This window comes from Coregonus clupeaformis, unplaced genomic scaffold (genome assembly GCF_020615455.1).
Source record: "Coregonus clupeaformis isolate EN_2021a unplaced genomic scaffold, ASM2061545v1 scaf1883, whole genome shotgun sequence".
Taxonomy (NCBI): Eukaryota; Metazoa; Chordata; class Actinopteri; order Salmoniformes; family Salmonidae; genus Coregonus; species Coregonus clupeaformis.
In genome coordinates, this window is record NW_025535337.1 from 1 (window position 1) to 72,089 (window position 72,089).

General features: G+C 45.2%; 1 protein-coding gene, 3 long non-coding RNA genes and 1 pseudogene across 5 annotated transcripts in view; 2 read left to right on the top strand and 3 right to left on the bottom strand.

The window, feature by feature from the left end:
* The first annotated feature begins 9,895 nt into the window (after nt 1–9,895).
* Nucleotides 9,896–17,160, top strand: LOC121570338. The gene is made up of 4 exons (XR_006659904.1): nt 9,896–10,067; nt 12,449–12,527; nt 16,792–16,872; nt 17,119–17,160. It is a non-coding gene; the product is annotated as an uncharacterized LOC121570338 (long non-coding RNA).
* A 6,254-nt stretch (nt 17,161–23,414) lies between these two features.
* On the bottom strand, nt 23,415–24,736 carry LOC121570169. Its single transcript, XR_006001438.1, has 2 exons — nt 24,514–24,736; nt 23,415–24,373 (listed from the first exon to the last, which is right to left on the bottom strand). It is a non-coding gene; the product is annotated as an uncharacterized LOC121570169 (long non-coding RNA).
* LOC121570170 lies at nt 24,367–25,384 on the top strand. Its single transcript, XR_006001439.2, has 2 exons — nt 24,367–24,589; nt 24,730–25,384. It is a non-coding gene; the product is annotated as an uncharacterized LOC121570170 (long non-coding RNA).
* Nucleotides 25,385–25,963: 579 nt separating this feature from the next.
* LOC121570171 lies at nt 25,964–54,244 on the bottom strand (annotated as a pseudogene).
* Nucleotides 54,245–65,813: 11,569 nt separating this feature from the next.
* The window catches only part of LOC121570172 (phosphatidylinositol N-acetylglucosaminyltransferase subunit Q-like), a 21,043-nt gene continuing 14,767 nt past the window's right edge, over nt 65,814–72,089 (bottom strand). For both annotated transcript variants that reach the window (XM_041881670.2, XM_041881671.2), the window contains exons 12-14: nt 71,867–71,981; nt 70,859–70,920; nt 65,814–66,030 (exon numbers count right to left, since the gene is read on the bottom strand). In XM_041881670.2, coding sequence (XP_041737604.2) covers nt 65,878–66,030; nt 70,859–70,920; nt 71,867–71,981 — 330 coding nt within the window. In that variant the 3' untranslated portion in view covers nt 65,814–65,877. The remainder of the gene's footprint in view (nt 66,031–70,858; nt 70,921–71,866; nt 71,982–72,089) is intronic.

Here is a 72,089-nt window from a genome sequence, read left to right on the forward strand (position 1 = left end):
CAAGACCACTGATAATCTCCCTCGATCTGGGGCTCCACGTAAGATCTCTACCTGTGGGGTCAAGACGATCACAAGAACGGTGAGCAAAACCGAACCATACAAGGGGACCTAGTGAATGACCTGCAGAGAGCTGGGACCAAAGTGTTCAAAGCACTAGATCAGGTAAGACCACGCACTCGCCAGGGACTCAAATCCTGCAGTGCAAGACTTGCCCCTGCTTAAGCCAGTACATGTCCAGGCCGGCTCAAGTTTGCTAGAGTGCATTTGGATGATTCCAGAAGAGTTGGGAGAATGGTCATATGGTGGGATAATATAACTTTTTGGTAAAAACTTCAACTCAGACAGGTGTTTGGAGGACAAAGAATGCTGAGTTGCATCAAAGAACACCATACCGAAGCATGGGGGTGGAAACATCATGCTTTGGGGCTGTTTTTCTGCAAAAGGGACCAGGACAGCCCGAGTCTAAAGGAAAGAAAATGGGGGCATGGGATGTACGTGAGATTTTGAGTAGAAAACCTCCTTCCATCAGCAAGGGCATTGAAGAGAAATGGCATTTGAGTCTTTCAGCACATGACAATGATCCCAAACACACCCCCAGCAGCAGAAGGAGTGGCTTTGCAAGAAGCATTTCAAAGGGTTCTGGAGTGGCCTAGCCAGTCTCCAGATCTCAACCCCATAGAAAATCTTTGGAGGAGTTGAGAAAGTCCGTATTTGCTCAGCACAGCCCCAAAACATCTGCTCTAGAGGAGATCTGGTACATGGAGCTTGATACAAATACCAGCAACAGGAAAACCTTGGGACAGAGACACAGAAAACGCCGTTTGACCTGTGTCATTGCCAACAAAGTGTATAACAAAGTATTGAGAGAAACTTTTGTTCAATACCTATTTTCACTCACAATTTGCAAATAAATTCCATTCAAAAATCCTACAATGTGGATTTTCTGGAAAAAAATTCTGATTTTGGTTCAAGTCATAGCTCTCTCATCTTTTTAAGTGGGAGAACTTGGTGGTGGCTGACTACTGACATGCGTTTTCTAGTTTTTTGTTGCAATTTCTGTCTCTCACTGTTCAAGTAAACCTACCATTAAAATTAAATATAAACTATTAACCATTAAACTATACTATACTATATTCTGTAGAATACCTCAAAAAGTACAACTTCATGAGCTATGCTATATTAAACTATACTATACTGTGGAGAATACCTCTCAAGGTACCCAGCTGTGCTTACTATATTATAATATACTATATTACTATACTGTGGAGAATACCTCTGCAAGTTCGGCTTATATACTATAATATACTATACTATACTATACTACTATACCTCTACAAGTACAGCGTCCTTACTTATACTATACTATACTATATATCTAAAGGCTGTCCTTACTATGATTATACTATACTATACTGTGAGAAGATACCTCACAAGGTACAGCTGTCCTTACTATACGTGGAGAATACCTGTAGCAGAAGTACAGTTGTCCGTCAGAATATACTATATTACTATACTGTGGATTGAGCTACAAATTGCAAGCTGTCTACTTACTATACTATATTATACTATCTACTACTATACTATATGTGGAGAATACCTCTATGCGTCAGCTGTCCTTACTATACTATATTATACTAATGTGGAGAATACCTCTACAAGGACAGTTGTCCGTACTAGATTATACTTGTATTAATACCATTGTGGAGAATACCTCTGCTGGGTACAGCTGTCCCTTACTATACTATACTACTGTACTATACCTTATGGATACTCTCTACAGTACAGCTGCCCTACTTCATGCTATATAAACTATACAATACTAATACTCTACAGTACAGCTGTCCTTACTATATTATACTATACTATAGACATTACAGTATCTGGAGACTACCTCTACAAGTAACAGCTTCTTAATAACTATATTAAACTATACTATCGGGAGAATAACCTCTACAAAGTACAGCTGTCCTTACTATACTATACTACTATACTCTACAAGTACACTGTAACCTACTAAACTATAATATACATACTCATATTGGAGTTGATGATCAACACTGACCATACCGACCACTTATCACAGGCATTGGCCATTCCATTACGATAACTAACCTATACTTAGAGAAATGTGAAGTTTGAAGAGTATAAGTTTGCTAATATGGATGATTGTTAATGGGACAAATTGATGGCTAGCAACAATCAAACTAGTAAGGTAAAGTTTAAAGGGTAATTTAAAAAGAAATAATAATACTATATTATAGGCTATACTATTACTATACTGTGGAGAAAACTTCTACAAGTAACAGCTGTCCGTCTATACTACTAGTTATACATACTATAATGCTGCACTATACTACTCGTGGAGAATAACCTCTACAATTAAGCTGTCCTTACTATACTATATTATACTATACTATACTATATTTACTATACTCACAAGTACAGTGTTCCTTACTATACTATACTATACTATATTACTATAGTGGAGAATACCTCATTGCACAGTGCTTACCATACTATATTAACTATACTAACTGTGGAGAATACCTCCACAAGTACAGTCCTTAAATACTATATTAAACTATACTTGCTCATTACTAGCTGTCCTTACTATACTATAATATAATATATTACTATACTGAGAAGAATACCTCTACAAGTACAGCTGTTCTTACTATACTATACACTACTATACACTCTACAAGTACAGCTGTCCTACTATACTATAATAGAGCCCCATACTCATATTGGAGTTGGGATGATCAACACTGACCATACCGACCACTAATCACAGGCATTTGGCTGATACTCGTTTCATTACGATAACTAGCCTATACTAGAGAAATGTGAAGTTTGAAATAGGTTTGCTGGTGGATGATTGTTAATGGGACAATTGATGTCTACAACCATCAAATTAGTAGTAGGTTAGGGGTTGCATTAAAAAAGAACTGTAGTACCAGGCAATGTATAAACTAGTCTAGTACTAGAGACACGAGTGTACAAAACATTAAGAACTTATTCCTAATATTGAGTTGCACCTCCTTTTGCCCTGAGAACACCACCTTCGTAGGGGCATGGACTCTGCAGGCCGGTGTCTGCGTTCGCACAGGGATCTTCCCACAGTTGTGAGTTGGCTGGATGTCCCTTTGATGGTGGACCATTCTTGAGACACACGGGAACTGTTGAACAGAAAAACCAGCAGTGTGCAGTTCTTGGCCTAAAAACCGCAAGTACGGCTGGCACCTACTACCATACCCGTTCAAAGGCACTTATCTTTGTCTTGCATTGGCTGCCTCTGAATGGGCACACATACACAATCCATGTCTCAAATGTCTCGGTTAAAGAATCTTTAACCTGTTTCTCCTCCATTACACTGATTGAAGTGGATTTAACAAGTGTGACATCAATAAGGGATCATCAAGCTTTCACCTGGATTCACCTGGTCAAATATGTCTTGGAAAGACCAGGTGTTCTTAATGTTTTGTACACTCAGTGTATATACTCTACAAGTATGTCCATCTATCTGTGTTTTTTCCACGTTTTTGGGTGGGCATATTGAGAAAAATACACTTGTATAAATTTACATATATTTAACTCCAACTTTCTGGACTCAAGCACACACCTGTTGTTGTCTTTAGTGTGATTTCCACCAGGTGTGTTGGTGTGTGGATGCCGGCAGAGTTTGACGTGGCCAGGAACGTTCTAGATCTGATCAACGCTCAGACCCTGGCCTGGTACAGTAACCTATATCTATACCCTCTCTGCCTCTCTAAGTAAACGATATCTATACCCTTCTCTGCCTCTCTAGTAACCTATATCTATAATCCCTCTCTGCCTCTCAAGTAACCTATATACCCTCTCTGCCTCACTTAGTAACGTTATATATACCCTCTCTGCCCTCTCTAGTAACCTATGTCTTACACCCTCTCTGCCTCTCCTAGTAACCTATATCTATACCCTCTCTGCCTCTAGTAACGTATATATACCCTCTCTGCCTCTCTAGTAACCTTATCTTACCCTCTTGCCGCTTCTAGTAACCTATATCTATACCCTCTCTGCCTCTCTAGTAACTATCTATACCCTCTCTAGTAACCTTATCTATATATCTTCTCTGTCAGTTCCTGTCTAGTTTATTATATCTTACCCAGTGATCTATTCTCTAATCTAGACCTAAAGCTTATGAACACTGGCAATTGTTTTTGACAATATCATTACAAATGTTGCTGGCAACACAGAGTGGGGTATGAGACACTGAGCAATGATGAGCAACATGGACATTAACAAATAATTACATTTCTCAATGTATTAATGTATATCCTGTTGCTTGTTAATTCCTGTTGACTGCCACAGCTGTATTGAAATTCATCAGCTAACAAGGCAGTAAATAAATGACTTTACTTCGTAATTCTAAGCTAGAGAGTGTACATTGTTCATCTAGCTTACCAGCTAGTTCCACCTACAAAAAAACTCAATGTAAAATCTACATGGCTAGCGAAATAGCCTGTTTGTCCATTGACTTAACATGCAGTTTGATCATACGTTAATCCAATTAGCATGCCCAACACCGTGGATATTTTTGCAGTTCAACATAACAAACTGAACACAGTATGTATGTATTAACGTATCATGATAAAATATTATAGTGAGGCAATATATGAGATGTGAATGGCAAACATTTCACAGCAAAATGGAAGTACATTTTCTCTCTACAGCATTTTCTCTCTCTCAATTCAATTCAGTTAAATTCAAAGGGCTTTATTGGCATGGGAAACATATGTTAACATTGCCAAAGCAAGTGAAATAGATAATAAACAAAAGTGAAATAAACAATCAAAATGAACAGTAAACATTACACTCACAAGTTTCAAAGGAATAGACACATTTCAAATGTCATATTATGTCTATATACAGTGTTATAATGATGTCTCTCTCTCTAGGATAGGGGTGTACTTCTCTCCTCCCTGTCATTCAGCTCATCAAACTCTTCCTAATCTTCCAGCTAAAGAAGGTAGGTATGTTTCATCCATAGAGCCCTGGTGGAAAGTAGTGCACTACATAATGGATACTAGGGCGCCATTTGAGACGCAACCTCAGACTCACGTGCAAGATGTTTAGTAAGTATGAGTTTGTCTCTCTTACTCTCTCTCCCTCCCTCTCTCCCCCTTCTCTCTCCATCCCTCTTCTCTCTCCCTCCCTCCCTCCACCTTATCCCTCTCTCCCCCTTCTCTGTCCCCCCTCCCTCCCTCTCTCCCCCTTCTCTCCCTCCCTCCCTCTCTCCCCTTCTCTCTCCCTCCCTCCCCTTCTCCCTCCCTCCCTCCTCGCCCCCTTCTCTCTCCCTCTCTTGCCCCCCTTCTCTCTCCCTCCTTTCTCTCCCCCCTTCTCTCCTCTTCTCTCTCCCCCTTCTCTCTCCCTCCCTCTCTCTCTCTCTCTCTCTCTCCCCTCCCTCCCCCTTCTCTCTCCCTCCCTCCCTCCCTCCCTCCCTCCTTCTCTCTCCCTCTCTCCCCCTTCTCTCTCTCTCCTCCCTCTCTCTCTCTCTCTCTCTCCCCCTCCCTCCTTTCTCTCTCCTCCCTCCCTCCCTCCTTCTCTCTCCCTCCCTCCCCCTTCTCTCTCACTCCCTCCCCCCTTCTCTCTCCCTCTCTCCCCCTTCTCTCTCCCCCCTTCTCTCTCCCTCCCTCCCTCCTTCTCTCCTCCTTCTCTCTCCCTCCCTCCCCCTTCTCTCCTCCCCCTTTCTCTCCTCCCCTTCTCCCTCCCTCCATCTCTCCCCCTTCTCCCTCCCTCCCTCTCTCCCCTTCTCCCCCCCCTCTCCCTCTCTCCTAGACCAGTATAAAGAGCTGCCATCCTCCCACCTCCTGGAGGAGGAGGGTGGGTCAGATGCAACGCTCTTCATCTCCCTCCCTCTTCCTCCCCTTTTACCTGGGGATTCTGGCTCTGCTGGCATACACACTCTGGGGGTACACACACACACACACACACAATCAATACAATGTATTTTATACACACACCTCTCCTTTCTCCTCTTCTCTTGTCTAGTTTCCACTGCTCCTCTCTCCTTTCCTCTCCTCTCATCCTCTCTCCCCTCCTCTCTTCTTCTCCTCTCCTCTCTCCCCCTTCTCTCTCCCTCCCTCCCTCTCTCCCGCCCTCTCTCCCACTTCTCTCCCTCTCTCCCTCTCTCCCCCTTCTCTCCCTCTCTCCCCCTCCCTCCCTTTCTCCCCTCCCTCCCCCTCCCCCCTTCTCTCCCCCTTCTCTCCCTCCCTCCCTCTCCCCCCCTCCCTCCCTCCCTCAATGCCACACCTCCCTCCCTCTCTCCCCCTCCCCCTCTCTCCCCCTTCTCTCTCCCCCTTCTCTCCCTCCCTCCCTCTCTCCCCCTTCTCTCCCTCCCTCCCTCCCTCTCTCCCCTTCTCTCCCTCCCTCCCTCTCCCCCTTCTCTCTCCCTCCCTCTCTTCCCCTTCTCTCTCCCTCTCTCCCCCTTCTCTCTCCCTCCCTCTCTCTCTTCTCTCTCCCTCCTCCCTCTCTCTCTCCCCTTCTCTCTCCCTCCCTCTCTCTCCCTTCTCTCTCCCTCCCTCCCTCTCTCTCTCCCCCTTCTCTCTCCCTCCCTCCCCTTCTCCCTCCCTCCTTCTCTCTCCCTCCCTCTCCCCTTCTCTCTCCCTCTCTCCCCCTTCTCCCTCCCTCCCTCTCTCTCCCCCTTCTCTCTCCCTCCCTCCCCCTTCTCTCTCCCCCCTCCTCTCCCATTCTCTCTCCCTCTCTCCTCCCTCCCTCCCCCTTCTCCCTCCCTCCCTCTCCCCCTTCTCTCTCCCTCTCCCCCTTCTCTCTCCCTCCCTCTCCCCTTCTCTCTCCCTCCCTCTCTCCCCTTCTCTCTCCCTCTTCTCTCTCCCTCCCTCTCTCTCCCCCTCCCTCTCTCCCTCCCTCTCTACCCCTTCTCTCTCCCCCTTCTCTCTCCCTTCTCCCTCCTTCTCTCTCCCCCCCCTCCCTCTCTCCTAGACCAGTATAAGGAGCTTCCATCCTCCCAACTCCTGGAGGAGGGTGGGTCAGATGCAGACGCTCTTCATCTCCCTCCTCTTCCTCCCCTTTTACCTGGGGACTCTGGCCCTGCTGGCATACACACTCTGGGGGTACACACACACACACACACAATCAATACAATGTATTTTATACACACACCTCTCCTTTCTCCTCTTCTCTTGTCTAGTTTCCACTGCTCCTCTCTCCTTTCCTCTCCTCTCATCCTCTCTCCCCTCCTCTCTTCTTCTCCTCTCCTCTTTCTCTCCTCTCCCCGACTCTCTTCCTCTCTCTCTCCCCTCCTCTTCCTCTCAATCAAATTCAATTAAATGTATTCATAAATTCTTTTTTTACACCAGCAGTTGTCACTAAGTGCTTATACAGAAACCCAGCCTAAAACCCCAAACAGCAAGCAATGCAGATGTAGAAGCACGGTGGCTAGCAGAGTTATGATGGAGAAAAAATATATATATATATGTTCGTCAAAAGAGAGATCAGGGTCCAGAGTAACACCGAGGTCCTTCACAGTTTTATTTAAGACAATTGTACAACCATCGAGATTCATTGTCAGATCCGACAACAGATCTCTTTGTTTCTTGGGACCTAGAACTAGCATCTCTGTTTTGTCAAAGTTTAAAAGTTAAACATTTGCCACCATACAATTCCATATGTCTAAAACACAGGCTTTGTGGTTGGCAATTTTGGGGCTTCACCATGTTTCATTGAAATCTATAGCTGTGTGTCGTCCACATAGCAGTGAAAGTTGGCATTGTGTTTCCGAATTACATCACCAAGAGGTAGCATATATAGTGAAAACAATAGTGGTCCTAGAACGGAACCTTGAGGAACACCGAATGTCAGAAGACAAAACCATCCACTGAGACAAACTGATATCTTTCCAACAGATAAGATCTAAACCAGGCAAGAACTTGTTTGCGTAGACCATTTATGGTTTCCAATCTCTCCAAAATAATGTGGTGATCGATGGTGTTGAAAGCGGCACTAAGGTCTAGGAGCACAAGGACAGATGCAGAGACTTGGTCTGATGCCATTAAAAGGTCATTTACCACCTACACGAGTGCGGTCTCAGTACTATGATGGGGTCTAAAACCAGACTGGAGCGTTTCGTATATATTATTTGTCTTCAGGAAGGCGGTGAGTTGAAATAGCTTTTTCAAAAGTTTTTGAGAGGAATGGTAGATTCGATATATAGACCGATAGTTATTTACATTTTCCGGGTCAAGGTTTGGCTTTTTCTGGAGAGGCTTTATTACTGCCACTTTAGTGAGTTTGGTTCACATCCGGAGGAAAGGGAGCCGTTTATTATGTTCAACATAGGAGGGCCAAGCACAGGAAGTACAGGGAGCTCCAAAAGTACTGGGACAGTGGCAAGTTTGGTTGTTGTTTTGGCTCTGTACTCCAGCACTTTGGATTTGAAATGATACAATGACTATGATGTTAAAGTGCAGGCTGTCAGCTTTAACTTGAGGGTATTTTCATCCATATCGGGTGAACCGTTTAGAAATTACAGCACTTTTTGTACATAGTCCTCCCATTTTAGGGGAACAAATGTATTAGGACAAATTCACTTACAGTGGAGAAAAAAAGTATTTAGTCAGCCACCAATTGTGCAAGTTCTCCCACTTAAAAAGATGAGAGAGGCCTGTAATTTTCATCATAGGTACACGTCAACTATGACAGACAAAATGAGAAAAGAAATCTAGAAAATCACATTGTAGGATTTTTTATGAATTTATTTGCAAATTATGGTGGAAAATAAGTATTTGGTCAATAACAAAAGTTTCTCAATACTTTGTTATATACCCTTTGTTGGCAATGACACAGGTCAAACGTTTTCTGTAAGTCTTCGCAAGGTTTTCACAAACTGTTGCTGGTATTTTGGCCCATTCCTCCATGCAGATCTCCTCTAGAGCAGTGATGTTTTGGGGCTATCGCTGGGCAACACGGACTTTCAACTCCCCTCCAAAGATTTTCTATGGGGTTGAGATCTGGAGACTGGCGGCCACTCCAGGACCTTGAAATGCTTCTTACGAAGCCACTCCTTCATTGTCATGCTGAAAGACCCAGCCACGTTTCATCTTCAATGCCCTTTGCTGATGGAAGGAGGTTTTCACTCAAAATCTCACGATACATGGCCCCATTCATTCTTTCCTTTACACGGATCAGTCGTCCTGGTCCCCTTTGCAGAAAGACAGCCCCAAAGCATGATGTTTCCACCCCCATGCTTCACAGTAGGTATGGTGTTCTTTGGATGCAACTCAGCATTCTTTGTCCTCCAAACACGACGAGTTGAGTTTTTACCAAAAAGTTATATTTTGGTTTCATCTGACCATATGACATTCTCCCAATCCTATTCTGGATCATCCAAATGCACTCTAGCAAACTTCAGACGGGCCTGGACATGTACTGGCTTAAGCAGGGGGACATGTCTGGCACTGCAGGATTTGAGTCCCTGGCGGCGTAGTGTGTTACTGATGGTAGGCTTTGTTACTTTGGTCCCAGCTCTCTGCAGGTCATTCACTAGGTCCCCCCGTGTGGTTCTGGGATTTTTGCTCGCCATTCTTGTGATCATTTTGACCCCACGGGGTGAGATCTTGCGTGGAGCCCCAGATCGAGGGAGATTATCAGTGGTCTTGTATGTCTTCCATTTCCTAATAATTGCTCCCACAGTTGATTTCTTCAAACCAAGCTGCTTACCTATTGCAGATTCAGTCTTCCCAGCCTGGTGCAGGTCTACAATTTTGTTTCTGGTGTCCTTTGACAGCTCTTTTTGGAGGGGTATGATATTTGTGCATCTGTAACTTTCTCACAGTGACTGTAGACCAGTGGATAGACACACACACTAACCCTACCTGTCCTGTCTCTGTCCCCAGTCTCCCTCCCTCTAGTGTGTGTGGTCCGTTACAGGGCCAAGGCTGGGTCATACAGGCTGTAGAACAGTGGATAGCCTCCCCTCAGGCCTCTCAACCCCACTCTGCCTGGCTGGCATGGATCATCAACATTATACTACACAGTCAAGTCTTCTACTGCATCCTAACACTCATAGTACTGTGAGTAGCTGTATACACACACACATAAACACACACACACACCTCTCCCATATCCAGTCCTGTTACAGTATGTTACTGTGTGTGTAACAGTCTTATCCCTCCCCCATAAAATTGCTCCTAGCTCTCTGATAATTACTCTATTGAGGGATAATGTACTGACTATGACAGTGTGGTTGCTATAGCTACCCTAGCTCCTATCTATCTGATAACTACTCTATTGAGGGATAATGTACTGACTATGACAGTGTGGTTGCTATAGCTACCCTAGCTATCTGATAACTACTCTATTGAGGGATAATGTACTGACTATGACAGTGTGGTTGCTATAGCTACCTTAGCTATCTGATAACTACTCTATTGAGGGATAATGTGAAATCAAATCATATTTTATTTGTCACATGCACCGAATACAACAGGTGTAGACGTTACCGTGAAATGCTTACTTACAAGCCCTTAACCAACAATGCAGTTCAAGAAATAGTTAAGAAAATATTTACTAAATAAACAAAAGTAAAAAATAAAATAAAAAGTAACACAATAAAATTAGATAACAATAACGAGGCTATATACCGGGGTACCGGTACCGACTCAATGTGCGGGGGTACAGGTTAGTCAATGTAAATAGTCCGGGTGGCCATTTGACTAATTGTTCAGCAGTCTTATAGCTTGGGGTAGAAGCTGTTAAGCAGCCTTTTGGACCTAGACTTGGCGCTCCGGTACCGCTTGCTGTGCTGTAGCAGAGAGAACAGTCTATGACTTGGGTGACTGGAGTCTTTGACAATTTTTTGGGCCTTCCTCTGACACCGCCTAGTATATAGGTCCTGGATGGCAGGAAGCTTGGCCCCAGTGATGTATTGGGCCGTACGCACTACCTCTGTAGCGCCTTACGGTCGGATGCCGAGCAGTTGCCATACCAGGCGGTGATGCAACCGGTCAGGATGTTCTCAATGGTGCAGCTGTATAACTTTTTGAGGATCTGAGGACCCATTCCAAATCTTTTCAGTCTCCTGTTGGGGAATAGGCGTTGTCGTGCCCTCTTCACAACTGTCTTGGTGTGTTTGGACCATGATAGTTTGTTGGTGATGTGGACACCAAGGAACTTGAAACTCTCGACCCGCTCCACTACAGCCCCGTCGATGTTAATAGGGGCCTGTTCGGCTCTCCTTTTCCTGTAGTCCACGATCATCTCCTTTGTCTTGCTCACATTGAGGGAGAGGTTGTTGTCCTGGCACCACACTGCCAGGTATCTGACCTCTTCCCTATAGGCTGTCTCATCATTGTCGGTGATCAGGCCTACCACTGTTGTGTCGTCAGCAAACTTAATGATGGTGTTGTAGTCGTGCTTGGCCACGCAGTCGTGGGTGAACAGGGAGTACAGGAGGGGACTAAGCACACACCCCTGAGGGGCCCCCGTGTTGAGGATCAGCGTGGCAGATGTGTTGTTGCCTACCCATACCACCTGGGGGCGGCCTGTCAGGAAGTACAGGATCCAGTTGCAGAGGGAGGTGTTTAGTCCCAGGGTTCTTAGCTTAGTGATGAGCTTTGTGGGCACTATGGTGTTGAACGCTGAGCTGTAGTCAATGAACAGCATTCTCACATAGGTGTTCCTTTTGTCCAGGTGGGAAAGGGCAGTGTGGAGTGCGATTGAGATTGCGTCATCTGTGGATCTGTTGGGGCGGTATGCGAATTGGAGTGGGTCTAGGGTTTCCGGGATGATGGTGTTGATGTGAGCCATGACCAGCCTTTCAAAGCACTTCATAGCTACTGACGTGAGTGCTACGGGTCGGTAGTCATTTAGGCAGGTTACCTTAGTGTTCTTGGGCACAGGGACTATGGTGGTCTGCTTGAAACATGTTGGTATTACAGACTCGGTCAGGGAGAGGTTGAAAATGTCAGTGAAGACACTTGCCAGTCCGCGCATGCTCTGAGTACACACCCTGGTAATCCGTCTGGCCCCGCGGCCTTGTGAATGTTGACCTGTTTAAAGGTCTTGCTCACATCGGCTACGGAGAGCGTGATCCACAGTCGTCTGGGACAGCTGGTGCTCTCGTGCATGCTTCAGTGTTGCTTGCCTTGAAGCCAGCATAAAAGGAATTTAGTTCGTCTGGTAGGCTTGCGTCACTGGGCAGCTCGTGGCTGGGTTCCCTTTGTAGTCCGTAATAGTTTGCAAGCCCTGCCACATCCGACGAGCGTCAGAGCCGGTGTAGTAGGATTCAATCTTAGTCTTGTATTGACGCTTTGCCTGTTTGATGGTTTGTCTGTTGTCAAGGTGCTATAGCTACCCTAGCTCCTAGCTATGTGATGGATTCTCTGACTGTAGCTCTGAATAAGAGCATCTGCTAAATGACTAAAATGTAAAAATGTGTCTGTACTTCCTGTAGGGTGGTGATGTACTTCCTGTGGCAGGTGACTCAGGGTCGTAAACGTCTCATCATGTCTCTACGGGAACAGATTGTCAACGTGAGGCTCTCCTACACATACATGCACGCTGACACGTACACACACACACCTGAGGCACATACACAGATAGGGCTGAACGATTAATTGCATTCGCGATAATATCGCGATTTGACTGAACGCGATTTTCTAATCGCATCGCGTCGCGATTTGAGGTGGTCACGTGACGCGACTTTTCATGCTGTCCAGCGCAATGGCCTCTTGCTCGACGGAACAGTCAGAAACTGACACAGCTGATACTTTAATATCGAAGAGGAACAGCACGTCGGTGGTGTGGAACTATTTTGGTTTTTTAAAAGAAGATGCTGAGCAGCATCAGGTGTTGTGCAGAGCATGCCGTGCTCCGATTGCTACTTCACGGGGTAACACTACAAACCTGTTTCAGCACTTAAAAAAATACCACAAATCAATGCATGACAGTTGTATGACCAAAATGCCGAGCATCAGTGCGCGAGACAAGCCAAATACCTCAAGACAGGGATCACTGACAGAAATGTTGAAAGTGTCACTCCGTATGAACGTAATTCAAAACGGCATCGGAGAAATCACTCGGACAATAACCGAAGTTCATAGCCAAAGATATGATGCCTCTCAGCACGGTGACCAAGCCTGGGTTCATGGCATTAATACATACGCTTGATAACGTTACAGTATACCCTCCCGCACATACTTCAGTCAGACTGCCATACCGGAGCTGTACAAAAAGTGCAAAGAGAAAGTCGCCGCGGAACTTAAAACGGTGGAGTTTTTTGCTAGCACTACTGATATGTGGTCAAGCCGCACAGCTGAGCCGATACAGAGTCTTACAGTCCATTTTATTGATGAAGATTTCAACCTCCGAGCTCGCTGCCTACAAACTACCTACTTCCCAGACGATCACACAGGGGAAAATATTGCAGCCGGCCTGAGAGAAGGGCTTGTCAGCTGGGATCTCCACGAGGAGAATCACGTCTGCATCACGACGGACAACGCGTCGAATATGGTGCTTGCTGCGCGGCTTAATGAATGGACGAGGCTCCAATGTTTTGGCCTAGATTACATCTTGCCATTGGTAAGTTATCGTGTGTGTGTGTGTGTGTGTGTGTGTGTGTGTGTGTGTGTGTGTGTGTGTGTGTGTGTGTGTGTGTGTGTGTTTGTGTGTGTGTGTGTGTGTGTGTGTGTGCGAGGCAGAGAGAGAGATACGTCGATTAGTAAAGCTGAATATACAAATATATATAAATGATATTATATAAATCGGATGGGATTAAATAAATTCATACTTCCACTCCTTTTCTAATATGTAAATTCATTTTACTTGCTTATATCATATGTCTGTCTGTGGTGGAATGCCCACCTGCATTTTTTTCTTTTCTTGTTTTTGTTTTTTACATGTTTTTAGTGTTTATGAGAGAGAGAGAGAGAAAGAGAGAGAGAATTGACATGCAAATAAAGACCCTTTGAATTGAGAGAGAGAGAGAGATGTGTTGTGGATGTGTGTATTTCAGAATTACAGCTAATTTGAGTGTGTAATAGTGAGAGCCTTGTATCAAAAACTCAAATTGTGTGTAATACACTACTTTTATTTCTTTTAGAAAATGCACTCAAAGATGACAGAGTGTCAAGGGCAACAGCACTGTGCAGGAAGCTGGTGGGGCACTTTTCCCACAGTTGGAAGAAGAAAGCAGCCCTGACGGAGGCACAGAGAGAGCTCAAACTCCCTGAGCACAACCTCATAACGGAGTGCCCAACAAGATGGGGGTTCTAAAGAAATGATGATTGCCAGAGTGCTTGAACAGGCCAAAGCCATTTCTCAGGTATTGTCTGGAGATCGATATGCACGCTCCCTTATCCCAACCTGGCAGGATATTGACGTGTTGGAGTCGATTCACAAGGCACTGCATCCTCTACTGGAGTTTACTGATGCTCTTTCTGGAGAGGAGTATGTAAGCATCTCCTACCTCAAGCCAGTTCTCCACCTTTTGCCACATCAGTCCTGGCTGAAGATGCTGAGGACACTGACCTGACTAAATCAATAAAACCAAAGTCCTAGCATACCTCAATAACAAATATGGAGACCCAAACATCCAGGAGCTTTTGGATGTTGCCTGTTTCCTGGACCCTAGGTTCAAAATACAGTACATCAGTACAGACAACATCCCTGCTATCAAGACTCGTCTGAAGACAGAGATAGTAGACTTGGCACAACGTACATATCATTGGGTAAATAATTATGTATTTCACAAAAACAAAAAAATTTCTGTAAAATCTAACTGGAAAACTAATGGCTGTTGTTTTCATCTAATAGGAGAAGAGGTCTCGTACTGAAACTGTTCAGATGCCTCAAAGTGCACAGTCCTTGGGGAAAAGACGAAGAGGTCTCTTGGCAGTTTTTTCAAGACCAGTTCAGCCTCTCCTTCTTTGCCTGTAAATCTTGAAGATGTCGCAGAGGCAGAGATAAACAATTACCTGATGACTCCTACCATTGATGGAGAAGATGATCCATTGGCTTGGTGGAGGGTGCGACAAGATCAGCTACCCACAGTTGTGCACCATGGCACTTAAGTATCTTTGTGTACCTGCTACAAGCGCTCCCTCAGAGCGTCTTTTTAGCACAGGAGGGAATATTGTGACTTGCACTCGCTCATCCTTGAAGCCAGAAAAAGTCAATATTCTGGTTTTCTTAGCAAAAAACCTGTGAGCCACTGAGAACAGAACTGTTGGATAAGTATGGCTGGCAGTGCCATACTCGTAGTGAACTTTAGTCTGTGTGGTGTGTTATTGTTGTGTACTTGAGATAAGTGAGGCTCATCTATTTTATATTATAATATTCAAAATAAAAAAATAGTTTGTCTAAATTAAAAGTGCATTTCTCATTTTTTATTTATAACTTTATTTACTTTGATTTTACAAAAATATTTTCAAAGCAAATTCCTTGTTTCAGTTGTGTGAAATGTTACTGACTTGGGAGCAGTAAGATACATACAATTTAAAATTATTTTTTTCTTAAGACTGTACCTTTTGCACACAGTGTTTACAAAGTTCATGCCTTTGTTTAAATTATTTAAATGCACAGTGGCAAAGCCACAGATGTTTCTGTAATGAGCAGTTCAATAAAATGTCATTTATTTCAAGTCATACATGTTTGAATTTAATTCTAACAAATAGACCCAGCCTATGGGAAAGAACATTTCACACTAAATGTATATACTATTGTGTTGGTCATATTTAAATCATTCATTATGTTTTGTAGGGGAAAAAGGATAAATAAATTAAATCGCATATTAAATCGAATCGCAATATTGGGGGCAAAAAATCGCAATTAGATTATTTTCCAAAATCGTTCAGCCTTATACACAGACCTATACAAACACACACACCTATACACACACACCTCTCTTCCTGTCCCTCTCTTCCCTCCCTCTCCCTCTCTTCCCTCCCTCTCCTCCTGATCCTCTCTTCCCTCCCTCTCCCTCTCTCTTCCTCTCTTCTCTCCCCTCCCTCTCCTCCTGTCCCTCTCTTCCCTCCCTCTCTTCCTCTCTTCTCTTCCTCTCTTCCTGTCCCTCTCTTCCTGTCTCTCTTTCGCTCTTCCCTCCCTCTCTTCCTGTCCCTTTCTTCCTCTCTTCCTGTTCCTCTCTTCCTGTCTCTCTCTTCCCTCCCTCTCTTCCTCTCTTCTCTCCCCTCCCTCTCTCCCTCTCTTCCTGTCCCTCTCTTCCTGTCCCTCTCTTTCTCTCTCTCTCTTCCTCTCTTCTCTCCCCTCCCTATCTCTTCCTGTCCCTCTCTCTCCCTCTCCTCCCCTCCCTCTCCCTCTCTTCCTGTCCCTCTCTTCCTGTCCCTCTCTTTCTCTCTCTCTCTCCTCTCTCTCCCTCCCTCTCTCTTCCTGTCCCTCTCTCTCTCCTCCTCTCTTCCTTCCTCTCCCCTCTCTTCCCTCCCCTCTCCCTCTCCCTCCTCCCTCTCTCCCTCCCTCTCTTTCTCTCCCTCTCTCCCTCTCTCCCCTCCCTCTCTTCCTGTCCCTCTCTTTCTCTCCCTTTCTCCCCTCCCTCTCCCCCTCTCTCCCCTCCCTCTCTCCCTCTCTTCCTGTCCCTCTCTTCATGTCCCTCTCTTTCTCTCTTCCCTCCCTCTCTTCCTGTCCCTTTCTTCCTCTCTTCCTGTTCCTCTCTTCCTGTCTCTCTTCCCTCCCTCTCTTCCTGGCCCTTTCTTCCTCTCTTCCCTCTTGTTTACTCCTCTTCTCATCTGTCTAATCCATCCTTCATTTCTCTCCTCCTGTCTCTCTCCCTCTCTGTGGTGTTAGGAGGGGAAGAATAAAGCCTTTCTCCTCGGGAGGTTACAGTGTCTACAGAGACAGAAGGGAACAGGCAGACCTAGACCACAGGTTAGTACTATCACTCTGGTCTAAAGTAGTGCACTATAAAGGGAATAGGGTGTCATTGGTGATGCAGCCTTGTAGAAGTAGATGAGATGACAGATAGACAGACAGATAGGACAGACATACAGACAGACAGACAGATAGGACAGACAGACAGATCGACAGATAGATAGGACAGACAGACAGATAGGACAGACCGACACACAGCTAGAGGACAGAGGTAGATGTGAAGACCGTCTGTGTCTCCTATAGGTGCACTTTGAGGAGGAGAGAGAGGAGGAGGAGGAGACAGACAGGGCCCAGAGAGAGGAGAGACCCACCAGGCCAGAGTCAGGGCAGCTTAGAGAAGAAGCACACCCCCCTCCCTCCTTCCAACGCCAGCCCCCAAGGTGGAGCCAGCCCCAGAGGCAGCCCTGGTCGCGGCCGGACCCCAGCCAGCAGGCAGGAGTGCTGGGTAGAGGAGGAGCGACCAGCCCCTCCCCCACCAGATCCACTGTGGCTGGTCAAGGGTAGAGGATGGCTTCAGGGAAGGCCCCACCGGGGGCCCAGGTTGGAGCCGCTGCCTGCCCGCGAAGTGCCCGTCCTGCCTGGGTCAGTGCCTGAGAGCGCCCCACCTCCTCCGTGGAGACCTGGGTCCAGCAGAGCAGGGGTGAACCAGGGACAACATCAGTCCTACCTAGACTCAGAGAGAGGATAGGAGCCCACATCAACCGTAGGGCTCAGACATGGTTTGCTTCCAAAATGGCACCCTATTCCATAGAGCTCTGGTCTAAAGTAGTGCACTATGTAGGGAATAGGGTGCCATTTGGGACGCAGCCCATACTAAACTATAGTGTGTTGTCCCAGACGAAGATTTGTGTTAGTTAGTCAGTTGAGATTAAGGGAGTTGATCATATAAAACAGTTGTTATTATTTTAAGAACAGCAGCCCTACCTAGACTAGGAGAGGAGGGGAAAGGAGCCCAGGTCCTGTAGGAGTGCTGATCTAGGATCAGGTCCCCCCCCCCCTGTCTGTTCATTATAATCTAAAAGGGAAAACTGATCCTAGATCAGCATTCCTACTCTGAGACACTTTATGAATACAGTCCCAGATCAACTGCAGCGCTCAGATTGAAAGGTCATGTTATATTGTGTATCGTCTTTTTGATGAAAACAAAGGTTTAAGTGTTAGTTAGCTAGTTAGTTAATTGTGATAGTGTTAGCTAGTTAGTTAGTTGTTATAGTGTTAGCTAGTTAGTTAATTGTGATAGTGTTAGCTAGTTAGTTAGTTGTGATAGTGTTAGCTAGTTAATTAGTTGTGATAAAGTGTTAGCTGGTTAGTTAGTTGTGATAGTGTTAGCTAGTTAGTTAGTTGTGATAGTGTTAGCTAGTTAATTAGTTGTGATAAAGTGTTAGCTAGTTAGTTTTGATAAAGGTAGTTGATAATATAAAACCGTTTTTATTGTGGGGGAAAAGACAAGTTTAATGTTACTTTGTTGAGTTATGTTGATATGTTGGCAGGATGTTGATGCTTTTAGATATTCTAACATTTTATAAGTCTTGTACTGTATAAGTTGATGTTGAATTAAATTATTTCTCATCTGTAAATAACATTTTGGAGTCAGTCATGTCTCGCAAAATCACATACTGATTAATTAGTAGCCTATTTGACATAACAGAACCGAATATAATAGCTTAGCATAGTAGGCTTGTAACGTTACTGTTACACCAAAAACACCTAGTTTATAATGACATTTTAGGATGGTGAAGCTGAAGTCACTTTTTTTTCTCATGCGCCAAAACTCAACAGAGCGCGTCACTCGGCAGGATATACAGTATGTTTTGATTGGAAATACAAGAAAGGCTAATAGTTTGTTAACACCATCTGCTCTAATTCGCTCACGAAACAGTAATTGAAGAAGATGGAAATGCACAGGCTATTCCCATGGGTGATGTCAGTTATCTTTTCGTCAAAACATACTTTGTCCCCGGGCTTTCTGGTGACAGTTCTGCTGGGGATAAATTGCTCCATGGCATCACAGGCTATTCCCATGAAACTGATTGAGATCAATCAAATGAAAAAGTGAAGAATGATAATTCGCTGTTGACAGTGTTGATGGCCTATTTTGAAATTAGGTATGCCCAGTGGTGTAAAGTACTTAAGTAAAACTACTTGAAAGTACTACTTAAGTAGTTTTTTTAGGGTATCTGTACTTTACTTTACTATTTATATTTTTGACTACTTTTACTCCACAACATTCCTAAAGAAAATAATGTACTTTTAACTCCATACATTTTCCCTGACACCCTAAAGTACTCATTACATTTTGAATGTTTAACAGAACAGGACAATGGTCCAATTCACACACTTATCAAGAAAACATCCCTGGTCATCCCTACTGCCTCTGATCTGGCGGACTCACTAAGATCAGATGCTTCATTTGTAAATTACGTCTGAGTGTTGGAGTGTGCCCTTCGCTATCTGTCAATAAAAAAAAACACACATTGTGGCGTTTGGATTGCCTAATAGAAGTAATTTGAAATGATTTATACTTAAGTATATTTAAAACCGAATACTTTTAGACTTTTACTCAAGTAGTATTTTATAGGGTGACTTTCACTTTTACTTGTCATTTTCTATTAATGCATCTTTACTTTTACTCAAGTATGACAATTGGGTACTTTTTCCACCACTTGATATGCCTAACTTGGGGTTTGAGGGTATTAAAAATCATATAATTTTTATTTATTTTTTTCTGAGCTTCTTATATCTCTCAGATATAAGACAGACACTTATAAAACATTTCCTTTTGATTACATGTGTTACTATCTGTTGTTCCATGTATGAATATGTTATTTAATGCGTTTCTATGGGCTAATTAATAGCAATAAGGCCAAATTCAACGTTTCATCAAATAATGTATTTTATTTATTCCTACAGGGGTTCTAAAATTCTAAATCAAATAGCCAAATGATCCTTGGTACGACCATCTTAAAACAATTCTATATGTTAGTTTGGTAGAAACCCAGCCCCGGGACCTTAGATTAGGGGGATGGATACAATACGCATTTCTTTAGTAGATAGACAGGTGCTGCTGATAATACTGCCCATCGTCATGCAGACAGAGGACATGTATGTATAGCCCATGTATCCGATGCTGTCTGGCCAAAAATATTATGGCATGTCATATAGTAAGACAGAGGGGTGCTGTTTCGCTCGGACGCTTGCTCCCGGTGAGATAGTTTCTGCCACTTGTGAATTGAAGGAAAGTTAGCGGGTGCACAGTGCACTGTTCGGATGCTGGAATTATTTTGGATGAACGTGCGAAGGTAACCTACTTTTTAATAGTGATTTGTTTGACAATCAGATGAAAACGTCATAACTGGTTGTGTTCATGGCACATTAAAAGGTAATACATCTTTACTATAAATTCCTTTTTTTTATTTTTATGGAGGACGGGCCTCATACTAGCATCTGCCTGGGGTCTCCAAATCACTTAGTCCGCCCCTACCCACAATATCACACTTTATGTATTTATACACTGCTACTAGGCAGGAAGGCTGGACAAATAGTTTCTGGACAGTTTGATGAATATAATGTATGTATCAAGTAAATAAATAGTTTAAGTAGTTAAAGTAGCTAGATACTTTTTCCTCAGTTTTGCAATGAGTGCCAATAGGTAACCAAGGGTTACAGCAGGTCCATGTCCCCCAAATAGTGGGTGGAGTCTCCAAGGGGAGTGAGAAGGCGTCACCGACTAGATTTTAACCACACCCCTTTCAAGTCACACTTGCAGGCTCTCTGCACCAGCCCTAGCCTGGGGACAAGGTTAGTGTGTGTGTATCTTGGCCAGTAGATGGCAGTGTTTCTTTGAGATGCTATGATACTCATGTCTATAGAGCTAGTCATTTAGCAGACGCTCTTATCCAGTTAGTGAGTGCATACATTATTTTTTTATTTTTCATACCCCCCGTGGGAATCGAACCCACAACCCTGGCATTGCAAACGCCATGCTCTACCAACTGAGCTACATACCTGCCGGCCATTCCCTCCACTACCCTGGACCAATTGTGCGCCGCCCCATGGGTCTCCCGGTTGCGGCCGGCTACGACAGAGCCTGGATTCGAACCAGGATCTCTAGACCACTGCGCCACATGCACCTCTAACCTCTCTAGAAAGGATAACTAACTCCTGTAACACACAATATTACCTCTGGTTAGTGTGTCAAGGTTTTGGTTAGACCTTTTAGATTTTTTTAACCGGTTTGACAGTTCCAAAGCAGTTACACGTCCGGCCCCACCTAAACAAAAGCAATGATACGCTATATATGTCAGTTACAAATAAAATAAAATGTTATTTGTCACATGCGCCAAATACAACAGGTGTAGACCTTACAGTGAAATGCTTACTTACAAGCCCTTAACCAACAATGCAGTTTTAAGAAAAATAAGTGTTAAGTAAGTATTTACTAAAATAAACGGAAGTAACAAAAAATTATTATTAAATAATTAAAGAGCAACAATAAAATAACAGTAGCGAGGCTATATACAGGGAGTATCGGTACAGAGTCAATGTGCGGGGGCACAGGTTAGTCGAGGTACAGTGGGGGAAAAAGTATTTAGTCAGCCACCAATTGTGCAAGTTCTCCCACTTTAAAAGATGAGAGATGCCTGTAATTTTCATCATAGGTACACGTCAACTATGACAGACAAATTGAGGGAAAAAAATCCAGAAAATCACATCATAGGATTTTTAATGAATTTATTTGCAAATTATGGTGGAAAATAAGTATTTGGTCACCTACAAACAAGCAAGATTTCTGGCTCTCACAGACCTGTAACTTCTTCTTTAAGAGGCTCCTCTGTCCTCCACTCGTTACCTGTATTAATGGCACCTGTTTGAACTTGTTATCAGTATAAAAGACACCTGTCCACAACCTCAAACAGTCACACTCCAAACTCCACTATGGCCAAGACCAAAGAGCTGTCAAAGGACACCAGAAACAAAATTGTAGACCTGCACCAGGCTGGGAAGACTGAATCTGCAATAGGTAAGCAGCTTGGTTTGAAGAAATCAACTGTGGGGAGCAATTATTAGGAAATGGAAGACATACAAGACCACTGATAATCTCCTCGATCTGGGGCTCCACGCAAAGATCTCACCCCGTGGGGTCAAAATGATCACAAGAACGGTGAGCAAAAATCCCAGAACCTACACGGGGGGGACCTAGTGAATGACCTGCAGAGAGCTGGGACCAAAGTAACAAAGCCTACCATCAGTAACACACTACGCCGCCAGGGACTCAAATCCTGCAGTGCAAGACGTGTCCCCCTGCTTAAGCCAGTACATGTCCAGGCCCGTCTGAAGTGCATTTGGATGATCCAGAAGAGGATTGGGAGAATGTCATATGGTCAGATGAAACCAAAATAGAACTTTTTTGGTAAAAACTCAACTCGTCATGTTTGGAGGACAAAGAATGCTGAGTTGCATCCAAAGAACACCATACCTACTGTGAAGCATGGGGGTGGAAACATCATGCTTTGGGGCTGTTTTTTCTGCAAAGGGACCAGGACGACTGATCCGTGTAAAGGAAAGAATGAATGGGGCCATGTATCGTGAGATTTTGAGTGAAAACCTCCTTCCATCAGCAAGGGCATTGAAGATGAAATGTGGCTGAGTCTTTCAGCATGACAATGATCCCAAACACACCGCCCGGAAACGAAGGAGTGGCTTCGTAAGAAGCATTTCAAGGTCCTGGAGTGGGCCTAGCCAGTCTCCAGATCTCAACCCCATAGAAAATCTTTGGAGGGAGTTGAAAGTCCGTGTTGCTTAGTGACAGCCTCAAAACATCACTGCTCTAGAGGAGATCTGCATGGAGGAATGGGCCAAAATACCAGAAACAGTGTGTGAAAACCTTGTGAAGACTTACAGAAAACGTTTGACCTGTGTCATTGCCAACAAAGGGTATATAACAAAGTATTGAGAAACTTTTGTTATTGACCAAATACTTATTTTCCACCATCATTTGCAAATAAATTCATTAAAAATCCTACAATGTGATTTTCTGGATTATTTTTTCTCATTTTGCCTGTCATAGTTGACGTGTACCTATGATGAAAATTACAGGCCTCTCTCATCTTTTTAAGTGGGAGAACTTGCACAATTGGTGGCTGACTAAATACTTTTTTTCCCCACTGTATACCACGGGTTATTTGATAGAATCCTGGCCATAATCCAGGCTGTTTACACAGGCAGCCCAATTCAGACGTTTTTGTCACTAATTGGTACTTTTGACCAATGAGATCAGATGTTTTGCCAATAATTGGTCTTTAGACCAATGAGATCAGATGTTTTGCCAATAATTGGCCAAAAGATTAGACGCAGCCTTTGTGTGTCAAGGTTTTGGACTTTAATTGTTGGCAGTGGCTAGTTTAACAAAACCAAAGTGTGAATTGCAGTCCTATAGACTGCTTTCAAGGTAAGGAAACTAATATCTTAATATGTCAAATGTGAACTATCCCTTTAAAATGGAACCGTCAGATCACAAAAGACACCATACAACGACTCGATAACGTTAAGAACAGTTTTATTGTGAAAAAAAGTCTGCTTTTCATCCCCTAGCCTAAAACTGTACAATCAATAATTTAAAAACATGTTTCGGCTTATTTCTTTTTCCAAGAACACACTCTTGCGCTCGCTCGATCACACACTCCTTGTTTAAATTACCCAGCAGCAGCTACAACCAAAGGAAAATAGGATGCATCCCAAATGGCACCCTATTCCCTATGTAGTGCACTACTTTTGACCAGGGCCCATTGGAAATGCACTAGATAGGGAATAGGGTGCCATTTGGGACGCAGCCATAGTGTTTACATTTTGTGTTGACCATCATTACTATTCCCTTATCCACACGGTGTGCGTCCAAAAATGGCACCCTGTTCAAAAGTAGTGTACTATATAAGGAATAGGGTGCCATTTGGGACGCACTATAACATCCTCAGGCAACATCAGGGACGCCCCCAATGGGGCCCTTCTCCTGACATGGTCGCTGAGGTCACGAAACTAAAATCTCCCATCATTCTTTGCAAACAATCTTTTTAAACTGTCCATCGTAATAATAACAACAACAATAATCCCATCTTGGAGAAATAATTTGACAGGAAGAAAAATAATGTATCTCAGATGACACCCTATTCCCTCATATAAGGCACTTCTTTTAAAAGTACTGCCCTATTTTGGAAAATAGGGTGTCATTTGAGCCCTTCCCAATGTCAGACTATTATAAAGGTCAACATCAACGAAGGTGTCGTAATAAAACACATTACAAATTACAATGACAAAAGTTTAAAAATGGAGGAAGGACCAAAAAAAAGGTTTTGTTGAAAGCTTGTCTTCCCTACATGCTGAAGGGAGTGGTCCATATTATGATGTTCTACACAAGAACCAATCACCTCCTCCCTCCTTTACAGTCTAAAACTAACAACAGATCACTATTAGGACAGCATGACAACCTTTCCTATTACCAGACCTAGAGGTTTTCCCTGACCTCACCATGTGGCCTAACCAGGAAAACCTCTGGGCCTTTCCTATTACCAGACCTAGAGGTTTTCCCTGACCTGACCATGTGGCCTAACCAGGAAAACCTCTGGGCCTTTCCTATTACCAGACCTAGAGGTTTTCCCTGACCTCACCATGTGGCCTAACCAGGAAAACCTCTGGGCCTTTCCTATTACCAGACCTAGAGGTTTTCCCTGACCTCACCATGTGGCCTAACCAGGAAAACCTCTGGGCCTTTCCCATTACCAGACCTAGAGGTTTTCCCTGACCTCACCATGTGGCCTAACCAGGAAAACCTCTGGGCCTTTCCTATTACCAGACCTAGAGGTTTTCCCTGACCTCATGACCTCACCATGTGGCCTAACCAGGAAAACCTCAGAGAGAGGGAGGCCTCGAAACAGTCCTATTTTCGTCATTCATACAATATTGGATTTTGAGGCGATGCATTGTTGCATACAAACCAAATAAAACAAAAGCCTTTTCTCAATTAGATTTGCTCAACTCCTGCGTCCTCTCTCGCCTCATTTTCAAAAAGGTCAAAGGTAATCGAGGAGAGGCGGCGAGCAGGGAACGTGGACGAAAATGCTACTTGTATGAAATGAGACTCCTCTCCACTCACACGCCACCAGGCAAATTGTTTACAGGGTGGAATCCCAAAATAAATGTGTAAAGTGATTTTTTAAAAACTTTTCAAAACTCTTCCACGAAGGACTCAGGTAGGACACACATGACTATCCTTGATGAAAGGTGACTATTGAGGAAGGGAGGACACTCTTCCATTTACCTACTAACAAATTGACACTCCTCGACCACTTATTGGTTTCTGGGTGACGGAGGAGAGTGGACAGACTTTTTCCCAAATGAGAAAAGGCCATACATACATACACCCATCCATCCATCCATCCATCCAGAGGAGTCTGTCCTTATAGCGGTTTATACTGCAGCCTCTCTTAGGCCAGAGGGAAAAGTTAGTTCAGTAAAACACGGAACAATGAGGGAGAAAAATTGCTTTGAGGGTCAGGAGACTTCCCTGAATAGGAGAAACTCCGGGTCTCCATGCTCACATCGCTGACTGTCTGTGTAGGAAAACAATATGGCCGCCATCCAGTGAGAAGAGAACACCACTCAGCCTGACAACCAGGCTTCATTGGGTGAGTCTGGGCCTACGTCCCAAATGGCACCCTATTCCCTACATAGTGCACTACTTTAGACCAGATCCTGTGTAGGGAATAGGGTGCCATTTCAGATGCAGCCTGGGAGTTGGAGGCTGTGGGGAAGATAGGGGAGTTCCTTCACTGGCTGCACTGGAAACTGGTGCAGAGTGGAGAGGAGGAGAGAGAGAGGAGAGAGGAAGGAGAGAGACAGACAGACAGAAAGGAGAGAGAGAGACAGATGAAAAGGAAGGAGAGAAGAGAGACGGAGAGGAGAGAGAACAGGCAGAGTGAGGGAGATGGAGGGAGAGAGAGAACAGGCAGAGTGAGGGAGATGGAGGGAGAGAGAGAACAGGCAGAGTGAGGGAGTTGTAAAAAGCTCCATAGATCCATGAAGAGAACATCTATTATTTAACAGATATTAATCATGGGACGGCAGGAGGCAATACTCAGATCAACAGAGAGAGAAAGGGAGGGGAGGGGAGAGGAGAGGGAGGGGAAGGGAGGGGAGGGGAAACACACTAGAACTCAGTAGGGTATGAGATCAGATGTTTTGCCAATAATTGGGCAAAATATTAGAATTGGGCTGCCTGTGTAAACGCAGCCTTTGTGTGTCAAGGTTTTGGACTTTAATTGTTGCCCATGGCTAGTGTAACAAAACCAAAATGTGGATTGCAGTCACTTGAGGGGGAGGGGGCACGTCATTGGTCAGGGGTCAGAGGTAGGGGGTCAGCCAAGCCCCTCCTATGGACGAGGGTTGACCATAGATGTCTGGTCTCCTCCTCATACAGAGAGTAGGTTTCACCTCCTCTCCTTCTCCCCCCAGGGTGTAGGGTAGGGGGTAAGGGTCTGTTTCAGGGTGTAGGGTAGGGGGTAAGGGTCTGTTTCAGGGTGTCTCCCCTCCTCAGGGTGTAGGGTAGGTCTCAGTCTTGGTTCTCCCACAGGCCCTACACAACCTCTCCTCTTCTTCTCTGTCTCCTCAGTGGAAGGGAGGAGGTCTGTTTCAGTGTGTTTAGGGTCTCAGTCTCCCCCTCCCCCCCAGACAGGGTCTATTACTAGGAGATTTTACAGTTGTTGCGTGTGCAGTTCTGTGGGGGGCTCTGGGGGGGTTTGATGGATTTAGAGCGCTTCAGACTGCTCCCTTTAGACCCGCCCGCCGCGTTGGCCAGCGAATAGGAGCGTCCGTGCATCATCACTGCGTTCATCCCATTGGCCATAGAGAAGGACTTGAGGTGGGACTTTATCGCCACGGGCAACGGCAGCTTGTCAATCAGGTGGACGGGCGTGCAGGAGACAATCGCTCTGCAGCACAGGTCCTGAAGACTGAAGACTGGAGAGAGTGAGAGAAAGGGGAGAGAAGAGAGGGAGGGGAGGGAGGAGAGGAGAGAGAGGGGAGGGAGGAAGGAGAAGAGAGAGAGAGAGAGAGAAAGAGAGAGAGAGAGAGAGTTCATACACAGGAGATTGCTAACCTTAAACAACCTTGTTCAGTCATGTTAAAGCATTAGCTAGCTAGTAACCTGGTAACCACATATATCATAATCCGTGTGGTAACTTTACCAGTGGTATGCAAACATTTGGTGGCTCAGAAAGAAACAACGGGATAGCTTCTTTAGGAGATGTGCTTCTAAAGTAGTCCTCTGTAAATCAGTTGGTAGAGCACGGTCCTCTGTAGTTCAGTTAGTAGAGCACGGTCCTCTGTTGTTCAGTTAGTAGAGCACGGTCCTCTGTAGTTCAGTTGGTAGAGCACGGTCCACTGTAGTTCAGTTAGTAGAACATGGTCCACTGTAGTTCAGTTAGTAGAGCATGGTCCTCTGTAGTTCAGTTAGTAGAGCATGGTCCTCTGTATTTCAGTTGGTAGAGCACGGTCCTCTGTAGTTCAGTTGGTAGAGCACGGTCCTCTGTAGTTCAGTTGGTAGAGCACGGTCCTCTGTAGTTCAGTTGGTAGAGCACGGTCCTCTGTAGTTCAGTTAGTAGAGCATGGTCCTCTGTAGTTCAGTTAGTAGAGCATGGTCCTCTGTAGTTCAGTTAGTAGAGCATGGCGCTTGCATGACCAGGATAGTGGGTTCAATTCTCGGGACCACCCATATGTAAAAATGTATGCACGCATGTCTAAGTCGCTTTGGATAAAAGCTTCTGCTAAATGGTATATATTATTACAGTGGGGAAAAAAAGTATTAAGTCAGCCACCAATTGTGCAAGTTCTCCCATTTAAAAAGACGAGAGAGGCCTGTAATTTTCATCATAGGTACACGTCAACTATGACAGACAAATTGAGAATTTTTTTCTCCAGAAATCACATTGTAGGATTTTTAATGAATTTATTTGCAAATTATGGTGGAAAATAAGTATTTGGTCACCTACAAACAAGCAAGATTTCTGGCTCTCACAGACCTGTAACTTCTTCTTTAAGAGGCTCCTCTGTCCTCCACTCGGTACCTGTATTAATGGCACCTGTTTGAACTTGTTATCAGTATAAAAGAGACACCTGTCCACAACCTCAAACAGTCACACTCCAAACTCCACTATGGCCAAGACCAAAGAGCTGTCAAAGGACACCAGAAACAAAATTGTAGACCTGCACCAGGCTGGGAAGACTGAATCTGCAATAGGTAAGCAGCTTGGTTTGAAGAAATCAACTGTGGGAGCAATTATTAGGAAATGGAAGACATACAAGACCACTGATAATCTCCCTCGATCTGGGGGCTCCACGCAGATCTCACCCCGTGGGGTCAAAATGATCACAAGAACGGTGAGCAAAAATCCCCAGAACCACACGGAGGGACCTAGTGAATGACCTGCAGAGAGCTGGGACCAAAGTAACAAAGCCTACCATCAGTAACACACTACGCCGCCAGGGATTCAAATCCCTGCAGTGCCAGACGTGTCTCCCCTGCTTAAGCCAGTACATGTCCAGGCCCGTCTGAAGTTTGCTAGAGTGCATTTGGATGATCCAGAAGAGGGATTGGGAGAATGTCATATGGTCAGATGAAACCAAAATAGAACTTTTTGGTCAAAACTCAACTCGTCGTGTTTGGAGGACAAAGAATGCTGAGTTGCATCCAAAGAACACCATACCTACTGTGAAGCATGGGGGTGGAAACATCATGCTTTGGGGCTGTTTTTCTGCAAAGGGACCAGGGACGACTGATCCGTGTAAAGGAAAGAATGAATGGGGCCATGTATCGTGAGATTTTGAGTGAAACCTCCTTCCATCAGCAAGGGCATTGAAGATGAAACGTGGCTGGGTCTTTTCAGCATGACAATGATCCCAAGCAACCGCCCGGGCACCGAAGGAGTGGCTTCGTAAGAAGCATTTCAAGGTCCTGGAGTGGCCTAGCCAGTCTCGAGATCTCAACCCCATAGAAAATCTTTGGAGGGAGTTGAAAGTCCGTGTTGCCCAGCGACAGCCCCAAAACATCACTGCTCTAGAGGAGATCTGCATGGAGGAATGGGCCAAAATACCAGCAACAGTGTGTGAAAACCTTGTGAAGACTTACAGAAAACGTTTGACCTGTGTCATTGCCAACAAAGGGTATATAACAAAGTATTGACAAACTTTTGTTATTGACCAAATACTTATTTTTCACCATAATTTGCAAATAAATTCATAAAAAATCCTACAATGTGATTTTCTGGATTTTTTTTTCTCATTTTGTCTGTCATAGTTGACGTGTACCCATGATGAAAATTACAGGCCTCTCTCATCTTTTTAAGTGGGAGAACTTGCACAATTGGTGGCTGACTAAATACTTTTTTTCCCCACTGTATATTAAAAGTAGGATAGCTAGGATGCATATAGGCTTTATGTAGGCTGTATCTCAATCTTATTTTTTTCTTCTGGTGCTCCTAAACCCTGTATTTTCTAATTGCTGGCAATTTATATAATTAATACCTTGAATACTTTTGTGTGTGCTCCTAAATTTTTGTAATTAGGAGCACATGTACTCCTTGTAAAAAATCTCAGCGTAGAGCCCCCCTCTCCCCCTCCTACCTCTGTTGGGCTTCCAGAACTTCTCCATGCCGTGCCTCATCAGTACGATGCGAGACAGCTCTGTGAACGACTCGATGACGTTGAAGTTGCAGAGCGGGCTGACCTCGAAGAAGGTCATGCCATTCTTCTCAGCGTACGCCCGGGCCTGCTCCGTAGGAACCTGGCGCAGGACGCCAAGTGGAGCCGGTTACCTACCAGGATACGAGGTACACCCGGGGCATGCTGATGGGAGGGAGAGGGAGGTGGGGGGGGGGGCATTTAAGTGATTTACAGGAAGCAGAAAATAGTAGTAAGTAAAATAAAGCAAGGGAACTGTTACAATTGTCCCTTTCAGATAATATAGAGATCAGGGACCGGTTTCCCAAAAGCCTCTTAAGGCTAAGTTCATCGTTAGAACCTTTCATAGGAGCATCGTTAAATCTCTGAGCAGTTCCCCAAAACCATCATTTCTAAAGTTGGTCTTGAAAAATATTGTTATTTAACGACTGCCTCAGAACACTCTTAGAGCAGCTAAGTACGTTGTTAGATGCGTTTTTTTCCCTACCGCATCACTTTATACACAGAAGATCGCCGCTAAACACAAAATCAAGATGTTTATCTGTCTTTCTGTGACCGCCGATAACTTCAGAACGAATGTGATAGTGACTACAAATACAAAGCTACCCATTTCTTTGCATAAGAAGTGAAAGATATAATGACACTCCAAATTAAAACCCAGATGACTGTATTAAAAGATACAGTATAGACTACATACACCTATATATTGGAATGATATTGAAATATATTTAATGTTCATTCAATTGAGTTTTATTTAGCTATTAGTACGCTACTGTCTGTTATTTTTGCCTCAATATACAGTACGCTTAGTGGTCAAAACATTAAGAACACCTTCCTAATATTGAGTTGAACCCCCTTTTGCACTCAGAACAGCCTAAATTTGTCTGGGCATGGACTTTAAGGTGTCGAAAGCGTTCCACAGGGATGCTAGCCCATGTTGACTCCAATGCTTCCCACAGTTGTGTCAAGTTGGCTGGATGTCCTTTGGGTGGTGGACCATTCTTGATACATACGGGAAACTGTTGAGCGTGAAAAACCCAGCAGCATTGCAGTTCTTGACACAAACCAGTGCGCCTGACACCTACTACCATACCCCATTCAAAGGCACTTAAATCTTTTGTCTTGCACATTCACTCTCTGAATGGCACACATACACAATCCATGTCTCAATTGTCTCAAGGCTTAAAATTCCTTCTTTAACCTGTCTCCTCCCATTCATCTACACTGGTTGAAGTGGATTTAACAAGTGACATCAATAAGGGATCATAGCTTTCACCTGGTCAGTCTATGTCATGGAAATGTTTTGTACACTCAGTGTATTTCATGATGTGTAACATGTGACACAATGATGTGCCAAATCTGGATTTAGTGGATTATAATAGCATTAGAATGAGCCACCTCAATATTTGTAGCCAGTTTATAATATCTCTCTAGGAGCTGATCCGTCGTCAGTATTGTGGAATAATTCTAATGTTAAGGTAAGATTGGAAAGGGAGGAAGCTGATCCGAGAGCAGTGCTTATTTTCTTTCAATCCTATCAGTATCGACACATGCTCCGACGATGCACTTAGCGAACGTTCTCTCTGCGTGGTGTTTTGGGAAACGCATGTTACATCTTCAGCCGTTGTAGGAAAGACGCTTCGTTAAAAACACTCATAAGTTCCATCGCTATGGGAAACTCTTTCTAGCCGTTTCACCTCTCTCCTCTCATTCTACCAATCAGATTCTCTAGTCTATTTTCTCTCTCTCCCCCCCTTCTGTCTCTCTCCCCCATCTCCCTCACTCTCTCTCCCCCATCTCCCTCCCTCTCTCTCCCCCCCTTCTCTCTCTTTCTCCTCCCCCCTCTCTCTCCAGTCCAGGGTAGTGTAGACTAGAGGTAGAAAAGGAAAGCCATATCTTCACCAAACATGGAGGATGTCAGGAAGGACATGGTGTTTCTATAGCAGTACTCTGGGTCTATTCTGTTCTGTTCACTGAGGTGTGTTGAGGACTATGGGACAGGGTCTCTCCTCTCCCCTCGCTCCCTTCTATCCTCTCATCTCCTCTCCTCTCCCTCCCTCCCTTCTATCCTCTCATCTCCTCTACCCTCGCTCCCTTCTATCCTCTCATCTCATTTCCTCTACCCTCGCTCCCTTCTATCCTCTCATCTCCTCTCCTCTACCCTCCCTCCCTTCTATCCTCTCATCTCCTCTCCCTCCCTTCTATCCTCTTTCATCTCCTCTCCCCTCCCTCCCTTCTATCCTCTCATCTCCTCTCCTCTCCTCCCTCCCTTCTATCCTCTCATCTCCTCTCCTCTAACCTCGCTCCCTTCTATCCTCTCATATCCTCTACCTCCCTCCCTTCTATCCTCTCATCTCCTCTCCTCTCCCTCCCTTCTATCCTCTCATCTCCTCTCCCCTCGCTCCCTTCTATCCTCTCATCTCCTCTCCTCCCCTTCTATCCTCTCCTCTCCTCTACCTCCCTCCCTTCTATCCTCTCATCTCATCTCCTCTCCTCTCCCTCCCTTCTATCCTCTCCTCTCCTCTACCCTCGCTCCCTTCTATCCTCTCATCTCTCTCCTCTACCTCGCTCCCTTCTATCCTCTCATCTCCTATCCTCGCTCCCTTCTATCCTCTCATCTCCTCTCCTCTACCCTCGCTCCTTCTATCCTCTCATCTCCTCTCCTCTACCTCGCTCCCTTTCTATCCTCTCATCTCATCTACCCTTGCTCCCTTCTATCCTCTCATCTCATCTCCTCTACACTCGCTCCCTTCTATCCTCTCATCTCCTCTCCTATACCCTCGCTCCCTTCTATCCTCTCCCCTCGCTCCCTTCTATCCTCTCATCTCCTCTACCCTCGCTCCCTTCTATCCTCTCATCTCTCTCGCTCCCTCCTCTCTCTCTCTCATCTCCTACCTCGCCTCCTTCTATCTCTCATCTCCTCTCCTCTAACCTCGCCCCTTCTATCCTCTCATCTCTCTCCCCTCCCTCCCTTCTATCCTCTCATCTCCTCTCGCTCCCTTCTATCCTCTCATCTCCTCTCATCTACCCTCGCTCCCTTCTATCTTCTCATCCTCTCTCCTCTAACCTTGCTCCCTTCTATCCTCTCATCTCCTCTACCTCCCTCCCTTCTATCCTCTCATCTCCTCTCCTCTCCCTCCCTTCTATCGTCTCATCTCCTCTCCTCTACCCTCGCTCCCATCTCCTCTACCCTCACTCCCTTCTATCATCTCATCTAATCTCCTCTCCTCTACCTCCCTTCTATCCTCTCATCTCCTCTCCTCTAACCTCGCTCCCTTCTATCCTCTCCTCTCCCCTCGCTCCCTTCTATCCTCTCATATCCTCTACCTCCCTCCCTTCTATCCTCTCATCTCTCCTCTCCCCTCCCTCCCTTCTATCCTCTCATCTCCTCTCCTCTACCCTCGCTCCCTTCTATCCTCTCATCTCCTCTCCTCTACCCTCGCTCCCTTCTATCCTCTCATCTCCTCTACCCTCGCTCCCTTCTATTCTCTCATCTCCTCTACCCTCGCTCTCTTCTATCCTCTCATCTCCTCTACCCTCGCTCCCTTCTATCCTCTCATCTCCTCTCCTCTCCCTCGCTCCCTTCTATCCTCTCATCTCCTCTCCTCTACCCTCGCTCCCTTCTATCCTCTCATCTCCTCTACCCTCGCTCCCTTCTATCCTCTCATCTCTTCTCCTCTACCCTCGCTCCCTTCTATCCTCTCATCTCCTCTCCTCTACTCTACCCTCCCTCTCTTCTATCCTCATCTCCTCTCCTCTCGCTCTCTTCTATCCTCTCATCTCCTCTACCCTCGCTCCCTTCTATCCTCTCATCTCCTCTCCTCTCCCCTCGCTCCCTTCTATCCTCTCATCTCCTCTCCTATACCCTCGCTCCCTTCTATCCTCTCCTCTCCCCTCGCTCCCTTCTATCCTCTCATCTTCTCTACCCTCGCTCCCTTCTATCCTCTCCTCTCCCCTCGCTCCCTCCTCTCCTCTCATCTCATCTACCCTCGCTCCCTTCTATCCTCTCATCTCCTCTCCTCTACCCTCGCTCCCTTCTATCCTCTCATCTTCTCTACCCTCGCTCCCTTCTATCCTCTCATCTCCTCTACCCTCGCTCTCTTCTATCTCTCATCTCCTCTCCTCTAACCTCGCTCCTTCTATCCTCTCATCTCTTCTCCTCTCCCTCCCTTCTATCCTCTCTCTCCTCTACTCTACCCTCCTCTCTTCTATCCTCATCTCCTCTCCTCTCGCTCTCTTCTATCCTCTCATCTCCTCTACCTCGCTCCTTCTATCCTCTCATCTCCTCTCCCTCGCTTTCCCTTCTATCCTCTCATCTCCTCTCCTATACCTCGCTCCCTTCTATCCTCTCCTCCCTCGCTCCCTTCTATCCTCTCATCTTCTCTACCCCGTCCCTTCTATCCTCTCATCTCCTCGCTCCCTCCTCTCCTCTCATCTCATCTACCTCGCGTCCTTCTATCCCTCTCATCTCCTCTCCTCTACCCTCGCTCCCTTCTATCCTCTCATCTTCTCTACCCTCGCTCCTTCTATCCTCTCATCTCCTCTACCCTCGCTCTCTTCTATCCTCTCATCTCCTCTACCTCGCTCCCTTCTATCCTCTCATCTCCTCTCCTACCCTCGCTTCCCTTCTATCCTCTCATCTCATCTCCTCTCCCTCGCTCCCTTCTATCCTCTCATCTCATCTCCTCTCCCTCGCTCCCTTCTATCCTCTCATCTCCTCTACTGTCGCATTTCCTCTACCTCGCTCCCTTTCTATCCTCTCCTCTACCCTCCCTCTCTTCTATCCTCATCTACTCTCCTCTCCCTCCTTCTATCCTCTCATCTTCCCTCCTCCTAAACTCGCTCCTTCTATCCTCTCATCTCCTATCCCCTCCCTCCTTTCTATCCTCTCCTCTCCTCTACCCTCGCTCCCTTCTATCCTCTCATCTCCTCTCCTCTACCCTCGCTCTCTTCTATCCTCTCATCTCCTCTACCCTCGCTCCTTTCTATTCTCTCATCTCCTCTCCTCTAACCTCGCTCCCTTCAATCCTCTCATCTCCTCTCCCTCCCTTCTATCCTCTCATCTCCTCTACCCTCGCTCCCTTCTATCCTCTCATCTCTCCTCTCCCCTCCCTCCCTTCTATCCTCTCATCTCCTCTCCTCTACCCTCGCTCCCTTCTATCCTCTCATCTCCTCTCCTCTACCCTCGCTCCCTTCTATCCTCTCATCTCCTCTCCCCTCCCTCCCTTCTATCCTCTCATCTACCCTCGCTCCCTTCTATCCTCTCCTCTCCTCTCCCCTCGCTCCCTTCTATCCTCTCATCTCCTCTACCCTCGCTCCCTTCTATCCTCTAATCTCATCTCCTCTACCCTCACTCCCTTCTATCCTCTCATCTCCTCTACCCTCGCTCCCTTCTATCCTCTAATCTCATCTCCTCTACCCTCGCTCCCTTCTATCCTCTCATCTCCTCTCCTCTACCCTCCCTCTCTTCTATCCTCTCATCTCCTCTCCTCTCCCTCCCTTCTATCCTCTCATCTCCTCTACCCTCGCTCCCTTCTATCCTCTAATCTCATCTCCTCTAAACTCGCTCCCTTCTATCCTCTCATCTCCTCTACCTCCCTCCCTTCTTTCTATCCTCTCATCTCTCCTATCCCCTCCCTCCTTTCTATCCTCTCATCTCCTCTCCCCTCGCTCCCTTCTATCCTCTCATCTCCTCTCCTCTACCCTCCCTCCCTTCTATTCTCTCATCTCCTATCCTCTCATCTCCTCTCCTCTAACCTCGCTCCCTTCTATCCTCTCCTCTACCCTCCCTCCCTTCTATCCTCTCCTCTACCCTCCCTCCCTTCTATCCTCTCATCTCTCATCTCCCCTCCCTCCCTTCTATCCTCTCATCTCCCCTCGCTCCCTTCTATCCTCTCATCTCATCTCCTCTACCCTCGCTCCCTTCTATCCTCTCATCTCCTCTCCTCTACCCTCCCTCTCTTCTATCCTCTCATCTCCTCTCCTCTCCCTCCCTTCTATCCTCTCATCTCCTCTCCTCTAACCTCGCTCCTTTCTATCCTCTCATCTCTCCTATCCCCTCCCTCCCTTCTTTTCTCTCATCTCCTATCCTCTCATCTCCTCTCCTCTAACCTCGCTCCCTTCTATCCTCTCCTCTACCCTCGCTCCCTTCTATCCTCTCATCTCCTCTCCTCTACCCTCGCTCCCTTCTACCCTCTCATCTCATCTCCTCTCCTCTACCCTCCATCTCTTCTATCCTCTCATCTCCTCTACCTCCGCTCCCTTCTATCCTCTCATCTCCTCTACCCTCGCTCCCTTCTATCCTCTCATCTCCTCTCCCCTCCCTCTCTTCTATCCTCATCTCCTCTCCTCTCCCTCTCTTCTCTCCTCTAAACTCGCTCCCTTCTATCCTCTCATCTCCTCTACCTCCCTCCCTTCTATCCTCTCATCTCCTCTCCCCTCCCTCCTTTCTATCCTCTCCTCTCCTCTACCCTCGCTCCCTTCTATCCTCTCATCTCCTCTCCTCTACCCTCGCTCCCTTCTATCCTCTCATCTCATCTACCCTTGCTCCTTCTATCCTCTCATCTCATCTCCTCTACACTCGCTTCCCTTCTATCCTCTCATCTCCTCTCCTATACCCTCGCTCCTTTCTATCCTCTCCCTCGCTCCTTCTATCCTCTCACTCTCTCTACCTCGCTCCCTTCTATCCTCTCATCTCCCTCTCGCTCCCTCCTCTCCTCTCATCTCATCTACCCTCGCTCCCTTCTATCCTCTCATCTCCTCTCCTCTAACCTCGCTCCCTTCTATCCTCTCATCTCCTCTCCCCTCCCTCCCTTCTATCCTCTCATCTCCTCTCGCTCCCTTCTATCCTCTCATCTCCTCTCATCTACCCTCGCTCCCTTCTATCTTCTCATCTTCTCTCCTCTAACCTTGCTCCCTTCTATCCTCTCATCTCCTCTACCTCCCTCCCTTCTATCCTCTCATCTCCTCTCCTCTCCTCCCTTCTATCGTCTCATCTCCTCTCCTCTACCCTCGCTCCCATCTCCTCTACCCTCACTCCCTTCTATCATCTCATCTAATCTCCTCTCCTCTACCTCCCTTCTATCCTCTCATCTCCTCTCCTCTAACCTCGCTCCCTTCTATCCTCTCCTCTCCCTCGCTCCCTTCTATCCTCTCATATCCTCTACCTCCCTCCCTTCTATCCTCTCATCTCTCCTCTCCCCTCCCTCCCTTCTATCCTCTCATCTCCTCTCCTCTACCCTCGCTCCCTTCTATCCTCTCATCTCCTCTCCTCTACCCTCGCTCCCTTCTATCCTCTCATCTCCTCTACCCTCGCTCCCTTCTATCCTCTCATCTCCTCTACCCTCGCTCTCTTCTATCCTCTCATCTCCTCTACCCTCGCTTCCCTTCTATCCTCTCATCTCCTCTGCTCTACCCTCCCTCCCTTCTATCCTCTCCCTCCCTTCTATCCTCTCATCTCCTCTAACCTCGCTCCCTTCTATCCTCTCCTCTACCCTCGCTCCCTTCTATCCTCTCATCTCCTCTCCTCTACTCTACCCTCCCTCTCTTCTATCCTCATCTCCTCTCCTCTCGCTCTCTTCTATCCTCTCATCTCCTCTCCTCTAACCTCGCTCCCTTCTATCCTCTCATCTCCTCTCCTCTCCTCGACTCCTTCTATCCTCTCTCATCTCCTCTCCTATACCCTCGCTCCCTTCTATCCCTCTCCTCTCCCTCGCTCCTTCTATCCTCTCATCTTCTCTACCCTCGCTCCCTTCTATCCTCTCATCTCCCCTCGCTCCCTCCTCTCCTCTCATCTCATCTACCCTCGCTCCCTTCTATCCTCTCATCTCCTCTCCTCTACCTCGCTCCCTTCTATCCTCTCATCTTCTCTACCCTCGCTCCCTTCTATCCTCTCATCTCCTCTACCCTCGCTCTCTTCTATCCTCTCATCTCCTCTCCTCTAACCCTCGCTCCCTTCTATCCTCTCATCTCCTCTCCTCTACTCTACCCTCCCTCTCTTCTATCCTCATCTCCTCTCCTCTCGCTCTCTTCTATCCTCTCATCTCCTCTCCTATACCCTCGCTCCTTCTATCCTCTCCTCTCCCTCGCTCCTTCTATCCTCTCATCTTCTCTACCCTCGCTCCCTTCTATCCTCTCCTCTCCCCTCGCTCCCTTCTATCCTCTCATCTTCTCTACCCTCGCTCCCTCCTCTCCTCTCATCTCATCTACCCTCGCTCCCTTCTATCCTCTCATCTCCTCTCCTCTACCCTCGCTCCCTTCTATCCTCTCATCTTCTCTACCCTCGCTCCCTTCTATCCTCTCATCTCCTCTACCCTCGCTCTCTTCTATCCTCTCATCTCTCCTCTACCCTCGCTCCCTTCTATCCTCTCATCTCCTCTCCTCTACCCTCGCTCCCTTCTATCCTCTCATCTCATCTCCTCTCCCCTCGCTCCCTTCTATCCTCTCATCTCATCTCCTCTTACCTCGCTCCCTTCAATCCTCTATCTCCTCTCCCCTCCCTCCCTTCTATCCTCTCCTCTCTCCTCTACCTCGCTCCCTTCTATCCTCTCATCTCCTCTACCTCGCTCTCTTCTATCCTCTCATCTCCTCTACCCTCGCTCCTTCTATCCTCTCATCTTCTCTCCTCTACCCTCGCTCCCTTCTATCCTCTCATCTCCTCTCCTCCGCTCCCTTCTATCCTCTCATCTCCTCTACCCTCGCTCCCTTCTATCCTCTCATCTCCTCTACCCTCGCATCTCCTCTCCTCTACCCTCCCTCTCTTCTATCCTCATCTCCTCTCCTCTCCCTCCCTTCTATCCTCTCATCTTCTCTCCTATACCCTCGCTCCCTTCTATCCTCTCATCTCATCTCCCCTCGCTCCCTCCTCTCCTCTCATCTCATCTACCCTCGCTCGCTCCCTTCTATCCTCTCATCTCCTCTACCCTCGCTCCCTTCTATACTCATCTCCTCTCCTCTACCCTCGCTCCCTTCTATCCTCTCATCTCCTCTCCTCTACCCTCCCTCCCTTCTATCCTCTCATCTCCTCTCCTCTACCCTCCCTCCCTTCTATCCTCTCATCTCCTCTCCTCTCCCTACCTTCTATCCTCTCATCTCATCTCCTCTCCTATACCCTCGCTCCCTTCTATCCTCTCCTCTCCCCTCGCTCCCTTCTATCCTCTCATCTTCTCTACCCTCGCTCCCTTCTATCCTCTCATCTCCCCTCGCTCCCTCCTCTCCTCTCATCTCATCTACCCTCGCTCCCTTCTATCCTCTCATCTCCTCTCCTCTACCCTCGCTCCCTTCTATCCTCTCATCTTCTCTACCCTCGCTCCCTTCTATCCTCTCATCTCCTCTACCCTCGCTCTCTTCTATCCTCTCATCTCCTCTCCTCTAACCTCGCTCCCTTCTATCCTCTCATCTCCTCTCCTCTACTCTACCCTCCCTCTCTTCTATCCTCATCTCCTCTCCTCTCGCTCTCTTCTATCCTCTCATCTCCTCTCCTATACCCTCGCTCCCTTCTATCCTCTCCTCTCCCCTCGCTCCCTTCTATCCTCTCATCTTCTCTACCCTCGCTCCCTTCTATCCTCTCCTCTCCCCTCGCTCCCTTCTATCCTCTCATCTTCTCTACCCTCGCTCCCTCCTCTCCTCTCATCTCATCTACCCTCGCTCCCTTCTATCCTCTCATCTCCTCTCCTCTACCCTCGCTCCCTTCTATCCTCTCATCTTCTCTACCCTCGCTCCCTTCTATCCTCTCATCTCCTCTACCCTCGCTCTCTTCTATCCTCTCATCTCCTCTACCCTCGCTCCCTTCTATCCTCTCATCTCCTCTCCTCTACCCTCGCTCCCTTCTATCCTCTCATCTCATCTCCTCTCCCCTCGCTCCCTTCTATCCTCTCATCTCATCTCCTCTTACCTCGCTCCCTTCAATCCTCTCATCTCCTCTCCCCTCCCTCCCTTCTATCCTCTCCTCTCCTCTACCCTCGCTCCCTTCTATCCTCTCATCTCCTCTACCCTCGCTCTCTTCTATCCTCTCATCTCCTCTACCCTCGCTCCCTTCTATCCTCTCATCTTCTCTCCTCTACCCTCGCTCCCTTCTATCCTCTCATCTCCTCTCCCCTCGCTCCCTTCTATCCTCTCATCTCCTCTACCCTCGCTCCCTTCTATCCTCTCATCTCCTCTACCCTCGCATCTCCTCTCCTCTACCCTCCCTCTCTTCTATCCTCATCTCCTCTCCTCTCCCTCCCTTCTATCCTCTCATCTTCTCTCCTATACCCTCGCTCCCTTCTATCCTCTCATCTCATCTCCCTCGCTCCCTCCTCTCCTCTCATCTCATCTACCCTCGCTCGCTCCCTTCTATCCTCTCATCTCCTCTACCCTCGCTCCCTTCTATACTCATCTCCTCTCCTCTACCCTCGCTCCCTTCTATCCTCTCATCTCCTCTCCTCTACCCTCCCTCCCTTCTATCCTCTCATCTCCTCTCCTCTACCCTCCCTCCCTTCTATCCTCTCATCTCCTCTCCTCTCCCTACCTTCTATCCTCTCATCTCATCTCATCTCCTCTACCCTCGCTCCCTTCTATCCTCTCATCTCCTCTCCTCTACCCTCCCTCCCTTCTATCCTCTCATTTCATCTCTTCTACCCTCACTCCCTCCTCTCCCATCTTCCCTCTCTCATCTCCTCTCCCCCATTTCCCTTCCTCTCCTCCCCCCTCCTCTCCGTACCTCGTCAATCTCTCGTATCCAGCGGTCGATGCCTTCGAACGACCAGCGGTTTGCGATGTCATACACCAGCAGGATCCCCTGGAGAACACACACATCAGGCATTGTTATTTTCTGTCCTGTTTATAGGAGTAGGACAAGCAGAGAGGGCCAGCCAAACACACTCAGTAGGGGGCTTGTGTCAGTACAATGTGGGTGTCTGTGTACTAAGTCATTAGATTGTGTGTGTACTAGATTCGATTAGATGAGTTTATTAGTCACATGCACAGGGTCTCAGATGTAACTGCAGGGTACAGTGAAATTCTTAAGCTCCAACAGTGCAGGTCAAAAAGAGAAGTGAATGAAACAAAAATATATATATACTATGTCAGTAGAATGTGTGTACTGTGTCAGCAGAATGTGTGTACTGTGTCAGCAGAATGTGTATTAAATCACCAGAATGTGTGTACTATGTCACCAGAATGTGTGTACGTCACCAGAATGTGTGTCCTGTGTCAGCAGAATGTGTGTTCTATGTCAGCAGAATGTGTGTTCCTACCTGAGCTCCTCTGGAGTAGGACCTGAAGATGGTGCAGAACCTCCCCTGTCCTGACGTGTCCCTGATAGAGAGGGAGAGAGAGGGGTGGTGAGAGAGAGAGAGAGATGTAAACCACAATTAAAAGGCAATTCCGCCACTTTTCAACCTCATATTCATTATCTCCAGCACCATACATATTGTCTACATGTGAAAACACCACATTTCTATGATCTGTAGTTAAAAAGATAAGGTCCTAAAAAATGCTTCTCTGTGACATCACAGGGTAGGATTAAAAGTAAGAAAAACAGTGATTTTCAAAACCTGCAAGGAGTTTCTAGCCACAAGGAGGGTATATTATTGCTCCCCACGTCACCACGAATCTCATAGTGTTTGAAAATCCTCTGCCAGTCTGTAGTTTTGTTGTCCCCAATGTCTGCTGCTTGACCTTGTTCTTATGAACCGCTGTCTTTGAAATGTTAAGGATGGAAGCAACCCGACGCTCACTGTATCCCTCTGCCAGTAAGGCCAGAATTGAACCCTTGTTTTCCTCACTCAAAACATTCCTTTTCAACTCTTTTGGTCAATAGTCAATAGTTATTTTTTAATTAATATTACTTTTGAGGTACTATTAGCACTGTTTTTGCCATCCAGCTGGTCCTATTGCAAGAGGATAGTGATGACCACAGCAGTGGTTTTTATACTTTTCCTCGTGAAATAGGATTTGTTTCAGGTGATCACCTAATCAGTACCTAATTCAGTAGAATGAGGTGTGCCTATGTTGGAATTCAACAGACACTGGAATGGAATGACTGTCATACATGTAGAGATGCTGATTTAAGAAAAATTTGCAGTGGTCTCTTAATTTTTTCCACAGCTGTGTATATACAGTGGGGAGAACAACTATTTGATACACTGCCGATTTTGCAGGTTTTCCTACTTACAAAGCATGTAGAGGTCTGTAATTTGTATCATAGGTACACTTCAACTGTGAGAGACGGAATCTAAAACAAAAATCCAGAAAATCACATTGTATGATTTTTAAGTAGTTAATTTGCATTTTATTGCATGACATAAGTATTTGATCACCTACCAACCAGTAAGAATTCCGGCTCTCACAGACCTGTTAGTTTTTCTTTAAGAAGCCCTCCTGTTCTCCACTCATTACCTGTATTAACTGCACCTGTTTGAACTCGTTACCTGTATAAAAGACACCTGTCCACACACTCAATCAAACAGACTCCAACCTCTCCACAATGGCCAAGACCAGAGAGCTGTGTAAGGACATCAGGGATACAATTGTAGACCTGCACAAGGCTGGGATGGGCTACAGGACAATAGGCAAGCAGCTTGGTGAGAAGGCAACAACTGTTGGCGCAATTATTAGAAAATGGAAGAAGTTCAAGATGACGGTCAATCACCCTCGGTCTGGGGCTCCATGCAAGATATCACCTCGTGGGGCATCAATGACCATGAAGAAGGTGAGGGATCAGCCCAGAACAACACGGCAGGACCTGGTCAATGACCTGAAGAGAGCTGGGACCACAGTCTCAAAGAAAACCATTAGTAACACACTACGCCGTCATGGATTAAAATCCTGCAGCGCACGCAAGGTCCCCCTGCTCAAGCCAGCGCATGTCCAGGCCCGTCTGAAGTTTGCCAATGACCATCTGGATGATCCAGAGGAGGAATGGGAGAAGGTCTGTGGTCTGATGAGACAAAAATATAGCTTTTTGGTCTAAACTCCACTCGCCGTGTTTGGAGGAAGAAGAAGGATGAGTACAACCCCAAGAACACCATCCCAACCGTGAAGCATGGAGGTGGAAACATCATTCTTTGGGGATGCTTTTCTGCAAAGGGGACAGGACGACTGCACCGTATTGAGGGAGGATGGATGGGGCCATGTATCGCGAGATCTTGGCCAACAACCTCCTTCCCTCAGTAAGAGCATTGAAGATGGATCATGGCTGGGTCTTCCAGCATGACAACGACCCGAAACACACAGCCAGGGCAACTAAGGAGTGGCTCCGTAAGAAGCATCTCAAGGTCCTGGAGTTGCCTAGCCAGTCTCCAGACCTGAACCCAATAGAAAATCTTTGGAGGGAACTAAAGTCCGTATTGCCCAGCGACAGCCCCCGAAACCTGAAGGATCTGGAGAAGGTCTGTATGGAGGAGTGGGCCAAAATCCCCTGCTGCAGTGTGTGCAAACCTGGTCAAGACCTACAGAAAACGTATGATCTCTGTAATTGCAAACAAAGGTTTCTGTACCAAATATTAAGTTCTGCTTTTCTGATGTATCAAATACTTATGTCATGCAATAAAATGCAAATTAACTACTTAAAAATCATACAATGTGATTTTCTGGATTTTTGTTTTAGATTCCGTCTCTCACAGTTGAAGTGTACCTATGATACAAATTACAGACCTCTACATGCTTTGTAAGTAGGAAAACCTGCAAAATCGGCAGTGTATCAAATACTTGTTCTCCCCACTGTATATAGACATTTTATTTTGCTACAGCAAATATAGCGATTTATAAGCCCATCGGATCATCCTGAAGATTCATGACATTATAATAATAAAATCAATCAATCATGCAGTGCCTTCAGAAAGTATTCATACCCCTTGACTTATTCCACATTTTGTTGTTACAGCCTGAATTCAACATGGATTTTTATCACCCATCTACACACAATACCCCCTAACGACAAAGTGAAAACATATTTATTATTATTATATTTAGACATTTCAGCAAATGTATTGAAAATGAAACACAGAAATACCCCTTTGTATTCACACCCCTTTGCTATGACACTACAGATTGAGCTCAGGTGTATCCAATTTACTTTGATCATCCTTGAAGATGTCACTACAACTTCAATGCATGATTGCGGCCAATTCAATTGTTTGGACATGATTTAGAAAGAAACACTCTTGTCTATATAAGGTCCCACAGTTGACAGTGCACGTCAGAGGAGAAACTATACCATGAAGTCCAATAAACTGTCAGTAGATCTCCAAGATAGACTTGTGATGAGGAATATATCTTGGGAAAGGTATAAAACAATTTCTAGAGTGTTGAACGTTTCCTAGAGCACAGTTGTCTCCATCATTGGGAAATGGAACAAATAAGACTGCTAATTTTTACGCTCCAAAAATGGCCACCTAGCTTCCCACAGCCAAAAGGCCTTTAGCTGTACAGAGTGGGGCTGAGTTGAAATGAACTATTGATCTCTCTGTCACTCAGAGGGCAGCTCAATGTATCTGTCACCACAGACAGGGTAGGGTAGGTCCTGTCCAGCACTACTTTACTGTTTCACACAACTCTACTGACTGTTTCTGTTTCACACAACTCTACTGACTGACTGTTTCACACAACTCTGACTGACTGTTTCACACAACTACTGACAATGCTTCACACAACTCTACTGACTGACTGTTTCTGTTTCACACAACTCTACTGACTGTTTCATAAAGCTCTAATGACAGATTAACTGTTTCACACAACTCTACTGACTGACTGTTTCACACAACTTTATTGACTGTTTCTGTTGCACACAACTCTACTGACAATGCTTCACACAACTCTACTGACTGACTGTTTCACACGACTACTGACAATGCTTCACACAACTCTACTTACTGACTGTTTCACACAACTCTACTGACTGACTGTTTCACACAACTCTGACTGACTGTTTCACACAACTCTACTGACTGACTGCTTCACACAACTCTATTGACTGACTGCTTCACACAACTCTGACTGACTAACTGTTTCTGTTTCACACAACTCTACTGACTGACTCTTTCACACAGCTCTAATGACAGACTAACTGTTTCACACAACTCAACTGGCTGACTGTTTCACACAACTCTACTGACTGACAGGTAGCGGCGACAGGTAACCTAGCAGTTAGAGCGTTGGGCCAGTAACCGAAAGGTCGCTGGTTCGAATACCTGAGCCGACTAGGTGAAAAAAAACTCTCGATGTGCCTTTGAGAAAGACACTTAACCCTAATTTACTCCAGGGGCGACATACTACTATGGCTGACCCTGTAAAACAACACATTACACTGCACCTATCATACTACTATGGCTGACCCTGTAAAACAACAAATTACACTGCACCTATCATACTACTATGGCTGACCCTGTAAAACAACACATTTCACTGCACCTATCCGGTGTACCATGAATTAATAATAAACCTTTATTTGCCACCCACGCTTCAGTTATCTTTCCAGAAAGAGAACATCTCATATCACTGTATCCTGTAGTCTGACTGGTGAGAGAGAAAGCTGTATGTTGATTGGCTGAGGATAAGCTGACAGGAAGATGAATCTGGAAGCTGATTGGCTGGTGAGATGAAAGGGAGATGTGGTGATTGGGTAACGGTAAGGGAGTTAACAGAGAGATGGTATCTGAGTGGTGATTGGGTAACGTTAAAGTGGAACTGACAGCGTTTTAACTACTTTGCGGATATGAAACAAACAGACCATCATAATATCAGTCAAAAATATTAAATTCCCAGTTTATGCTACAAAACCAACTTTACAAGAGGTTTTAAAAACAGGTTCTATTTGACTCAAAACTCCATGATGTACGGTAAGACATTGTTGGCAGAATAGATGGATGCAGTTCAATGCATGATTAATATAATTCACAAATACATTTCTTGGTAGTCCAAAAAATATTGCTATCAGGTTGTTAATCACAGCTGGCCTGGTACATTGTTTGCTGCCTCCACCCATTCGGGATGCACTGTTTCAGTTTCAATGACACAATATTTTTAATAAGAAACGGACGAATGTAACTAAGACTGGGATTGGCAATACAATCCAACTAGCAACGGCAATGATAAGAAGTCAATCATAATGTGGCTAATATGCTAGCGTATCTATTTATGTAATTATTTATTTAGCAAGATAAAAACACAGAGCCTAACGTTAGCTAGCTAGCTGCTGGGAGGATGTCATGTCATTGGAGGAGTGGGTGAGTGACTGATCAACTTTTCCCACCTCATATCGTTTTTCGGTGGCTACAGCTAGAGATGCAGGTGTCACTTGGTTAGCTAGCAAGAAATGTGAATCGCTTTGCTAGCTAGCTATGCTGAACTTGAACGACTGTTTTATTTTATTTTTTATTTAACCTTTATTTAACCAGGTAAGCCAGTTGAGAACAAGTTCTCATTTACAACTGCGACCTGGCCAAGATAAAGCAAAGCAGTGCGATAAAAACAACAACACAGAGTTACATATGGGGTAAAACAAAACATAAAGTCAAAAATACAACTGTTATCCAGTTAGCATATCTCTTGCGTTCGTAAATTCACTGGCTATCTACTCAGATTTCAAAGCACTCATCTGAGTATGCCAGAGCGCAGAATAACTGATGAATTTACGAACGCGCAACACCCGCTGAATATGACCGTGTCAGTAAACGTCGGCAAAAAAAAGTTATTAAATTGTTTCCAGCAGCACAGTTTTAGATAACATGAAAACAGCCAAACCAGCTCTGCTAGGGTGAGTAAAGTTAGCCAGTTAGCTTGGTTGCCGTCGTAAGGAACGGCACCCAAGCGGCATCCTGTTGTGAGGAACGCTCGGATCAACCCTCCTCCTCGGCCAGAGCGTCCAGTGTCTATAGTGCAGCGTGCGCTCTGAAAACGATCCAGAGCGCACTCTGACACACTGGAGGAAATGTACCAACACACCCTTAGTTGTCAATCAAATGTATTTGGCATCGATCAAACGGGCAGGCAGGCAAGTTCCCATTCAGTTGTCAAAACATGGGTTGGGACAAGCATGCATTGGCAGGCAAGCTGCAGAAGGACAAGCAGGCTACTATTCCCCATCGTTTATCAGTGCAATTTTGACTGCCAACTAGCTGAAAAGGTTTGAGAGGGTTTATCTAATGTTCCCTCGTTAGATTTTAGCTCATCTCGCTCTGGCTAGCATTAGTTGTTGATATTGTTGTTGTTGATGTGCATAACTGAGGGAGAGATAGCCATGGTTGTTTGATCAATAGGACTGTAAAGTCTGTAAAGACTGTAAAGTTCCCAGATGTAAGAGGACTCCCGTATTTTGTGGCTTTTGGCGAATGCGTTCTAATGATCTAAAGTCGCTCTGTTGCTACCGCCTGTAAACACACAGTCCAGTTCAAAGTGAATGATAGCAGGCCCGTGTGGAACATGGTTATTTGCATAAAGGTCTACTGAAGCTCTGATTGGCTATGGCGCATCGGTCTACGTAGACTCCGGTCCTGGAAGTTTTTATTAGGTTTATTTACTGCAGTGTCTATTAATTGTCCAAATGTACGGCAGCTTTCCCGCTCTATATTGCAATAGAATTTTCTCAAATGCCTTAGTATACGTCATTCCCAAACATTCTAAGAATTTATGACAACGTGGATATTACCATATCTAAGTGCTCGCTTGTCAGAAAATATATATACACAATAAAAAAGGTGTCATATTCTTCCTGGGGGTGTATATGAACAGATTTTAAGATTTTATGTTGCTAAAACGCTGTGAGTTCCACTTTAAGAGTGTTAACAGAGAGATGGATGCCATGTATTAGGGCTCATGTCTTTTTAAATCAGCTCATTTCCCTCCCCTGACTATCAGCTCACACACACACACACACAGGTAATGATGACACCTGCTGGGTCGGCGTAATTATGACACCAGCTGGGTCGGCGTAATGATGACACCTGCTGGGTCGGCGTAATGATGACACCTGCTGGGTCGGCGTAATGATGACACCAGCTGGGTCGGCGTAACGATGACACCTGCTGGGTCGGCGTAACGATGACACCTGCTGGGTCGGCGTAACGATGACACCTGCTGGGTCGGCGTAACGATGACACCAGCTGGGTCGGCGTAATGATGACACCAGCTGGGTCGGCGTAATGATGACACCAGCTGGGTCGGCGTAATGATGACACCTGCTGGGTCGGCGTAATGATGACACCAGCTGGGTCAGCGTAATGATGACACCAGCTGGGTCGGCGTAATGATGACACCAGCTGGGTCGGCGTAATGATGACACCTGCCGGGTCGGCGTAATGATGACACCTGCTGGGTGCCGGCCAACAACGTGCTGATTCAACATGTAGGATGTACTAACCACAGCTCCTACAATGTGCTGATTCAACATGTAGGATGCACTAACCACAGCTCCTACAATGTGCTGATTCAACATGTAGGATGCACTAACCACAGCTCCTACAATGTGCTGATTCAACATGTAGGATGTACTAACCACAGCTCCTACAATGTGCTGATTCAACATGTAGGATGCACTAACCACAGCTCCTACAATGTGCTGATTCAACATGTAGGATGCACTAACCACAGCTCCTACAATGTGCTGATTCAACATGTAGGATGTACTAACCACAGCTCCTACAATGTGCTGATTCAACATGTAGGATGTACTAACCACAGCTCCTACAATGTGCTGATTCAACATGTAGGATGCACTAACCACAGCTCCTACAATGTGCTGATTCAACATGTAGGATGTACTAACCACAGCTCCAGTTTCACTCTCCTCCCATCCAGTAGAATAGTGGTGGTCTTATAGTCTATGCCTGGATGGAGAAGAGAGGGAGGAGAGAGAGAGAGAGAGGGGGAGAGAGAGGGGGAGGGTGGAGAGAGAGAGGGAGGGTGGAGAGAGAGAGGGAGGGTGGAGAGAGAGAGGGAGGGAGGGGGAGAGAGAGGAGAGAGGGAGGGAGGAGAAAGAGAGGGAGGGGAGGTTGAAAGAGAGAAGAGATGGTGGTAGGGAGGAGGGTGAGAGAAAGGAGGAAGAGGTATTAGACATTAAAAAGCATTAGACATTTAAAAGCATTATCAGTTCACCTGCCCTTATAGCAGTGTGTGTGTGTGTATATATATGTGTGTGTGTGTGTGTGTGTGTGTGGCTTAAGAATGTAAAAGGACACATTTTGTGCTTCAGTTGCACTTTGCTCTCATCTTGACCAATCAAATGACTGCATTCACAAACTGGCATTTGATCAGCAGACGGCACTTTGGCTGAGGTTTACTTTTCTCTAGTAGTTTTGGCAAGTAAAAATGCAAGATTAACATCAAGAAAAACATTTGGAAATGTAGCTGGCAACATTCTTTATATGGTAAACATAAGAAATCTGATGGCCATGCATCGTCTTTGCAAAAAATACCTCTCTCTTTTATTGTAAGCCAATTTACTTGTGTGGCTGCTAGCCAATTGGGTAGTGCATCATCAGTTTTCCTCTTGTCATGTCAATCATTGCATTTCTTAGAGAGCTTTTTATAACTTGTAAGGAATGTCCAGATCAACTAGCCCATGTCGGCTAACGCTTTTTTAAATTTATTTAGGTTCTTTAGCCCATAGATATTGTTGTAATTTTTGAGTCACTCAAATATCACATGAATACACATTAGACATGGCAAAATGTATAGAATTGCAGAAAATAAGCTATAAAAATGTTAAATTCTCTCCACCAATAAGATGAGGGGTGTGAACAGTTTGTGTCATGAACAGTGCTTGTGCCCATAGAAATATAGAAGTGGCGCGGGATGTTCCCCAATGCTGGAAGGGGGGCCCAGAGTGAAAAACTTGGGGAACCCCTGCACTAATGTATTTTACGTGAAGAAAATCTCCTCCTCCTCTTCTCTCATCTCCTCCTCCTCTTCTCTCATCTCCTCCAATCTCCTCCTCCCATCTCCTCATCTCTCATCTCCTCCCATCTCCTCATCTCTCATCTCCTCCCATCTCCTCCTCTTCTCTCATCTCCTCCTCCTCTTCTCTCATCTCCTCCCATCTCCTCCTCCTCTTCTCCTCCCATCTCCTCCTCCTCTTCTCTCTTCTCCTCCCATCTCCTCCTCCTCTTCCATCTCCTCCTCTTCTCTCTCCTCCTCTTCCCTCTCCTCCTCCCATCTCCTCCTCTTCTCTCACCTCCCATCTCCTCCCATCTCCTCCTCTTCTCTCTCTCCTCCCATCTCCTCCTCCTCCTCTTCTCTCTCTCCTCCCATCTCCTCCTCCTCCTCCTCTTCTCCCATCTCCTCTTCTCTCATCTCCTCCTCTTCTCTCATCTCCTCCCATCTCCTCCTCCTCTTCTCTCATCTCCTCCCATCTCCTCCTCCTCTTCTCTCATCTCCTCCCATCTCCCCCTCCTCTTCTCTTTTCTCCTCCCATCTCCTCCTCCTCTTCTCTCTCCTCCTCCCATCTCCTCCTCCTCTTCTCTCATCTCCTCCAATCTCCTCCTCCTCTCCTCCCATCTCCTCTTCTCTCATCTCCTCCCATCTCCTCCTCCTCTTCTCTCATCTCCTCCCATCTCCTCCTCCTCTTCTCCTCCCATCTCCTCCTCCTCTTCTCCTCCCATCTCCTCCTCCTCTTCTCTCATCTCCTCCTCCTCTTCTATCTTCTCCTCCCATCTCCTCCTCCTCTTCTCTCATCTCCCATCTCCTCCTCCTCTTCTCTCATCTCCTCCAATCTCCTCCTCCTCTCCTCCCATCTCCTCATCTCTCATCTCCTCCCATCTCCTCATCTCTCATCTCTCATCTCCTCCCATCTCCTCCTCTTCTCTCATCTCCTCCTCCTCTTCTCTCATCTCCTCCCATCTCCTCCTCCTCTTCTCCTCCCATCTCCTCCTCCTCTTCTCTCTCCTCCTCTTCCCTCTCCTCCTCCCATCTCCTCCTCTTCTCCTCCCATCTCCTCCTCCTCTTCTCTCACCTCCCATCTCCTCCCATCTCCTCCTCTTCTCTCACCTCCTCCCATCTCCTCCTCTTCCCATCTCCTCTTCTCCTCCTCTTCACTCTCTCCTCCTCACTCTCTCCTACTATCCCCTCTTCCTCCTCTCTCTCTCACTCAGTGACTGAGCGTTGTTAATACATTAGTTATTCTCTCTATCTTCCTCTACCTCTCCTCCCCCTCTATCTCTCTGGGGGATTTCTCTGATGGAGCTGGGAGTGTGTGAAGCAGCTCTTTTGAAGCCACCGACCAGCAGTCCTGCTCTATCCCTCTGTCTTTCTCCCCCCTCCACCCCCCAATCTATCAGCAGCAGTAAGCGGTCACATCCAGCAGCACCATAACACCCAGACAGGCAGCCGTCCCATCTCCTCATGCCCAAGGAGAGCTCACCCCATCGGGCACGAATCTGTCACAACCTCCCCTCTTACTTGAGAACCTCCAGGACTCAGACAGAGTCACACAACAGCTAGCCTGTAGACACCCCTAGCTCTGAACGACAATGACTGGGGATTCCCAGCCACACTGTTATTGTATTGAATTGAAGAAAAACAAACAAAAGAAACACACAACCTTTCCAATGACTTAACATACGCAGCTAAAAAACACTCACGTGAACTGGCATGGACGCTATGATTCCATGGACGCTATGATTCCATGGACGCTATGATTCTGTGGACGCTATGATTCCGTGGACGCTATGATTCCATGAACGCTATGATTCCAAGGACGCTATGATTCCATGGACGCTATGATTCCATGGACGCTATGATTCCAAGCATGATGGTAGCTAATGGGCATATCTGACTCAACACACACACCCTGAAAAACCGGAATATAAGGCCTCTGTCGTTGTTCCTCCGGCTGAAGTCATGGTGGCTGTGTAGCCACACTCCCAGGGGACCTTCTGGGTGTGTGGACTCCATAATACAGGGCTTGTTGTAGGACTGTGAAGTCATTAAAACCATGGTTTGAAAAGCTTTTCTTATGTTTTTTTGCTACATACACTGGATAGGTGCACTGAAATGTGTTGTTTTACAGGGTCAGCAATAGTAGTACTTCGCCCCTGGAGCAAATTAGGGTTAAGTGTCTTTCTCAAGGGCACAGACAAGATTTTTCACCTTGTCGGCTGGGGTATTCGTACCAGCGACCTTTGGGTTACTGGCCCACACTGCTGCTGTAGCTCATGCATTAGTTAGTGAGCCAGTGACTGTACGTTTGTTTGGGAGAAGTCTAGCTAGATTATAAAGTGAACCGAGTACGAGTGAGACTATAGGAATGTGTCTGTATCGTACAGATGTTTTTACAGGAACGTAAAATAATTTTAACTTACCACACATAGTGGACTTGTATGTGTGTCTGTGTTTAGATGGTGTGTCTGTGTTTAGATGGTGTGTCTGTGTTCAGATGGCATGTCTGTGTTCAGATGGTGTGTCTGTGTTCAGATGGTGTACGTGTGTAGATGGTGTATGTGTGTAAATGGTGTGTGTGTGTAAATGGTGTGTGTGTGTGTAAATGGTGTGTGTGTGTGTGTAGATGGTGTGTGTGTAAATGGTGAGTGTGTAAATGGTGTATGTGTGTAGATGGTGTGTGTGTAGATTGTGTGTGTGTGTAGATGGTGTGTGTGTGTAGATGGTGTGCGAGACAATATACATACACTACAGTAAGTCAGTAAACATGGACGAGTTGTTTCAATGTGTGTATATGTGTGTGTCCCTGTGTGTGTAGCTGTGTGTCCTCCTGTGTGTGTGTATATTTGTGTTATGTGTCTGTGCATGTGTTTCCGTGTGTGTGTGTGTGTGTGTGTGTGTGTGTTTGTAGCACATTTACATGTTAGTCATTTAGCAGACGCTCTTATCCAGAGTGACTTACAATAGTGCATTCATCTTAAGATAGCTAGTTGGGACAACCACATATCACAGTAAGTACATTGTTCCTCAATAAAGTAGCTATCAGCAAAGTCAGAGCTAGTGACTCACCGCTGCTGTAAGCGTATGGGGACTCTGCAGATCCATCCTGTAGGCTGTCTAGTATCTCCCCTTTCCCCACATCACTGTCCCCGACCAGGAGGAACTTCAACAGGTAGTCGTAACTCTTCACCGGGCTGCCCTGGGTACCCATCCTACCTTCCTCACATCTGTACCCTCACACACTGGGGGAGGAGGGGGAGAGGACGGAGGCAGAGGGGGAGGAGGAGAGGGGCTAAGGGAGGAGGCAGGTGAGGAGGGGGGATAGGGGCTGGAGAGAGGTATAGTCTATTCCAGCGGAGAAGTTAGAAGAGTCAAGAGTCTATGTGGTCCTCCAGTTCAGAATCCTTGATTAGCCCTACGGCCAGTGTTGTGTGTCGAGGTGGGGTTGAGATACTGGTACAGGGTACCTTGGCAAGTCTGAATGATGCAGCAATAGTTAAGGACATAAAAAATGATAGGACAATGAATAAAAAGTCCCTCCAAGTTAGAGAGCTGGCAGGAGTTGGAGTAGGGTGTGCAGCTCAAAACCAAAACATCCCTTGGACAGGAATTAGGCAGGGTACCGGTGGTGGTGCAAATAACGTCCCTGCTGAAAGCAAGCTGCGAGCAGAAGTCCTCTTTCCAACTGCCAACCTCAATACCATGTATAACTGGATTTGACCACCGACTACTCTGACTGTGCTAGCGCTTCAATCAAAACACCTGTCACAGTTTAAAACATCAGTTACATTTAAAATACAATGCTGTTGATTCATCAGACGGTTAGTAAACGAATCTTGCGAGCTATCTGGCAATAACCTCTCCTTAGAAGAAAACAACATATTTGTTTTGTGGACGTAACGTTAGCTAAACTGTATATTTTAAGGATGTAGCTAGCTTCCTAGCTAGTTAACAGGCTAGCTGTGTCCGGGTCCTTATTGTTCCCATAACGTTCTCTAGCGAGCAATGCCACTAGGGGCTAGCTATCGCAACAAAGAAAGTGGGTGTTTTCAAGAACATCTACAACGTTACAGCCAATGTTGAGCCCCCAAAACAAAATGTTTATAACCAGTTTTTTGAAGCTAGTTAGTTAGCAACCCTGTTATAGTAATTAAATGGTAAATAGGCAGCTAGCCGGAATGGTAGCTAGCTACTGTTAGCTCGTGAACAACAACAGCTTTGCGTTGCTGGCAAGACAGAAGGCGCTAGCTAGCTGGTAATGCTAGTTAGCTAGCTATTCGTGACTAGTTGACAAGTGTCAAGTCAAAACGACAGAGGTCAACATTCGAATTAAATAACATACCATATGTATCAGTTTCCCAGAGCTCTCATTCATAAAGGTAATAATTGTACGAGTAATCTCGTAACCTGTAGAGAACTGAACTATCCTCTTCCTAACTGGTTTACGATGCTGGCTGGCTAGCTAGCTAGCTGGCTTGCTTGCTTGGTAGCGATAGCTAGCTAACTTCAACCGAGACTGGCTGCTCTGAAATCGGGCCCCTCTCTCTTGTCCGGACAACAAAGATCCGTAACTTCCCGATCGTTTCCTTGCCTTCGTTCTATCCAGAACTTGCAGCTTGCCGTATTCTCTCGTGGGTCCAAAGCACAATTTGAGATATCAGGTCCAAGTCCGCAGTAAAGACATTGATAATCTCAGTTCGTGTAATCATAAATGTTTTCCTCCACGCTCAATCATATTCGCGATAACACACTGTAGTTGACAGATAGGCACCGCACTGTCTGGCGCTCGAGGTTCCCGCTCCGCCCTTACCAGCCTCTGATTGGATACACATACGTACAGAATTATGCGATTGGCTACCAGAAAAATCAATCATAAAATCTGTCAAAAACACATCCAGGAGAGTGTTGAAGTGACAGGTAACTTCCACAAAGCTGTGAACGATCTGAGAGACAAGGCAAGAAGGGCCTTCTATGCCATCAAAAGGAACAGAAAATTTGACATACCAATTAGGATCTGGCTAAAAATATTTGAATCAATTATAGAACCCATTGCCCTTTATGGTTGTGAGGTCTGGGGTCCGCTCACCAATCAAGAATTCACAAAATGGGACAAACACCAAATTGAGACTGCATGCAGAATTCTGCAAAAATATCCTCCGCGTACAACGTAAAACACCAAATAATGCATGCAGAGCAGAATTAGGCCAATACCCGCTAAATATCAAAATCCAGAAAAGAGCAGTTAAATTCTATAACCACTTAAAAGGAAGTGATTCCCAAACCTTCCATAACAAAGCCATCACCTACAGAGAGATGAACTTGGAGAAGAGTCCTCTAAGTAAGCTGGTCCTGGGGCTCTGTTCACAAACACAAACAGACCCCACAGAGCCCCAGGACAACAACAACAACACAATTAGACCCAACCAAATCATGAGAAAACAAAAAGAGAATTACTTGACACATTGGAAAGAACAAACAAAAAAACAGAGCAAACTAGAATGCTATTTGGCTCTAAACAGAGAGTACACAGTGGCAGAATACCTGACCACTGTGACTGACCCAAACTTAAGGAAAGCTTTGACTATGTAAAGACTCAGTGAGCGTAGCCTTGCTATTGAGAAAGGCCGCCGTAGGCAGACCTGGCTCTCAAGAGAAGACAGGCTATGTGCACACTGCCCACAAAATGAGGTGGAAACTGAGCTGCACTTCCAAACCTCCTGCCAAATGTATGACCATATTAGAGACACATATTTCCCTCAGATTACAGCGATCCACAAAGAATTCGAAAACAAACCCAATTTTGATAAACTCCCTTATCTACTGGGTGAAAAACCACAGTGTGCCATCACAGCTGCAAGATTTGTGACCTGTTGCCACAAGAAAAGGGCAACCAGTGAAGAACAAACACCATTGTAAATACAACCCATATTTATGTTTATTTATTTTCCCATTTGTACTTTAACTATTTGCACATTGTTACAACACTGTATATATACATAATATGACATTTGAAATGTCTTTATTCTTTTGGAACTTCTGAGTGTAATGTTTATTGTTAATATTTATTGTTTATTTCACTTTTGTTTACTATCTACTTCACTTGCTTTGGCAATGTTAACATACGTTTCCCATGCCAATAAAGCCCTTAAATTGAAATTGAATTGAAATTGAAATTAATGGGCGGATTCGACTAGCTGATCCGCGGGGCACCGGACTATGACCCGTGACGTGAACGGGTAAAAACGGTGGAGGAGGAGAGTCCTTCTCAAATCGAACAGTAATCTGCGCTGATCCGTCGTGTTGTCAACAAGGCAGCATGGTGCATCGTCCAGAAACATATATTTTCCATAAAATACATGCTTGAATTTTCAAACTAGTTTTCATTGGGAAGGCAGATACAGCGTTTTTATCAAAAGCAATCACGTTTGAATGTTAAAACACAGAATACTACACATTACTCCACGAGCTTAATTATGTCCCTCTTGTTTTGTGCCGGCTTCGCCGTGGGCTTTGAACGGGGTACCTGGCTCACGCCTGGGAGGCAGCCAACCCGGTGTAAAACACGCCTACCCGGGCGCCCCGGACAGATTAATCGAATCCCCTCAATGATTCAGATAATAGAATGGATTAAAGCACTGGCTCAGACACAAATGTAATAAAAACAATGGGAAAATATAGTAATACTAGTAACGTCCAATGCTGAAACAAATTCCATGAAAGTAACCTTAAATACAATACGTTTGTGTGGGATACTGTCAGTTGGCAGAGGGTGTGAATGTGTGTCAAAGCAGCTTGAAAATTACGACTCCTTATCTCTCTCCTCTCCCAAGGATAAACACCCTACATTTAAATGAATCACACACACATAGCCGAGGGAAGTAGGGTGCTGAGGGTGCTGCAGCATCCTCTGAAAAATCTGAATCAAAAATAATAATAATATATATATTGGTTAACTTTTTTTTTTTTGTACACATTTCTTCACAAAAGTACTGCCCTGGGCCTTTACTAGTCATGTATTAGCGGACCGATATAGGCTTCTGTAGCGCCGCCGGCATTTTTTTTTTAGATATATATTTCAGGATACTATGTATCCTTGGAAATAAACATAAATCATGTAAACATTACAGGTTAAAAAACATAGCTTGTCCAAAAAAAGTAGTCTCTTGGCAGGGTAAATTAAGCTGCCTACACATTTCTGTACTGAACGAAATATTACCACTACCTTTTTAAAACCATCTATATACACTGCTCAAAAAAATAAAGGGAACACTTAAACAACACATCCTAGATCTGAATGAATGAAATAATCTTATTAAATACTTTTTTCATTACATAGTTGAATGTGCTGACAACAAAATCACAAAAAAATTATCAATGGAAATCAAATGTATCAACCCATGGAGGTCTGGATTTGGAGTCACCCTCAAAATTAAAGTGGAAAACCACACTACAGGCTGATCCAACTTTGATGTAATGTCCTTAAAACAAGTCAAAATGAGGCTCAGTAGTGTGTGTGGCCTCCACGTGCCTGTATGACCTCCCTACAACGCCTGGGCATGCTCCTGATGAGGTGGCGGATGGTCTCCTGAGGATCTCCTCCCAGACCTGGACTAAAGCATCCGCCAACTCCTGGACAGTCTGTGGTGCAACGTGGCGTTGGTGGATGGAGCGAGACATGATGTCCCAGATGTGCTCAATTGGATTCAGGTCTGGGGAACGGGCGGGCCAGTCCATAGCATCAATGCCTTCCTCTTGTAGGAACTGCTGTCACACTCCAGCCACATGAGGTCTAGCATTGTCTTGCATTAGGAGGAACCCAGGGCCAACCGCACCAGCATATGGTCTCACAAGGGGGTCTGAGGATCTCATCTCGGTACCTAATGGCAGTCAGAGCTACCTCTGGCGAGCACATGGAGGGCTGTGCGGCCCCCAAAGAAATGCCACCCCACACCATGACTGACCCACCGCCAAACCGGTCATGCTGGAGGATGTTGCAGGCAGCAGAACGTTCTCCACGGCGTCTCCAGACTCTGTCACGTCTGTCACGTGCTCAGTGTGAACCTGCTTTCATCTGTGAAGAGCACAGGGCGCCAGTGGCGAATTTGCCAATCTTGGTGTTCTCTGGCGAATGCGGACGTCGGTGTGTGGACGTCGGGCCCTCATACCACCCTCATGGAGTCTGTTTCTGACCGTTTGAGCAGACACATGCACATTTGTGGCCTGCTGGAGGTCATTTTGCAGGGCTCTGGCAGTGCTCCTCCTGCTCCTCCTTGCACAAAGGCGGAGGTAGCGGTCCTGCTGCTGGGTTGTTGCCCTCCTACGGCCTCCTCCACGTCTCCTGATGTACTGGCCTGTCTCCTGGTAGCGCCTCCATGCTCTGGACACTATGCTGACAGACACAGCAAACCTTCTTGCCACAGCTCGCATTGATGTGCCATCCTGGATGAGCTGCACTACCTGAGCCACTTGTGTGGGTTGTAGACTCTGTCTCATGCTACCACTAGAGTGAAAGCACCACCAGCATTCAAAAGTGACCAAAACATCAACCAGGAAGCATGGGAACTGAGAAGTGGTCTGTGGTCACAACCTGCAGAACCACTTCTTTATTGGGGGTGTCTTGCTAATTGCCTATAATTTCCACCTGTTGTCTATTCTATTTGCACAACAGCATGTGAAATGTATTGTCAATCAGTGTTGCTTCCTAAGTGGACAGTTTGATTTCACAGAAGTGTGATTGACTTGGAGTTACATTGTGTTGTTTAAGTGTTCCCTTTATTTTTTTGAGCAGTGTATATTTCTTTCACAAACACAATTCAACACTATCACAATCACTTTTTAGATTTTCAATAATTTGAAGCATCTTTTAACATAGATTTAACACCTAACAAACACGTTGTACTTTTTTAAAAACACTTGAACATAGGCCAGGCCCTGTTGTTACCTCATATCCCAGTGATAGTGCCTTGCATTACCCTGGGCAGAAAACACTTCCATTTGCTCAACTTGCCATTGGCTCAACTTACCCCAAGGCAAACATTTTGACTATATTAGCCCACATATCTACAAGGATGCACTTCCATGCTAGGTTTAGGACCTCATATTGAAGCTTGTAGGCTGCATTTACACAGGCAGCCCAATTCGGGGGTTTTCCCCCACTAATTGGTCTTTTGATCAATCACATCAGATCTTTTCACATCAGATCTTTTTCAGAGCTGATCTGATTGGTCAAAAGACCAATTAGAGAAAATAATATCAGAATTGGGCTGCCTGTGTATGTCACGGTCGTCAATGAGCGAAGGAGACCAAAACGCAGCGCGTTGAACGAACATGACTTTATTAGAGAAAAGTACACGAACGACAAAAACAATAAACCAAGACGACTAGTGAAGTCCACAGTTACAAATACTGTACAGGAACAAAAACCCACAAAACCCAGGTGAAACCACACAGTATAAATATGGCTCCCAATCAGAGATAACGAGCCGACAGCTGACACTCGTTACCTCCGATTGGGAGTCATATGACTAATCAACATCAAAACCAAACATAGAAATGAAACAACTAGATCCCACATAGAACTACACCCAAATGAAAATGACAACCCTGGCTCACTACTAAGAGTCCCGGAGCCAGAAACGTCACAGTGTAAACGCAGTCATATAGACCACCAACTGATGTATAGAGAAATCTTAAAATTATCTTCTTTGGTTTAGATACAAGCATCATGAAACCTCTAACACAAATTCATTTGACTTGGTGAAAATCCGTTTTTTGGACCTAACTTGCTTACAATTTTTTTCCTATGGTTTCTTCATTTACAGACTGAAATGATGACCTCAATGGTAAAATTATTAATTGTGTTTATGGTTTCCTAGAAACAAGGGTGGCACCACTTACCCCTTTGGCTCAACTTACCCCGCTCTCCCCTACTGTCAAGATTCAAAATTGATATCATGAAAAGTGTGTTTTTTGTCAAATTGAAAATTAAACTACAAGTAATTTATTATTTGAATGCATTTGCACTAAGATCTTTTAGGTGAATCTAAAACATTTCATTTTTAGATCAACTGGTGCTAGGGTTCGTCTTCATGGTAAGGATGTTTTACTTTTGTTTGATGGTAAAGATTTAGATCAGAACAAAGTGTTTATAATGTATCTCTTCATTATGTATGGTAAATATTATATACAGAAACGCAAGTGGGCAAAAGAAAAGCCAAGATTCTTCATTTTGTTAATGTTTTTTATTTGAAAATGCTGCATAGTCTGAAAACCGGTAAAGCAAAGTGAACGCTAAAGGCCTGTGAAGCATTACTGTATGTATCTCTGTTTAAATGTGGATCAAGTTGTCTGTTTTATTTGGTATACTGTTTTATAAGATATGTTTTTTTTAAATATTGTGTTAGATTTGTTGTAAAATAAAAATGATATATATATATATATATATATATTTATATAGATACACACACACACATATATACAGTGGGGGAAAAAAAGTATTTAGTCAGCCACCAATTGTACAATATCTCCCACTTAAAAAGATGAGAGAGGCCTGTAATTTTCATCACGTCAACTATGACAGACAAATTGATAATTTTTTTTCTCCAGAAAAATCACATTGTAGGATTTTTAATGAATTTATTTGCAAATTATGGTGGAAAATAAGGCTCCGGTCTGGCGGGGACGGCTCTGAAGGCTCTGGCAGACGGGCGGCTTTGCAGGCTCAGCACAGACGGGCAGTTCCTGCGGCGCTTGGCAGACGGACAGTTCAGACGGCGTTGGGCAGACGGGCAGTTCAGGCGCCGTTGGCAGACGGGCAGTTCAGACGGCGTTGGGCAGACGGACAGTTCAGGCGCCGTAGGGCAGGCGGCAGACTCTGGCCGTCTGAGGCGCATCGTAGGCCTGGTGCGTGGTGCCGGAACTGGAGGTACCGGGCTGAGGACACGCATCACAGGGCTAGTGCGGGGAGAAGCAACAGGGCATGCTGGACCCTGGGGACGCACATAAGGCCTAGTGCGGAGAGCAGCAACAGGGCATGCTGGACCCTGGGGACGCACATAAGGCCTAGTGCGGAGAGCAGCAACAGGCCGGGCTGGGCTGGACGGCGCGCACCGTCTCCCCTGGTGCGGGTGGCCGGAACAGGCCGGGCCGGGAGCTCGAAGCGCACCGTATCCCTGGTGCGTGGAGCAGGAACAGGCCGGGCTGGGCTGGCGACGCGCACCGTATCCCTGGTGCGAGTGGCGAACAGGCCGGGCCGGGCTGGCGAAGCGCACCGTATCCCTGGTGCGTGGAGCAGGAACAGGCCGGGCTGGGCTGGCGACGCGCACCGTATCCCTGGTGCGAGTGGCCGAACAGGCCGGGCGGGCTGGCGAGCGCACCGTATCCCTGGTGCGTGGAGCAGGAACAGGCCGGGCTGGGCTGGCGGCAGCGCACCGTATCCCTGGTGCGAGGTGGCCGGAACAGGCCGGGCCGGGCTGGCGAAGGCGCACCGTATCCTTGGTGCGTGGAGCAGGAACAGGACTGGCTGGGCTGGCGTACACGCACCGTATCCCTGGTCGCGAGTGGCCGGAACAGGCCGGGCCGGGCTGGCGTACACACCGTGGACCTGGTGCTTGAGAGTAGAACAGGCCGGTCCGTGCCCGGGAACACACACCACTGGCCTCAACCGGGGGGATCAGGAACGGGCCGGACCGGACTGGCAACACCCATCAGTCTCTCACGCCGTGCCACAAACACTTCCCTCCCTCTACTCGCCAATGGCTCCCGTGCTCCGTTAGCCTTCTCTCCTTTTCTCCCTGTGGCAGCCTCCTGCTGCCCAGCCGCCAAGCCATGTGCCCCCCAAAATTTTTTTGGGGTTGCCTCCCGTTCCTTCCGACGATGGCCCTGCCGATGCCGTTGCTCCTCTGCCGTCGCCTCTCCACCGTCTCGCTCCATGGTCGGCGATCCATACCATCCAGGATCTCCTCCCAAGTCCAGGACCCTTTACCGTCCAACAGTTCCTCCCATGTCCAGACCCTTTGCTCCTGGAGCGCTGCTGTAGTCCTTTTATGGTGGGTTTTTCTGTCACGGTCGTCAATGAGCGAAGGAGACCAAAACGCAGCGCGTTGAACGAACATGACTTTATTAGAGAAAAGTACACGAACGACAAAAACAATAAACCAAGACGACTAGTGAAGTCCACAGTTACAAATACTGTACAGGAACAAAAACCCACAAAACCCAGGTGAAACCACACAGTATAAATATGGCTCCCAATCAGAGATAACGAGCCGACAGCTGACACTCGTTACCTCCGATTGGGAGTCATATGACTAATCAACATCAAAACCAAACATAGAAATGAAACAACTAGATCCCACATAGAACTACACCCAAATGAAAATGACAACCCTGGCTCACTACTAAGAGTCCCGGAGCCAGAACGTCACAGTGTAAACGCAGTCATATAGACCACCAACTGATGTATAGAGAAATCTTAAAATTATCTTCTTTGGTTTAGATACAAGCATCATGAAACCTCTAACACAAATTCATTTGACTTGGTGAAAATCCGTTTTTTGGACCTAACTTGCTTACAATTTTTTTCCTATGGTTTCTTCATTTACAGACTGAAATGATGACCTCAATGGTAAAATTATTAATTGTGTTTATGGTTTCCTAGAAACAAGGGTGGCACCACTTACCCCTTTGGCTCAACTTCTTCCCCGCTCTCCCCTACTGTCAAGATTCAAAATTGATATCATGAAAAGTGTGTTTTTTGTCAAATTGAAAATTAAACTACAAGTAATTTATTATTTGAATGCATTTGCACTAAGATCTTTTAGGTGAATCTAAAACATTTCATTTTTAGATCAACTGGTGCTAGGGTTCGTCTTCATGGTAAGGATGTTTTACTTTTGTTTGATGGTAAAGATTTAGATCAGAACAAAGTGTTTATAATGTATCTCTTCATTATGTATGGTAAATATTATATACAGAAACGCAAGTGGGCAAAAAGAAAAGCCAAGATTCTTCATTTTGTTAATGTTTTTTATTTGAAAATGCTGCATAGTCTGAAAACCGGTAAAGCAAAGTGAACGCTAAAGGCCTGTGAAGCATTACTGTATGTATCTCTGTTTAAATGTGGATCAAGTTGTCTGTTTTATTTGGTATACTGTTTTATAAGATATGTTTTTTTTAAATATTGTGTTAGATTTGTTGTAAAATAAAAATGATATATATATATATATATATATATTTATATAGATACACACACACACATATATACAGTGGGGGAAAAAAGTATTTAGTCAGCCACCAATTGTACAATATCTCCCACTTAAAAAGATGAGAGAGGCCTGTAATTTTCATCACGTCAACTATGACAGACAAATTGATAATTTTTTTCTCCAGAAAATCACATTGTAGGATTTTTAATGAATTTATTTGCAAATTATGGTGGAAAATAAGTATTTGGTCACCTACAAACAAGCAAGACTTCTGGCTCTCACAGACCTGTAACTTCTTCTTTAAGAGGCTCCTCTGTCCTCCACTCGTTACCTGTATTAATGGCACCTGTTTGAACTTGTTATCAGTATAAAAGACACCTGTCCACAACCTCAAACAGTCACACTCCAAACTCCACTATGGCCAAGACCAAAGAGCTGTCAAAGGACACCAGAAACAAAATTGTAGACCTGCACCAGGCTGGGAAGACTGAATCTGCAATAGGTAAGCAGCTTGGTTTGAAGAAATCAACTGTGGGAGCAATTATTAGGAAATGGAAGACATACAAGACCACTGATAATCTCCCTCGATCTGGGGCTCCACGCAAGATCTCACCCCGTGGGGTCAAAATGATCACAAGAACGGTGAGCAAAAATCCCAGAACCACACGGGGGACCTAGTGAATGACCTGCAGAGAGCTGGGACCAAAGTAACAAAGCCTACCATCAGTAACACACTACGCCGCCAGGGACTCAAATCCTGCAGTGCCAGACATGTCCCCCTGCTTAAGCCAGTACATGTCCAGGCCCGTCTGAAGTTTGCTAGAGTGCATTTGGATGATCCAGAAGAGGATTGGGAGAATGTCATATGTTCAGATGAAACCAAAATAGAACTTTTTGGTAAAAACTCAACTCGCGTGTTTGGAGGACAAAGAATGCTGAGTTGCATCCAAAGAACACCATACCTACTGTGAAGCATGGGGGTGGAAACATCATGCTTTGGGGCTGTTTTTCTGCAAAGGGACCAGGACGATTGATCCGTGTAAAGGAAAGAATGAATGGGGCCATGTATCGTGAGATTTTGAGTGAAAACCTCCTTCCATCAGCAAGGGCATTGAAGATGAAACGTGGCTGGGTCTTTCAGCATGACAATGATCCCAAACACACCGCCCGGGCAACGAAGGAGTGGCTTCGTAAGAAGCATTTCAAGGTCCTGGAGTGGCCTAGCCAGTCTCCAGATCTCAACCCCATAGAAAATCTTTGGAGGGAGTTGAAAGTCCGTGTTGCCCAGCGACAGCCCCAAAACATCACTGCTCTAGAGGAGATCTGCATGGAGGAATGGGCCAAAATACCAGCAACAGTGTGTGAAAACCTTATGAAGACTTAAAGAAAACGTTTGACCTGTGTCATTGCCAACAAAGGGTATATAACAAAGTATTGAGAAACTTTTGTTATTGACCAAATACTTATTTTCCACCATCATTTGCAAAGAAATTCATTAAAAATCCTACAATGTGATTTTCTGGATTTTGTTTCCCTCATTTTGTCTTTCATAGTTGACGTGTACCTATGATGAAAATTACAGGCCTCTCTCATCTTTTTAAGTGGGAGAACTTGCACAATTGGTGGCTGACTAAATACTTTTTTCCCCCACTGTAATAATATATAATATGCCATTTAGCAGACGCTTTTATCCAAAGCGACTTACAGTCATGTGTGCATAAATTGTTACGTATGGGTGGTCCCGGGGATCGAACCCACTACCCTGGCGTTACAAGCACCATGCTCTACCAATTGAGCTACAGAGGACTGTATATATACATACAGTACCAGTCAAAAGTTTGGACACACCTACTCATTCCAGGGTTTGACTTTATTTTTACTTTTTTTTTACATTGTAGAATAATAGTGAAGACATCAAAACTATGAAATAACACATATGGAATCATGTAGTAACCAAAAATGTGTTAAACAAATCAAAATATATTTTATAATTTTAGATTCTTCAAAGTAGCCACCTTTTGCCTTGACGACAGCTTTGCATTCTCTCTGGTGTGTAACAGACACTGACTGGCACCCTCCAGGAACTGCGGAGGGAAATCATACTTGACTATGAGGGATCCCAAAGGCATAGAAGGAGGTGTGTGTTGTGTGTGTAGTGTTGTGCGTGTAGTGTTGTTTGTGTGTGCGTGTTGTGTGTGTGTCCAATCCATAGCGTTTACTGCTGCTACCTTCAGAGCAGACACCATCTCTCCTCACTGTCTCTGTCCAATAAACTTTTCCTTTTCAAACCACATTCAAATCAACTGGGACTTTATTATTATGAAAGGGACATTGGGGATGCGTCCCATATGGCCCTAGTGAAAAGTAGTGCACTATTTAGCGTGCCATTTGAGACGCATCCCAGGACATTTAGGTACATTGTACATTCAACGACGTGAGTAGTAGTCAACACAACACAATCAAACATCCCAATATTACAAACTATGGTCCTGATTGAGAATCAATTGTTTTCTTATTTATTCCATTATGACACAAATATCTGTCTAGGAAATTCAAGGAAAAAATCAACATTATAAGAAGATAAACCAGGATAATAGCAGGTTAATATTGTAAAAAAAATAAGGATCTCAATAAGGTTGCAAAATTCCTAGGTATTTCAGAAATCCCGGTTGGAGGATTCCCTGATTTGTTGCTTATTCCCTCCAGATTCCAGGAATGTATAAACAATCAATTTATCCTAACATGTGTGACTTTTTCATTTTAATCTTATAATATAAAATACATCTAGAGTTAAATAAGACTAGGAGTAATTAGTGCAGTCAATGCTTTAGTTACCGTCCTAAATGGCACCCTATTCCCTACATAGTGCACTACTTTTGACCAGGACCCATAGACCTCTGGTCAAAAGTAGTGCACTATGTAGGGAATAGGGTGCCAGCAGCCCTAAATACCTGATTTAAAAGGAGACACACACCTCCTTCACAAGCTCTCATCAGGAGCTCCAACAGTCTCACACTAACACCCCCCCTCGTCAACCTTGGTGATCTTGTCTCTCCCCCTCCCTCCCCCCTCTCGTCAACCACGGTGATCTTGTCTCTCCCCCTCCCCCTCCTCTCGTCAACCTTGGTGATCTTGTCTCTCCCCCTCCCTCCCCCCTCTTGTCAACCTTGGTGATCTTGTCTCTCCCCCATCTCTCTCCCCCCATCTCTCTCCCCTAGTCCTAGTCTATCTTGGTAGTCTTATGTCTCCAGGGGTAGATGAGTTCTCCCAGGAACAGCTTCTTGCAGAGGGCCAGCCAGGAGTCCTTAGGGTAACAGCTGTAGGTGGTGGTCCTGTAGGTCTGGATCACACTGCTCACCTTCAGAGGGTTAATCTGAGAGAGGGAGCGGGGGGGGGGGGGAGACATAAACATGTATATAGTGAGAGTGTGTGATAAGGACCATCTAGGTCTATCTAGGAGAAAAACTGTGAATGACATGTGTGTGTATGGTATGTCTATCATTGTCATGCTGAAAGACCCAGCCACGTTTCATCTTCAAAGCCCTTGCTGATGGAAGGAGGTTTTCACTCAAAATCTCACGATACATGGCCCCATTCATTCTTTCCTTTACACGGATCAGTCGTCCTAGTCCCTTTGCAGAAAAACAGCCCCAAAGCATGATGTTTCCACCCCCATGCTTCACAGTAGGTATGGTGTTCTTTGGATGCAACTCAGCATTCTTTGTCCTCCAAACACGGCGAGTTGAGTTTTTACCAAAAAGTTCTATTTTGGTTTCATCTGACCATATGACATTCTCCCAATCCTCTTCTGGATCATCCAAATGCACTCTAGCAAACTTCAGACGGGCCTGGACATGTACTGGCTTAAGCAGGGGGACATGTCTGGCACTGCAGGATTTGAGTCCCTGGCGGCGTAGTGTGTTACTGATGGTAGGCTTTGTTACTTTGGTCCCAGCTCTCTGCAGGTCATTCACTAGGTCCCCCGTGTGGTTCTGGGATTTTTGCTCACCGTTCTTGTGATCATTTTGACCCCACAGGGTGAGATCTTGCGTGGAGCCCCAGATCGAGGAGATTATCAGTGGTCTTGTATGTCTTCCATTTTCTAATAATTGCTCCCACAGTTGATTTCTTCAAACCAAGCTGCTTACCTATTGCAGATTCAGTCTTCCCAGCCTGGTGCAGGTCTACAATTTTGTTTCTGGTGTCCTTTGACAGCTCTTTGGTCTTGGCCATAGTGGAGTTTGGAGTGTGACTGTTTGAGGTTGTGGACAGGTGTCTTTTATACTGATAACAAGTTCAAACAGGTGCCATTAATACAGGTAACGAGTGGAGGACAGAGGAGCCTCTTAAAGAAGAAGTTACAGGTCTGTGAGAGCCAGAAGTCTTGCTTGTTTGTAGGTGACCAAATACTTATTTTCCACCATAATTTGCAAATAAATTCATTAAAAATCCTACAATGTGATTTTCTGGATTTTTTTTCTCAATTTGTCTGTCATAGTTGACGTGTACCTATGATGAAAATTACAGGCGTCTCTCATCTTTTTAAGTGGGAGAACTTGCACAATTGGTGGCTGACTAAATACTTTCTTTCCCCACTGTATGTCAAACGCCATCATGAAAGAGGACCACAATGGAAATAAGTCGTAGGCTTTTTGTGTTTATCCTCAATGATTCTAAATAAAGTGCATCATTTTGTGTGTACCTAGTTTTAAATGATTAAATAAACTAAACTAAACTAAAAGTGGAGGAACGACAGAGAGAAAAGGAGGAGAGGAGAAACATTTAGGAAAGAGAGAAAGAGACAGAGAGGAGAGAGAAAGAGACAGAGAGAAGAGAGAGAGAGACAGAGAGAAGAGAGAAAGAGACAGAGAGAAAGAGAGAGAGAGAGAGAGAAGAGCAAGAGAGAGAGAAGAGAGAAAGAGACAAAGAGAGAAGAGAGAGAGAGAGGTGACAGCATTCCCTCCCCCATATGCCCCCCTAGGCACAACTACGACAACATAACCAACAAAAACGGGTCACGACTCCTGCAGCTCTGTCACACACTGGGTATGTACATAGTCAATGGTAGGCTTCGAGGGGACTCCTATGGTAGGTACACCTATAGCTCATCTCTTGGCAGTAGTACTGTAGACTACTTTATCACTGACCTCAACCCAGAGTCTCTCAGAGCGTTCACAGTCAGCCCACTGACACCCCTATCAGACCACAGCAAAATCACAGTCTACTTGAACAGAGCAATACTCAATCATGAGGCATCAAAGCCAAAGGAACTGAATAATATTAAGAAATGCTATAGATGGAAGGAATGTAGTGTTGAAACCTACCAAATAACAATTAGGCAACAACAAATTCTATCCATTCTAGACAACTTCCTGGACAAAACGTTCCACTGTAATAGTGAAGGTGTAAACTTGGCAGTAGAAAACCTAATCAGTATATTTGACCTCTCAGCTTCCCTATCAAATCTAAATATCTCTAACAGAAAACCAAAGAAAAGTAACAACAGTGATAAATGGTTTGATGAAGAATGCAAAAACCTAAGAAAGAAATTGAGAAACCTATCCAACCAAAAACATAGAGACCCAGAAAACCTGAGCCTACGCCTTCACTATGGTGAATCACTAAAACAATACAGAACTACACTACGGAAAAATAAGGAACAGCATGTCAGAAATCAGCTCAATGTAATTGAAGAATCCATAGACTCTAACCACTTCTGGGAAAATTGGAAAACACTAAACAAACAACAACACGAAGAGCTATCTATCCAAAACGGAGATGTATGGGTAAACCACTTCTCCAATCCTATAACAGAGAACAAACAGCAAAAAAATATACATGATCAAATGCAAATCTTAGAATAAACTATTAAAGACTACCAGAACCCACTGGATTCTCCAATTACATTGAATGAACTACAGGACAAAATACAAACCCTCCAACCCAAAAAGGCCTGTGGTGTTGATGGTATCCTCAATGAAATGATAAAATATACAGACCACAAATTTCAATTAGCTATACTTAAACTTAGACTTTAACATCATCCTTAGCTCTGGCATCTTCCCCAATATTTGGAACCAAGGACTGATCACCCCAATCCACAAAGGTGGAGACAAATTTGACCCCAATAACTACCGTGGGATATGCGTCAACAGCAACCTTGGGAAAATCCTCTGCATTATCATTAACAGCAGACTAGTTCATTTCCTCAGTGAAAACAATGTACTGAGCAAATGTCAAATTGGCTTTTACCAAATTTCCGTACGACAGACCACGTATTCACCCTGCACACCTAATTGACAAACAAACAAACCAAAACAAAGGCAAAGTCTTCTCATGCTTTGTTGATTTCAAAAAAGCTTTTGACTCAATTTGGCATGAGGGTCTGCTATACAAATTGATGGAAAGTGGGGTTGGGAGAAAAACATACAACATTATAAAATCCATGTACACAAACAACAAGTGTGCGGTTAAAATTGGCAAAAAACACACACATTTCTTTCCACAGGGCCGTGGGGTGAGACAGGGATGCAGTTTAAGCCCCACCCTCTTCAACATATATATAAACGAATTGGTCTGCAACAGTCTGCAGCACCCGGCCTCAACCTACTAGAATCTGAAGTCAAATGTCTACTGTTTGCTGATGATCTGGTGCTTCTGTCACCAACCAAGGAGGGCCTACAGTAGCACCTAGATCTTCTGCACAGATTCTGTCAGACCTGGGCCCTGACAGTAAATCTCAGTAAGTTGCCAGGACCACAAATACAAATTCCATCTAGACACCATTGCCCTAGAGCACACAAAAAACTATACATACCTCGGCCTAAACATCAGCGCCACAGGTAACTTCCAGAAAGCTGTGAACGATCTGAGAGACAAGGCAAGAAGGGCCTTCTATGCCATCAAAAGGAACAGAAAATTTGACATACCAATTAGGATCTGGCTAAAAATACTTGAATCAGATATAGAACCCATTGCACTTTATGGTTGTGAGGTCTGGGGTCCGCTCACCAACCAAGAATTCACAAAATGGGACAAACACCAAATTGAGACTGCATGCAGAATTCTGCAAAAACATCCTCCGTGTACAACGTAAAACACCAAATAATGCATGCAGAACAGAATTAGGACAATACCCGCTAATTATCAAAATCCAGAAAAGAGCCGTTAAATTCTATAACCACTTAAAAGGAAGCGATTCCCAAACCTTCCATAACAAAGCCATCACCTACAGAGAGATGAACTTGGAGAAGAGTCCCCTAAGTAAGCTGGTCCTGGGGCTCTGTTCACAAACACAAACAGACCCCACAGAGCCCCAGGAACAACAACAACAACAACACAATTAGACCCAACCAAATCATGAGAGAAAACAAAAAGAGAATTACTTGACACATTGGAAAGAACAAACAAAAAAACTGAGCAAACTAGAATGCTATTTGGCCCTAAACAGAGAGTACACAGTGGCAGAATACCTGACCACTGTGACTGACCCAAAATTAAGGAAAGCTTTGACTATGTACAGACTCAGTGAGCATAGCCTTGCTATTGAGAAAGCCTGTCTTCTCTTGAGAGCCAGGTCTGCCTACGGCGGCCTATGTGCACACTGCCCACAAAATGAGGTGGAAACTGAGCTGCACTTCCTAACCTCCTGCCAAATGTATGACCATATTAGAGACACATATTTCCCTCAGATTACAGCGATCCACAAAGAATTTGAAAACAAACCCAATTTTGATAAACTCCCTTATCTACTGGGTGAAAAACCACAGTGTGCCATCACAGCTGCAAGATTTGTGACCTGTTTCCACAAGAAAAGGGCAACCAGTGAAGAACAAACACCATTGTAAATACAACCCATATTTATGTTTATTTATTTTTCCATTTGTACTTTAACTATTTGCACATTGTTACAACACTGTATATATACATAATATGACATTTGAAATGTCTTTATTCTTTTGGAACTTCTGAGTGTAATGTTTACTGTTAATATTTATTGTTTATTTCACTTTTGTTTACCATCTACTTCACTTATTTTGGCAATGTTAACATACGTTTCCCATGCCAATAAAGCCCTTAAATTGAATTGAATTGAATTGAGAGAGACAGAGAAGAGAGAGAGAGACAGCGAGAAGAGAGAAAGAGAGAGAGAGAGAGAGAGAGACAGAGACAGAGACAGAGACAGAGACAGAGTGTCTTACATCCATCATGAGGTGTAGAGGTGTTCCTGGTTCCTCACAGACCACTCTGAACTTCACCCCCTCTGTAGAGAACACACACATTTCAGTCAGACACAGAACAACACAGCTCAGCACCTCCTCCTCATTACACCAGGTCTCTCTTAAAAATACAGAGTTCTCTCTCAACGAGACTAACCTGGTTAAATAAAGGAATAAAGAAACCACAGTACAGTACAGACAACCACAGAACAGAACAGACAACCACAGTAGAGAACAGACAACCACAGTACAGAACAGACAACCACAGAACAGACAACCACAGTACAGAACAGACAACCACAGAACAGACAACCACAGAACAGAACAGACAACCACAGAACAGAACAGACAACCACAGAACAGACAACCACAGAACAGAACAGACAACCACAGTACAGACAATAACAGTAGACAACCACAGTACAGAACAGACAACTACAGTACAGACAACAACAGTACAGACAACAGTACAGACAAAAACAGTACAGAATAGACAACCACAGAACAGAACATAACAGACAACCACATAACATAACAGACAACCACATAACAGACATCCACAGAACAGACAATAACAGTAGACAACCACAGTACAGAACAGACAACCACAGTACAGACAATAACAGTAGACAACCACAGTACAGAACAGACAACCACAGTACAGACAACCACAGAACAGAATACCACAGTACAGAACAGACAACCACAGTACAGTACAGACAACCACAGTACAGTAAAGACAACCACAGTACAGACAACCACAGAACAGACAACCACAGTACAGTACATTTGTAAAACCTTTTATAAAGTTGGTTTTGGAGCATAAACTGGGAATTTGATATTTTTGACTGATATTATGATTGTCTGTTTGTTTAATATCTGCAAAGTAGTTAAAACTCTGTCAGTTCCACTAAGTTTTAAAGTACATTTCCTACAATTGTACACATTTTGCAATGGGGCGGAGATAACATATCCCTCCCTCCCTCCCACCTGCCAGTCTGTAGGATCTGAAGACTCGGAGGCCCATGGCAAACAGAGGGAAGGAGTTGATGAAGTCAACACTGAGGTGGAGAACTCCCTGGAACATTACTACCACAAGGCGGAGCTAGAGAGAGAGAGAGAGAGAGAGACAGACAGTAGGGGTCAAAGAATAGATACTTGATTGTCCATTGGTTAGAAGGAGAATGTTTATTGTGCCTTTCCCAACACTCCC